The following is a 72,089-nucleotide window of genomic DNA, read 5'->3' as shown; positions in this document are numbered from 1 at the left end:
CCGGCCATTACCAATGGAAAGTTCTCCCTTTCGGTTTGAAAAATGCTGGAAGTACCTTCCAAAAATCGATGGATAAGGTGCTTGCAAACCATAAGAACTACTGCCGTTCATATATTGATGATGTGGCAATATTTTCTGAAACTTGGGATGGCCACCTCTATCACATCGACCAAGTGTTTCAGACACTGAGAAACGCAGGTCTAACCGCAAATCTAGAAAAGTGTGATTTCGGAAAGAGCCACGTGAAGTTTCTAGGACATGTAATAGGTTCTGGCACTCACTCTCCAGATCCTGAGAAAGTAGAAGTCATCAGAAATCTGTCTAAGCCTACCACTAAAAAAAGAAGTCAGGAGTCTTTTAGGGCTAGCAAGCTACTATAGGGATTATATCCCAAATTTTTCTGAGATTGTTTTACCTCTAACAAACCTTACAAAGAAGAGTGTTCCAAATAATATTCCATGGGACTCTGAAAAAGAAGCAGCTTTTAACAAACTTAAAGAAGAGTTGATTAAAATGCCATCTCTGCATACTCCGGACATCAGCAAGCCCTTTCAACTCTATACGGATGCATCTGCTTTCGCAATTGGAGCGTGTTTAGCTCAAAACGACGAACATGGCAAAGAAATGCCCATAGCATTTTTCAGCAAGAAATTAACGCCCTGTCAACAACGATGGTCAACCATCGAACGAGAAGCATTTTGTGTCATCGAAGCCTTGAAAAAATTTGACACATGGATTTTCGGTGCCAAAGTGCAGATTGTGTCTGATCACAATCCCCTCACCTACTTGACCCAAAGCGCCCCTCATGGTGCTAAACTGTCTCGTTGGGCCTTAGCGTTACAACGGTATAACATGACTGTGACATACCGCAAAGGAAGTTTACATGGGAATGCTGATTCTTTGTCAAGGTTAGCTGTTAACTCTTTCTCTCTCAATGAACTCTGAGCAACATTGTCTCTACGGTGACGAATGTGCTTCTTATGGGGAGACTTGTAAAGATCGTGACTTGTAAAGATCATGACTTGTGAAGATCGTGACTTAAAGAGAACGTGAAATATAAATAATAGGACAAGAACTTGCATTTTAGGGTGTGGCAACAAGAAGAGGATTCGAAAGATTTTTATATATTTTGTTTTAGAGAGTTTAAGATTTGGAGTTTTTTAATAGTTGTAAGAGTTTTAACTGCAGTAGTTAAGAGTTTAAAATTTTGAGAGTTTAGAGCTGCAGTATTTATTTTTTTTGGTTCTGTTTTAAAATTTAAATAAAAGTATTTTGTTTATTCTGAAAATTAGCTTTATTCTTCCTACAAGATTCAATATTCATTATATTGAAATAAGGAAAGGATCTTTACTCAATCCTTCTCCAAATCTTATTGCAGAAGCAAAAAAGATATTTGATGACCTTAATACTCTAGTCACCTTCCTGAAAAACTCAGGAATACAACTCCTTGCGCAAAACATCCGTCAAAATGCCACTAATACAGTATCAGATGAAACTAATTCTGACCAGCATATTCAATAAGTCAGATTCGCTTAAACTTTGCTATTGGAATGCTGCTGGCATTGTTAACAAAATTGATGAACTTTCGGACTTTTTTATAGAATATAACATAGATATTGGCATGATCTCTGAAACGCATGTTGTTCCTGCCGATAGACTGTATATTGCTAATTATCGCACCTACAGAGGTGATAGACTTTCACAAAGAAGAGGAGGAGCTGCAATTTTTGTTAAAAACTCTCTGCAATCCTGTCTTGTCTCGACAAACTCTGCTTCTGGATTCGAAAGTGTGACTGTTGCTGTTATACTCCCACAATTTGGTACCATCCATTTTACGGCTATTTATAATCCACCACGAAACCGACTTTTTGAAAATATGTTAAAAAACTTACTTCCTGAAGATCAGCAAGTTATTATTGCCGGAGACATGAATGCTAAGCACCTTGAATGGGGATGTCGTCGTTCTAACACCAATGGACGTATTATGCATAATTTTATCTGCAATCATCCTGTCGCATTACATGTACCTTCTGAAGCCACTTATCGTCCTGCCTCTCCAAATCTCTCGGACATCTTGGATATTATCCTTACAAATACTTCTATCCCTATTTCCTTGGAAGTCAAGGCAGAACTTACATCTGATCATGTACCTGTCATTGCTTCTCTTGGTGTTTCTAAAGAAGACCCTCCTATTACAAGAAATAATACTGACTGGATTACTTTTCACAATATCTTAATCAAACATCCTCCTATTTTCACTTCACTTTCTACCAAACAGGATATCGATCTTGCCATTCATATCTTCACTGACAGTATACTGAAAGCTTTCAGAGATGCTACAGTTACCATTCAATTAACTAACAATAATATTTGACTTCCTCGCAGTATCAGAGACATTATCAAAGAAAGAAACCGATTGCTGAAGCTTTGGCACCGTAACTGGGACCCTGCCCTTAAAAGAGAAATCAATATTTTTAATAGAAGAATCAAGAAACTTATCACTGATTTTAAAAAGGAAACAAGAGAAGATTTTATATCTAAACTTAATATTAATGATGGTTCTCTGTGGAAGTATCTTCAAAATCTTAAAAGAAGTAGTATTAATAATAGACCTATTCATACGGATACTAAAATTGCCTACTCACTTAAAGATAAAGTCGATATTTTCGCTGAATTCCTGGAAAAGCAGTTTACTCCTAATATGAAGCCTATGAATCAGACCTTTAAAGATGTTCTCGAAAACTATGTGTATTCCTGGCTTCATTCTTCTTCGGCTCATAATATCCCAAGGCTTACTTCTCCTATGGAAATTACTAATATTATTAAATATCTCAACATCAAAAAAGCTCCTGGAAGTGATCAAATTACAAATAAAATGCTTCGTAACTTACCTAGAAAACTTATCAGTAAATTCGCTAGTATTCTCAACGCTTGTCTTGCTCTCAACTATTTCCCTGATCCTTGGAAGCAAGCCAAGATCTTTCTTCTTCCCAAACCGGGTAAAGATGTGACCAAGCCTGATGGCTATCGTCCTATCAGTTTGTTATCCAGCCTTGGTAAAATTTATGAAAGACTTATTCTCACTAGATTGGAACCTTTTCTTCACCTGCTACATAATGATCAGTACGGATTCAGAAAAAACCTCAGTACTACTCGGCAACTAGTAAGAATTGTAGAATTTGTGGGATCTGCATTCCATAACAAGCAAAGTGTTGCGCTCCTTATGCTGGACGTGGCAAAAGCCTTTGACCGCGTCTGGCATGAGGGGCTCGTCTTCAAGCTTATCAACTTGGGACTTCCTAGAGAGCTCATTCTTCTGATCTTCTCCTTTTTGCAAAACCGCACTTTCTTCGTCGCTCAAGGAAATGAAAAATCCAATTCAAGACCTATAAGATCCAGCGTCCCACAAGGAAGTATTCTCGGTCCACTACTATATCTTTTCTACATATCAGATTTTCCTCACCCTGGTTTGGACAATTACTCTCTGTTAGCATGTTATGCCGACGATACGGCGATTGCAATTAAATCCATTCAAGCTAATCATGCAATAGACAAAATGCAAAATTACCTCTATGCCGTAGAAGACTGGTGCACAAATTGGCGAGTAAAAATCAATGCTAGCAAGTCACAACTTTTAATTCTTAGCAAAACTAAGAAAAACATTACTTTTAAAGACCTCTACCTTTTTCAGGAAGCTGTTCCTCTGGTCACAAAGGCCAAATACTTAGGAATTATTTTGAACCAAAGGCTCACATGGTCTAATCACATTAATAGTGTCAAGAGCAAAGCCATGGGCATAATATGCAGATTTCTCCCGGTCATTGGAAAATATTCAAATCTTAGCTTGCGTACCAAAAAACATATATATATCACTTGCATTCGACCGATACTTTGTTATGCTGCTCCTGCTTGGAACACGGTCACTCAAACTCAACTGCATCAATCACAGGTAGTGCAAAACAAATTTCTGCGCATTATTACTGACTCTCACTATCTTATCCGCAATAAACTTTTACACAGAGACTTAAAACTTGAGACGATTCCAGATTACATCAGAAGATCTAATGAAAAATTCTTCAACAAAGCTGTGCAATGTGACTTTGTTAATTACTCCCAAGTTTTTAATTATGAAATTCTCTTCGAAGATAGAAGCGTCAGACCACTTGCAGCCCACACCTTCATGGGAGGAGACGACAACTTTTTCACTTAGATCCTCAATTGTTAGCTATTTACACTTCCAATGCATCTGATTTTGATTGAAGTTCTTCTGTTGCTTCGTTGAATAATTGTATTTAAATTGTGTTGTATAGTTGTTTTGTATTGTGTTGTATTTAGCACTACTGATTGATGTTGTTTAATTATATTTGAATTTGTCATTGGAACTATTGCTGTAGTGTATCTTCTCGTATTGTTGTCATTGATTTCCATTGTCTTGGGTCCTCCTTGAAATCTATGATCGCTCGTCACCTTTTGCGAACTTGTCCGATTGGATTGTCTTGCTCCTTTTGGTACTTCTCTTCTTCCCCTTATCTCCGTTTTCTCATCTGAGATTTTCTCCACGTCCGGATTTATTTATGTCAAGTGCCCTTGGGCTTTAATTTTGGAACCGGCAACATTGCTCTTCGCAATAGCTCGGTCAATTATAGAGTCTAAGTCTAAGTCTTGTGCAACTCCCTTTCTATTGCAATCGGCAGTACTAAGCGTATATACAGCCGCCTTACCTTGCTTAAAAGTCTTTACCCGCCCTTTATTTTCGCAGTCATTGGTCGTAATAATACAGTGCGTCCGTAAAGTCATGGTGCACTTTTGATTGGTCACAGGAAAGCAAGAAAACAAGCTAGAAATGTGGAAATCTTCAGCAAACAAAAGAAAAACCTCTTAAAGTTTCACACCTATTCAGTGCATTTCGATGTGGGCTCCATCCATTCCGTCACAATCTACTCCGCAATGAAAAATGGTCCTATCACTTTATCATGCATCAGGCCACATTACACGTTCACTTTAGGGGTGTTACTTTCGCACTCTACGTAGGCATGAGGATTTTCAGCAGTCCATATTCGGATGTTCTAGCAATGAACACGTCCACTAATATGGAATGTCGCCTCATCGCTAAACACAATCTTTTGCAGAAATCGGTTATCATTATCGATCTCATGAAGCATATCTATAGCAAACGCGAATCGTTTGGGTCTATCCGTCGGTTTGGTAGCATGCAACAGCTGCAATTTGTAAGAGCTTCTTAGGTAACTCTTCCATATAGTCTCTACAGAGTCGTCACTGACCGATGGCCTGCCAAAACAGGGTTAGTTCAACAAACTGCCGACATCCTTCAACTGCTTATCCCAGCGATTAATGTTATTCCTATATGGTGGCGGTTCGTTGTACACGCGAGGATATTCACGTTGCACTTTGGTCACTGATTCGAATTTGTCAAGCAACAGAACACCCTGAACTTTCTTCTGTACGGCCCACATCTCGACTGGCGTGGGCGGGTGATCTGCTGCTTCGCATTTCGCGGTGTTGCGTCATCACCTGTGTGGACACATGTTTGCACATCATACTACGGAAACTTGGTTAGTTTTACTTTTGTTTGAAGATTTCCCATTTCTATCTTGTTTTGTTGCCTTCCTGTGACGGGTCAAAAGTGTACCATGACTTTACGGACGCACTGTATAGAGTTCCAATTAGAGAAGTGTTTTAAAAGAAGAAAATATTCGCGTTTTGGTAGTATCAAATTTTTTAAAAAAAAAATTAACTTTGGACAAATAACGAAATCTGACTTTTTAAAGCAGTCTTCCGTTTCTTCGCATATTTGATATAGTCGCTGTATTTGGTAGTTTTACAAATAAACCGACTATATCAAATATGTATAATTAAAAATGCAAGAAGTTTGCAACAAGAACCAGGATATTTAATTTCAAAATTAGCAATTTTGTTATCTCATTTTCAACTTTCTCTGAGCACTCGGTTAATTAAGTTAGAATAATTCGAGGAAATAAGTTTAAATGATGCGCAGCAAAAAATGTGTACAATTAAATAGGAGCACAAGGAAGTCATATGGTGTTCACAACACATTTTTTGTTTAAATTTAATGAGGAAAAACACCTTTTAGCATGCACCTTTTAAAAACCACAAAATTTGTCAGAAGTGTCAATCATCTAGTTATAAGCAAGCAGATGCCTGCTTTAAAAATTGTTTTTTATGATACATAAAGCTGCGAAGACTAATTTGTTATTAAGATACGATAAAACATTTAAGGGCATTTCTTAATATTTGTTTCATACAATTGAATAAGAAAAAAATAATCAAAATACAATTTTGCTATTAGTTTTTCTTCAACTTCACAAAAAAATATTTTCGTATTTAAGATTTAATGTTAACATTTTCCCATGCTCAAAATATTTTGCGCGGTACATTTTCAACTATTTAGACTCTAATATCCAGAACTAAATTTATTGAAACTGTACAATTCGAAATATAATTCTGTGTTTTAATTTACGAAAACGGAAAATTTCATGTTTTGATTACACAATTTTTAATAGTATTTTTTAAATACAAATAACATTGTATAATTTAATAATATTTTTTAAATAATATTTTTTAATAATAAACGAAAAAATGAAATTCCCTACCTCAAATTACAGCATCGACTTACAGAAATAAAACTTTCCAATTATACAGATTTTCTCAACTTCAGTCATCTGAATGGATTTTATGGTGTCAGTTAATCCTGATATTTAGAGTTTTAATTTACATTTCTTCTGAAAATGGGCATTTGCTTCATCTGCAATCTCAATAAATTACTTTCATGAAGCAGTGCACGGCAATTTAGTCTTGTTGTATTTTATAATAAGGTAATTAAATATTTTATTTATTCTGATGAAAATAACAATAAAAATATTTTACAGAAATTTTCTTCATTTTAGGGACTGTTTATAGATATACTGCGTTGCAGTTACGAAACTTCAAATTCGCAATATTTCTATATTTTCAAACAGTGAAATATGTTCAAAATATCTTAATGTATTTCACTGGGTTCAAGTATTTCAATAATAATTGTTAAAAGGATCTAAGTAATGCAAATTTTAAACAAAAGCTTTCCTAAAGCTTTTATAATATCTACAAAACAACTATAAAATGGCAAAGAACATAAAGGTTTTTAAAGTTTGAACTTTCATTATCACTGTTGCTTGATATGCTCAAAGAGAGAGATGGCTATTGTTGTAAAACTAACTTGAACGCCTCAATTTCAGGAAAAAGATTATTTTATCATCACTGCTTTATGAAAAGCTATTTTGTGTACAAAAACTATTTGTAAGCAAAATCTATAAGGTGCTAAAATAACAATTGTTGAATGCAATCCAAGAATTGCTGAAAAAAATAATTTATGTCGTTTTCCTGTTTATACCAATAGCGATCGTGATCTTATGATCAACCAATTTGCTCCTCGTATCTTTCAATTTCTTTTATTTCAGGCAAGTTGCGAATTTATTCGCATTTATATAATAATTATTTTTATATCTGTCTATAAAATAAAAAATAGCAAAACTCATGTACGCAAATTAAAATTCAATGAACATAAATATTAAAATTAAAAAAGCAGTTTCAGCTTTGAATCTGAAGGCACAGGAGAACTGTAACCTTACGGAAGAACCTTACACAGGAGAACTTTACGGAACTGGAGTAGAATTCGTGTTATGAAGAAAGTTAAATTTTGGATGAAATTCAAGTTGGTAATTTAAATAATAATTTATTCATATGTTGCAGGAGAAGCAACAAGACAATAACTAATGGAAATTTGAATACAGATGCTGATGCCACTTTCATAAGCCTATGGAGAGACTTTTATCAAATATCTTTGAAAATCATCAAATTTCTGCCAAAAGAAGGGATAGCGGTACTGGAGAGGGATTAGAAATAAACAAAGAAAATTTCAGTCAGGAAATATCAAGTGTATTACAGCCGTCAGATGATAAGACAGAAATCAGAACTATGTGTGATAAAGAAACGAAATTCCAGTGGAAAAAAACTGCTCATGCGACAAAATTTTGAATAAGTACGTGAAAGAATACGTTGTCTAAAGAAAGAAGCCAGGAGCTCAACACAAGTTCAACCAAAATATACATTCATAATAAAAACATAATATAAAATTGTCTCTGCTCAAAAAGTTGAAGGTAGAAAACTGTGATCCTCTATCGATATGTTTCTCTGTGTTTTTACAAGGTATGTGTAAAGGATATTTCATTATCTGAAAAGCTGAAAGAATATTGAAACTTGCATCCGCAAATGACTTGTTCGTCCACATTGGGGGGGGGGCGCTCATTAAATTTAAAGAAGAAAATAGTATAGTCACATATAAAAACCTGAAACAGCATTGCAATATGCATCAGAAAGCAATTTGTTCTTGGATAGTGTTTGTTATCTAGGCCAAATCATAAAACAGCAAAATAGTAAAATTCTAAAAGCTGAAAAAAAATTGTCTTTCAATTTTATTATGCTTTTTGGATATGTATAATCATAAAAAAAGAAAAGGAAAATAGTAAAAGTTTAATATCTGAAATAGCTTTGGAACTTATAAATGATACTGCCATTTTCTTTGTGTTCTAGGACATAAATAATAATAAAACGGGAGAAACAAAATGTTAAATCTGAAAAGCTGAAACAGGATAGAACCTGCAAATGGAAATGAATTGTTCTATCTGTTACTGTATTTGCTTTTTAGGGTATATATAATAATAAAACGAAAGAACAATATATTAAATTTGAAAAACTAAAACAAGATTCGAACTGCACATGAAAATTACGTTTTTTTTTTTTTTTTTGTTGTTGTTTGTTTCATTTGTTCATTAGGATATCTGCAACCATAAAATGGGAAGAAGAAAATTGTAAAATTCGAACAGTTGTAGCAACATTGGGATTTAAATCCGAAAATATTTTGTCTCTCAATGTTTTAGATGTAACCATAGCAGGAAACACGAATTATGATTATACACTAACAAAGGAACGAGAATAGTAAAATTTCAAAAGCTGGCGCAGTATTAGAACCTCTAACTGAAAATGTTTTCTCCCCATTTTCTTTGTTTTTAAGTTACGTGTGTATTCTTAACTTGAAACACATGTAATGATACACTAAAACAGGAACACAAGAGTAAAAAATTCGAAGAGCTTAAACAACATTAAAACTTGAAACTGAATATGATTTGATCTTGTTTAAATAACAGTTTGATTTACTTAATTATGGCACAGCACGCAAGGACTATCTGTCTAAGATGAGGGATGTCTTCGTGGAGGAATTTATAAGGGAAACTGGCTGGAATACACGTTACACATGGGGGAAACACGAAAGCGCCTATTTTACCCCTCGGCTGCTAGGTTTGTTCTTCCATTTTATTTGCTATGAACATGTGTAATCATAAACTGGAAAGACAGAAATAGTAAAATTTGGAACTGTAAAATAATACTAGAAACTGAAAATGAAAAACATTTGTTCTTCCATTTTATTTACTTTTTAGGACATTTATAAGAGAAAACAGTAAAATTTTTAAATCTGAAACAATAGTGGCAGTTCCAAGTGAAAATAATATTTTCTTCAGTTTTTTATATTTTTTTAGGACGTGCATAATCCTAAAATGAAAAAAGCTGAAACAACATTTGAACCTGCAATGTAACATGATTTTCATCTTCATTTTATTTATTTTCTAGAACATGTGTAATCACAAAACGGAAAGAATAAAATAGCAAAATTTGAACAGCTGAAACAGCATTGGGAATATGCAGTTGAAAATGAGCTCCTTTTCCTTTCCATATTCCTTTTGTTTGTTTATTAGGACATTTATAACCCTAAAATGGGAAAAAATATACTGAATAATATAGTAAAACAACAATAGAAATTCAAAAATTATTTTTCTTCTGCTTTTTATAACTATAGGACATGTAAATTTATTGAATTCGAAGAAGAAAACTGTAACATTTGAAAAGCTAAAAGTGTATTGGAACCGGTATTCGTGTGTGTGTGAGCATGGCAAAGTCTCGAGGGCTATCTGCCTAAGAGGAGGATGCCTTCGTGGAGGACTTTCTAAGGGAAACTGGCTCGTATACACGTCACACATGGGGAAAACCACGAAAACGCCCATGCAGCCAGCCCGTTCGCGGGATTCGAACCTCGGACCGAACTACCAGTGTTCAGCGACTTTACCGCTCGGCCGCTGGTGGGCGTAACCGGTTTTCGAAACTGATCTGTGTATTTGAAACTGATCTACGATTTCTTCTGTGTGTTCTACGACATGCGTAATCATAAAATAGAAAGAAGAAAATAGTAAAATTTTCAAATCTAGAACAGCATTGTCATCTGCAATTGAAAAGGTCTTTTGTTTCATTTTATTGTTTTTTAGAACATTTGTAATGATAAAACGGAAAAAGGAAAATAAAAATAATCGAATAGTTGAAACGCCATTAAAATCTGACATTAAATATAATTTGCTTCATCATTCTGTTTTCTTTTCAGGACACGTATAATCATAAAACAGGGAAACGAAAGTATTAATTTTGAAAAACTGAAACAGCATTGGAACCTGAATTCGAAAATTATTTTTTATTCCATTTTATTCGTTTTCTGGTACTTGTGTAATTATAAAACAAAAAGAATAAAACAGCAAAATTTGAATAGCTGAAACATCACTGGAGCCGGCAATCGAAAATGATTTTCTGTTCTCTTTCATTTGATTATTAGAATATCTCTAATCTTAAAATGAGAAGCAGAATATCGCAAAATTTGAATTATCTAAAACAGCAAGCAAACTTGTGTTTAAAAAAATTCCTTTTTCTTTTCATGTTATGTATGTAGAACATGTATAAACATTAAACAGGAATAAGAAAATAGTAAAATTTGAAGCAATATCCCATTTCTATAACCATATCTGAAACCATATCGAAGAACAAAACCTGTATTTGTTCTTCGATTTTGTTAGTTTTCTAAAAGATATATAATTATTAAATGGGAAGGTGAAAATAATAAAATTTGAAACAACATTGGATCCCGCAATTGAAAAGGATTTGTCATCTGATTTGTTTGTTTTCTAGGACATGGTTTCACATGTCTAAAAAATATAAGATGAATAGAAGAAAAATTTAAAATTTAAAAATCTGTATTCGAAAATCATTTAATCTCCGATTTTGTTAGAATTATAGGAAATAGGCCTACACTGGAAGATGTTTCTGAAATCCAGATTTGTTAATTTTCTAAGACTTATGTAATCATAAACAGGAAGAAGGAAACAAAAATAAATGAAATAAAAGGGGATTTGCTTCAGCATCTGTTTTGTCTGTGTGAGAAAATAATTTATTTAGTAATTTTATTAGATTTCTAGGACCGATATGGTTATAGAAATGGGAAAGAACAAAACAGTAAAATTCGAAAGCTAAAATAATAATTAGAAACTAAAATAATAATTAGAAACTAAAATAATAATTAAAAAAATAATTTGTTTTGCAATACTGTTATTTTCTAGGACATGAGTTATCATTAGACAGGAAGGAGACAGTAAGGGTGTCCATAAATGTCTGCCCGATTACAAAACATTATAATTCATGACTGTACAAAGATAACGAAAAATACATTGAATGGTCAAATTTTATAATATTTGAGAAAACACTTATAAACTTCCACTCACGTGTCTCTGGTAAAACTCAAAATATCCAACGAGTACTCAGTAAACGCTTCTCCTGACATTAACCGCTCTAGATTTCTTTCTTTTGTGGGTATATTAAAGATATTGTGTACCACACAACAGTTCCTGATGTTGTGATCTTGCGATGATCTTCAATAATTCTCTCACATGGACCCTACACATTACATCTCTTATCCAGAAGTTTCGAGCTCGTAAAGCTAAATTCTATCCCTTAACTGCTCGAAAAAGGCGTTCTATCTTTGGAGAATAAGTTACTTACTTGCAAATACAAATTGCGTCCCATACTATGTTACGCGTGTCCAGTCTAGGCGTATGCATGTAGAAATAATCGTAAAGACTGCAGAGGGTACAAAACTGCGTCCTGCATCAGACAATAGATAACCCGTCGTATCTTAGTAGTAATAGTATCCATGAATAACTGAACATCGTACAGCTTAAGACACACTACCACTTCCTAGCAAAAAAATTTCCCGAGAGGCAGGGAAAATTAATGAACCCGTTAAAAATTTGCACTTATGATTATAATCATATGGCTAATAGAAACCATCCAATGGCTGTTGTAAACAAATATGCCAAGTAAAACATTGCACTTTTTGCACAAGTCCGCTTTATTTATCTGTAGCTATTAATTTTTTGTATCTCTCATGTTGTTTTGTCTGCTCCCTAATTTAACCCTGTTTACCTTTATCATTAGCGCCAGTGATTCATAACTGCCTGTGTCATAATTTTCTATGTTTTCAGCCAATTCACTAGCTTTAACTGGCATCTTCTGGTCTGCGAATCGATCAAGCGTGTCATGCATATGCTCTTAACTATTTAGCAACTTTAACTATCTTTAACCTTCTTCATCTTTAAAAAATGTTATACAAATTTGCATCTATGCACATATATTTAGTTAATTATTAACGCAGTGAACTCCTCACAATTCACAACCTCTTGCAATAAACAAAAAAGTGAAAATTAAAAATGTCTCAAAGGTCATTTCTTAATTTTCAAGAGGGTACTAAAAATCCTAGCTCAGTCCCTGATTTTAATTCTGAACAGCTATAGCCTAAACAGGGCGATGTAAGAAAATTAAAATTAGAACTCTGAAGGTAGTTTCTTTTCTCCACCTTCCCATTTCCTGCAGAGTAATCCCTCTGTTGTGCTATAAGTCTTTACTATAAACTTTTGAACAGCGATTTTTAAAGCTGTAGCATAGATGGCGATGCATCTTGTTTAGATGAAACAGGGCAATAAAAACAAAAATGTGAAATTTAACTTCAGACTTATTTCTCAACATTTCAGTTCCCCGTTTTACACTACTTGTATTTGGATATTACAATAACCCGTATTTTATAATAACTACATAACAAGCAATAGTTACCTTAACAAATTTATGCAATGTATTTATATTAAAATTCTGTTATATATTAATTTTAACTTGCATCTTATTTTTAATAGTATTTCATAGCTAATTTTTGACCACAATTCGTTATGCAATGAAAACCGAAAAGTAACAATGGACTACATCATTTTTCCAAATTCATTTTAATGTTTAAAACAACATTCTCATGCGCAGTCTGAATTTAAGCTATCTTTTGTGGTTCAAAGAAGCCTATATTCTCTAAAGTTCGTCGATCTTCGCAAGGAGATCATTTCATTGTTAGAATAGAGCTCCTTGGATCTTCGTAATAACAGTGGTGACATCTACTGGTTAAATTAGAAACGCTTCGAGTATTTGCATGCTGCTGCCATCTGTTGGTGGCCATCTGAAAATTGTAGTTCAGTATTAAAGCTTTAAAATTATATTAATTCTTGAATTTTTTTTTAATAATTTTTGGAAAAAAATTACACACAAAATTCGAACATAATTTAAATATGTCATCTAAATTATTTAATTACACTGCACAGAAGTGCACAAATTTATATTTTTATAATCCCGTTTCAAGTAGTTTGGCAACGATAATGGCTGTTTATTTCAGTTCTAGATTTTGCAGGCAGTTTCGTTCCGTCGGTTTACCGTGGAAGATTGTGGATTGGAAGAATACTGTTGCGATGGCTCTTATACAGGGACAGGGAAGTTCCGAAAATCGAGTTGATCTCAGTGGTAAATACTGAATAACATTTAATATCATATTTTGCAATGTTCAGTTCGTGCGCTATTGTGGTTACATAATAAGCAGTAATTACACAACAGAATTATATATCTCATTATTTTACGCTTTGAGTTCTATTACTGCAATCTATAATAATTAACAAAATCGTGATTAACTATGAGAATGTAGCTTTTCTATGTAATCTATTCATTAATATAATGATTCTTTTGAAGAGGTTGTTTTTGATACCGTGTTTGTACATGTAAAAACTGAGATGCTGATTTCTTTTCTCAGACTTTAGGGTGCCTTATTATTCAGATGATATACCAGATGACCTAAAAAAGGATTTTTCTTCCAAAAATCCGTTTATATTATTTGATAGTTGGTTTAACCTCGCACATAAAACTGATGGTATAAGAGAGGCTAATGCAATGGCGGTAGCGACAGCTGATAAGTAATTTGAAATTTCTTTTTTCTTATCTATGAAATTTATACGAGTATTTCTTTTATGATAGATGCTGTTGTTTCTTTCCTTTTGAATAATTATGTCTCTTTTTAATCTCTGTTGGTAATAAAAAAAGTATTTTTCTTGATATTAAAATGCTTAATTAAAAGCAATGTGAAATGTTGAGCACAAACTTTTATCTGTCAACTGCTCAAATAAATTGAAAATTCTTCTCCCAAGAAAAAAGCAGTTTTTATTTTAAATATACACAATATTTTATGTAAATAACTGATTCTTATTTTTATCTGTTTCATTGGTATAGCAACGTAATTAAATTTTAAGAAACTTGCAAGATTGGGATTTATTATTTACAAATAAAATGTAAGAAATTATAAAAAAAAAAAAAAAAAATATTTAAATTTGGATAAAATAATTAAAAACTGAATGAAGCTATTTTAATTTCCAAAAATTCAGGATTTTGTTGTAAATTGTAAAATTTTAAAATTTATATATATAAAAAAAAAAATTCAACTGAATTTTTTCCTTAAAGCAACCACTGTACTTACTTGCCAAAAATCGTCAGAGTTAAACAACCAATCTGCATTGAGTACATTTCAGATGCATTTGGCAAAATGCTTATGCAGTGGCAGATTTTAAAACGAAATACCTTTTCAAGTTTTATTTTTAACGACTTAGATATAAATTATAATCTTGGTATGAATTAATCTATTGTTTATTAATTCCTATGAGAAAAATAGTTTCAATCTTTGAACAGCTTTCAGGAATGAGTTAATTCATAACCATTATTTTTCCCTCTTTGTAAGTTTTATTATACTTAGCTTATTTCAGTGGCTGTATTTCATATTTGGTCATTGTCACTGAGTATGCATTTTGAAACTTCAAAAGACCTTTTCTCCCTGAATTGTGAGCCATGACTATGTATTAAAATTTCTAAATATAATGCTGAAAATGACTGTTTATAAAAAATTTCTATGATCTGAAAGAATTTATGCAATTTTCTGTCATATTTACTTACAAAAATAAAAAACATTATGAATATTAATTTGATATGTATAATAACACAGAAATTAAAATCTATAGATTTCAGAATTGAAGAAAATATGTTTTTTTCCGTACCTGTACTATGAAATACTGGTTTGAATTTAGTTATTAATTTTTCATAAATATTTTCCATTATGTTTAAAAGTTGCTTAAACTGCTATTTTATAATTGAAAATGAATTTTTGTATTTCAAAATTATTTTTTATTTTGTTTGAAATATTCTCTAAATGTATATTCTTTATCTAAAGGTCTGGAATGCCTTCTGTTCGTTATTGTCTACTAAAAAGCTATGGTACTGATGGGTTTTGCTTTTTCACAAATTACAACAGTAGAAAAGGAAGAGAAATAGTGGGTTCCTATTTTATGTTATTTCTTTGCTTTTCGGTTTATGGAAGTTATTAATGCTGCTCGTATTTTGATATTTCATATTACGTTTGTTCTTCATTCAAAAATGTTTTTTCCTCCTTTGTAATACTTTTGATATTTCTTACGAAATTTAACCTGTTAAATCAAATATCATGTTTATCATTCTCTATTACCAATCAATTTTAAGGTAACTGTACAAAGTTAAAAATCAATTGACTATTTTGTATATTGACAAAGTGAAAATCGATAAACTATAATGGCAAAGTTAAAACTGATTGACTGTATTGAACTATATAGAGTTAAAATTGATTAACTGTATATTTTGTCCAGTGATATCTCTCTTAACAATCACTTAGGGTAACAGAAATTAACAATTTAAGGAAACCAGGGAACTGTACAAAGTTAAAATTAAATAACTATATTGAACTGTACAAAGTTAAAATCGATTGGCTATATGTTTTGTTGAATGATATTTTTCTGAATGATCACTTAGGATAACAGAACGAAATTAACAATTTATTATAAAAGTTAATATTATATTACAGTAAATATTTTCAAACAGCTTAAGCAGAACACAAATATAAATAATTCCTCCTTAGTGTCCAAGAAATAATACCAGTGTCCAAAATGACTTGCAGAGTAAACTCTTAATTCAGCTAAATCTTATAAATGATTAATAACTCAGTAATCAGTATCTCCTGAAAGGAGATAATAAGCCTATTTGTGGCACTTGCAATGTTCCCATTTCAGTCAATCACATTTTAACCTGCTGTCTTGCTTTTAGTCAAAAACGTGAATATCATTTTAACTCTACGAATCTTAACTTAACAGATCTCATTGGAAGAAACCCTCACATCAACCTCATAAGATATTTAAAAGACATCTTTTTTTACTATATGATTTGAAGTTTTTTACTTTTATCCTGCTCTACCTGTTGCTAGAGTATTTCTCAAAGTAATTTCTCCATGCCTTCATCAGTATTACAGGTTCATTTCAACAATTCATCTGATACAGTGTGTTTGTGCATTTTGGATTTTATTCACCATTTGTCTGGCGCATAATAGCCTTCAAGGTTTTGTGCCATTAAAAGTCAACCAACCAAAGCTTTACATATCATTAGGGTTGCTGCCATCATTCAGTTACTTTTATACCATTGATGGCAAAAATAAATGGCATATACCTGGTTAACAGAAAAATACTAAATATTTTTAATGTTCTTGAATTACTAGAGGTGTATAGGAAGAAAGACAATGGGATGAATACATAAATAGAGAGAGAAATATGCATGAATAATACTGGGCATTTTTTAACTTCATTAAGATTCATTTTAAATTTGATTTTTAGCTTGGAATTTGTCTTGTTTGCTCATTTCTATAAATCAAAAAAGAAAATTTAGCCATTTACAACTAAATTAAAAATACATAATCAGATAGGTTGATATTGTATTTTATATCCAGCATACAGCCCACTGAAAAATCCACAGTTTCAAGAATAGCGATATCTTACTGTGTTGATATTTACAGACTTTAAAAACTGAAAAGGTTTATATCAAATATGCATTAAAAATATTAAATATCAGAATATCAAATATGCATTAAAAACTGCAATTCAAAGTTAATTACTATAGCAAAGGATGCGATTGTTCAAAATTAATAGAAGTACTTGTTTATTTCATTGCAAAACAGAATTTAGTAGATCATGATTTACTTCCTGATAATATATGCATGATACTTAATAATATATAGTAATTTTTAGCCGAAAGGAGTGTTAGCTGAGAAGGGCTATAAATTTCATTTTGGCATTTTGCATTGGTAACTATAAAAGTCTGAACCACTTTTCAAATTCTTGACACCAAATAGTAGGAACCTGCATTATATTTAAAGAAATTAAATGGTGAAGAATTTGCATGAATGTATGTAGTTTCTGGCATTGTGAAAAACAGTGGTACCTAGAAACATCAAATTTTGAACAATATAGTCCTCCACTCAAATATGGACATCTGAAAGCCCAAACTTGGAATTTGTTTAATTCATAAGTTGTAAAACTTTAACAGATTTTTGATTAACAAACTCAGCGATTTGGAAGCTCATTTTATATCCAAATATTTCAAAATGCATAATATAGCGTTCCATTAAAATTAACATTGCATGCATCTTCAATCATGGATATATTATGCATGAAGTTTCCTTTTTTGTGATATTGCTGTTGAATTGAGTTTTATGGTTTAAATACAAAGAACATGATATTTAATAAATAAAGGTAAAATGTTAATAAACCCCCCCCCCCTTTGGGTGTAATATGAAATCTGAAAGCTTTCAGATTGTATTTATTTATTATTTTTTTTAATCTTATAGAGATTTGAAGTTCATGAAGATATTTCTGAATGCAGTTGCTATTCTTAGTATTCTCGTGTTTTAATGTCTCAAACTGTCAGTATAAATTGCTTTTCTTTAAAATTAGGCTGAGAATCCAAGAGTAGCTTTGTTATTTTACTGGGAACCATTATGTCGCCAGGTATTTAAAACTTTTCTTTTCTTTTAAGATCTGTATATTTGTACCTTCATGTAAATTACAGTGCATTTTTGTAAAAAATTAAAAATTTTTTATGAAAATTGATAGTTATATTTTCTAGATTATTTTACTGATTATTAATTTATTTATCATCCTAGATACGAATTGAGGGTTCAGTTACAAAATTAAGTGAAAAAGAATCTGAGGAATATTTTCATTCTCGACCCCATGGCAGTCAAATTTCAGCTGTTATTAGCCACCAGAGTGAATTAATCCCTAGTAAAGAGGTATTTTTACATTACATAGCATGGTTAATACTTTAAGCAGAATCAAAAAACACCAAGAGAGAATTTTTTTCTTAATTAAAAAAAAATTTTTTTTTTTTAGTTATTTCTATTTTGTGAACATTTTTATCATTTCAGTATACTATAAATTAATATTTTGTAGATGTAAATTTAAGCATAAAAAATTAGCATATATTAATTTTGATGTAGACACAAAAATTGTGGTTTCCATTTACCAGTCTCAATAAATCGATTTTAATATAACTTACCTGTGTAGATAGATTGGTAGTGTTCCATTATCAGGACCAGATTCAGAAATGTATGAATGTATGCATTTATGTGCACATATGTGTATATGTTTTTTCTTTATGTTGAAACACTTTAAGAAATTCATTTTAATTTTATTTATTGAAAATTTAGACATTTCTAAAAAAGCACTATTATTTTGATATCTGTAAAATGTTGGCATTATGTATATGCTTTTGTTATATCTGTGTTAAGCGATTCTAAATGAAATTAATATATTCAAATTGATTTTAAAGTATAATTTGGTAAATGAACAAGTAAAACCTTTTTTAAAGTGTTCAGTGTCCTTAAAAAGCTAAAACTAAATAAATAAACAAGAAATGGTATATTTTATTTTTTTCCTGCCTGTCAAAAGAAAATGTTATTGATTGTCTGCAGAAAAGAGTTAAACAATAGTTGAACTAAAATCCAACTTTTATTGGAAGAAAACATATCAGAAAACTCCGTAGATCACCCATTAAAGTTAAACTCTTATAAAACTTAGAAAATAAAAAATATTTGTAAAGAGATTATAAAGGAAAGCTCTAAACATAAGGCTCCTTCAATATTTATTTCAGAATGAATAATTTTTTTAACTAATTCAACCCCTTAAGGACCAGCGCCGGAAGAACGAAGAAGCGCAGTTACGGGACCGCACCTGCTGAAACGGATCGTCACCACCTGCCCGCGCATTTTCAGCAGTTAAGCCTAATTTTACAAAAAAAAAAAAAAAAAAAAAAAAAAAAAAACTTATAAAATCATCATTTTGATATTATGACTTCAATTTTTGAAGTTGCGTATTTAATGCACTTGTTTTTAATGTGCATTAATATAAAGAATATCACATTAATAGAAATAAATTAAACAGGCAAAATACTAAAATCATAACTATACACATATAAATAATATACACATGAAATAAATACTATAAACATGAAAAAAATTACAAATACTAAATTTAAAAAAAACTAAACAAGAATTACATGTAGCTAACTAAATTCCAATTTAAAAATTCTGCTGTGTGTGAAATAATTCAAAACAAAGATTGACACACAGTCCTACCTTGCATATTTCGCACTCAAAATACGTTGTTTGTTTTCGCTTTTCCTTGGTTTTAGCGCACACAACGCATCTTCTCCTACCTTTATCACCTTTTCTGTCAATGTAATTTTTTGGAAACTGTCTTTGAATTAGATGGAAAGGTGGAACGTCTGTTGATTTTGAACAAATTTTTAAGTTTTTACGTATGAAACTGAATAGAACCCCAACACATGTCCCAAAACTTCTTCAATAGACACTCAGAAATATTCCATCCTCAAATCCTGTGTGACATTAGGTTTATATTAGAAAACAGCCCGTTTTTATAAATCGAAAACAGTGTCCAAGATGACCGGAAAGTGATCAAGGAAAGACCTCAGACTGGCGGGATATCCGTTGCTGATCACGTCAGTATATTTATACATTATATGTAAAGCAAATACATTATATACCAAAATAAAATGCCTGTGTCATTATATATAATGACCTATTAAACTCGAGTAAGAAGAACAAAAAGACTGGCTCTTTCCTGAGAAATACAAGCAAGATGCATTACACGTCGAGAAAGCTGACTTTCCCCTTTTGTAATAATGTTGTAATGTTACTTTTTAATTAACCAAGAAAGCTTATGTTAAGTTTCAAAATAAATAGAGAAGAAAATCCTAACGAAATAAACAAAAATGCCTGTTACCCTTTAATTCACAGGCGCACTTATAAAAAACCGTGATTTCCGGTTTGTTTATTTCAATAAATCTCTCAAAACCAGAAGCACAAAACGGAAACTAATGCCAGTACATGAAGGTCAAATGCCGTATGAATCAACCCATGTGAAAACAATTACCGCTTAGCTCCATTTACTGGCTTTTAAAAATTCAAATAAATTGTTCCGTTTTAATGTCGTGTATGCGCGGTGCTGGGCTGGTAGGAACAGAATCATTGCGTCGCATATACGGGATGCTGGGCTGGTAGGAATGAAATCATAGCATCACGTATACGTGACGCTGGTCCTGAACGGGTTAACAAGGTCCTTGAAAGTTCTTAATTTCTGCCAAAATTGGTTCATTAAATTTACTCGTCTGTCATTTCTGTTTTTTTTATGACTGCGTGTGAAAATGAACATTTTGGAGGAATACGTTTTTGGTGATTTATTAAAAAATATGTATTTGATAGGTTATTTCTATTTCTAATATAAACAGTTCAACAGTTCAAGTTTCTGGGCACAAGACCCTGCCTCAATTGAAACATAAATATATATATATATTTTTTAATGAGTAGTTCATAATATACTACATCAAAAACTACTTTTCCCTTTTTTAGAAATGAATACGTTAGTTATGCAGCACTAAATTTGGTGATTTTAAAATCAATTTATATGCAAAGTGATTTGAGAGTTTTTCAATGATTTTTTATTTTTAAAAATATAACAACTTTGATAAATATAATGAAAATAGTGTTAATATATTAAAATTATACTTGATAAATAATGTTAAATAAAACATTTTCGATTTTCCTTTCATTTATTTTAGTAATGAATTAACTTTCATTGTTTTATTTATTTTAAAGTGATATTCAGAGTTGCCAACTCTCCCGATTTAGGCGGGAGACTCCCGATTTTCAACCGCTCTCCCACCAACCCGATTTACAATATATTTCTCCTGACTTTTTCTTATTCTTAATATTTCTCACGATTTTTATGGAACTTGGCTTAATACTTCGTTATATGAACAAAAAAAAAAAAAAAAAAAAAAGTGATTTTGGACGTCTGAAAGCAACTGAATTTTCTCTAGATTATATCTAAAATAAAACCTTGCAAATCAGATGAGAATTTCTGCTTTGTGAGTGACAGCATACGTATCCAGAACATGGACCCTATAACAGATAGTCTAACCCAGTGGGCGGGGCGCGCGTCACGAACATGTCGGCAAGAAAGAGTAGGGACAATCTGGTTTACTTTAACACTGAAACCTATGGCGTTTGTATCACATAACTCTTTTTAATTATTAAATGTGATACGTTGTATAGTGATGAGATTATGAAAGCCACAGTTTTTTCCAAATAGGATTTAATATATCTCATTAAAGCACTTTTTACTGCATTTCGCGCATTTTTTTCACGCGTAATTCTTGTACAAACATCTTTACTTTGGTAAAACGGTAAAAACTCTAGGCACAAAATTTATGAACTTAATTTTGCGCACAAATAACGTAAAATTAAATAAGATTGATAGTACAGGATGCTTTGAAATAAATAAGGTAAAATTAAGCAAGATCTGATAACTTTTTTTTAAAAATTTAATGACCATTTTCAGGCAATGATTTTCAAAACTATAATAACATTACAAAACAATCATTTATTTGATTTATATCATCATTAACTTATTAACATTAAAGTGGAATATTTATTTTAGTAATTTATAAAATTTGGAGTATAAAATTTTCTGAGTGTAATGAAGCGGAAAAAAATGGTAAAATAAAATCTAGAAGCATTAAGATATTATATTACGCCCAAAAGAAACCTTTTTTTAACGTTTTGTGTGTTACCTATATTTATTAAATATCATGTTCTTTGCCCGTAAACCACATACATTTGAAAACAGCATATCTTTAGAATTTCTGCACTGGAGGTAAAACTGTAATTTTCCGTACAGTGCTCTCTCTGAACTCGTTGAGTTTGTTAATCAAAAGCTCATTAAAGTTTTACAAAATAGGAAATAGATGAAAACAAATTCGAAATTCAGCTGTCCAGATGCCCATGTTCGGGTGGAGGATTACATTATTCAAAATTTGATGGCTCTAGATACTGTCGTTTTTGTCAGATTGCGAGAACCATACATGTATTCATGCAGATTCTTCATTATTTAATTTCTTTACATATAATACAGGGCGATAATATTTGGTAACAACAATTTGCAAGAGACACGGACATTTATAGTAAAACAGCGCAAAATGCCGCTTCGAAACTAACAGCCTTTCTAGGCTACTGCCCCTTTAAGCTAATAAATTAAATTAACAGTAAATAAAAAAAAAAAAAAAATCTTATGCAGAACTAAAAATAAATTTAAAATCACTATAAAATACAAGCAAAATTAATTATTACGGTTAAATACAATTTTAATATTAGAATTAAATGTATAAACATTTTTAAGGAGTCAAACGTGTTTATCACTATGATGTATTATGAAATATAATAGAAATAAAATTCCTTAATAGAAATTGTGCTATAATACTCATCTATAATTTTAAAAAAGCAGCACAATTTAGAATTTTAAACACAACTTTCGAAAATTCGTTTTTAAATATTTTAGTATTTTTTACTTATTTACACTAATAAAAAGCATAAAAATTGCAAGAGAAAATTGATTATTTGAAATTTTCTGTTAGTTCAGATTTAAAATATTATTTTCTAAAAGAAGTAGTTACAAATTTCCTTACAGCATAGGAAAAAAAAATCCAGTCCTGAAAGCATGCAATAGCTTTATAATTATTTGGAACATTAATTATGCTTGATAAATATGCTAAATTGTTTTAATCGATTTGAGTTTCCAAAATAAAAATATGTAGAAATTCTAATTTGTGAAATGAGGCGCTACAACCAGCTTTTTCTTGACAATTATACACGCTGCAATAGGCAACCAATGTTAAATTTCTGCAAGTCGTCCCTACTCCTCTGGATGTGATGTTTGCGATGTATACCGCCTGTCATTGCAATTTTTTGATTTCACATAGTGGAAGGGCAAATGTTCTCAAACATGTGCGTACACAAAAACACAAGGACAACATAAGTTGTTTTGAAAAAAATGAAAAATTAAATTTTTCTTTGGAAACAAAAGACCAAAAAGTCATTAATGCAGAATGTCTGTTCTCTGCCTTTTTACTGGAGCACAACCTGCCACTGAATGCATCGGATCACGCTGCAGCTTTATTTAGAAAAATGTTTCCCGATAGTGAAATCGCTAAGAAATACTCAAGTGCAAGGACCAAAACAGGTGCAATTGTTAAAGAAATGGGTTTGAAAAATAAATCTTCAGTTATTGATTGCATTAAAACAGCTCCGTTATGCCTCTCTATGGATGGAAGCAATAATACCGATTCAAAACTGTATCCAATTGTTGTTTCTTTTTTTAATCCAGAGTCTTCAGAAACTGAGTGCAGTTTACTTTCTGTTCTCACTTTAGAAGGACATTCAACAGGCTTTAATATAGCACAGCTAATTATTAAAACTTTAAAAGAAAATGCAGTCCCTCTGGATAATTGCTTAGCACTTGGTGCCGATAATGCACCAGTAATGGTAGGCTTGAAGACTGGTGTTGCAGGCATCTTAAGAAAGGCAAATTCAGATTTGCAGATTATGAGGGGCACCCGTCACCTCTTAAATTTAGCAGCTGAAAAAGGGCTTAGCTTCTTTACCAATAAATGTGGATGAACACGTTGTTGATATTTAATATTATCTTGAAAGGTGTTCTAAAAGAAAGGAAAAATTGAAACAGTTCCAACAGCTGCATAATACTGAAATGAGAAAAATTTTGAAACATGTATGTACACGCTGGCTGTCTTTAAAGAAATACTTATCTAGAATCCTCGATCAATGGAACCCACTTCTTGCATTTTTTAAAGAAGAAGTAAATGCTTCGAGAGTTAAGATAAAAGGCTCTATTGAAAGTTATAAAGTACCTAAAGTAAATGTAGTAACTCTACTTCCATTGTTAAAAATAGGTTTGAGAAAAATAAAGTAATTTCTGCATTATTCAGCAATTCAACTGGCAGTTCTCAAAATAATACTGCAAAATATAAGCGTAAAGCTGATACAAATTTCTCTCAAAGTAAAAAAAATTGCTCAACACACGAAACATTTTCCGATTACTGTAAGTTTATCTTGTGAAGAACGAATATTTATAATTTTTTCTTCGGACCTTAACAAAGCTTTTTGCTTTTTTTTACAATTCATTTTGCCATCATTCGATCAACGATGAAGTGCCAGTCAACGATGAAGTGATTTTGCATGCTAAAGTTTGTGATGTTTCTGCTCTAGCAAATGCATCTTTTTCTGATATAAGGTACTTTTTGAACAGATTTCCTGTGTTACTTCGTTTAGTCATGAAAGATGATGATATTGATGTTGCTACTAATATATTGCAGTCGCAATTTTGCAGTTTACAATTAGAAAATTTGGATGAAGTTATAAAATCAGCTAGGATTGACACCCAGTGGAGTTTAATTGGAAAACTGAAAGGTGCTGATGGAATTTTAAAATATAGTGAACTGTCTAGAATTATGTTGGCCATCTTGACAGTTCCCCATAGTAATGCAGAGTGTGAGAGGATTTTCAGTGTTGTTGCAAAAACGAGGACTAAATTTAGATCTAATATGAGTGATGACACATTAGAAAAACTTTTATTAGCGAAAGCAGGCCTACGTGGCAATTGCTATGAACAAAATTATGAAGTTTCTTAACGAAGGCAAAATCTGCCACTGTTCGTAACATTTGTATGAAAACTGATTAAAGTGTCTTTTTTTTTTAATGATGCAAGTAATAAAAATGTTTTTTATGTCTAAGGTATTTTTGTGTTGCTTGCATTTAAGACTTAGTAACTATTAGTTAATTCATTATTAAAAACTATATTTTTATCATTTAAAAAGTCTTTTTAGCAGTGTGAAAAATCTCCTGATTTCTTAAAAAAATCTGATTTTTGAGTGTCATAGGTTGGCAAGTATGGATATTACTTTCATTCTGATGACTTGGGAATATTTTACTTCTAAAAAATAAATGAGATATAAATGCCATAAAAGCATAGTTCCAAAACACTTCGTAATAAGTACAAACAAGCTATTGTAGTTGTTTTAAAATTAATTTCATTAATTTTCATTTTTAATATCTTTCATAAAATTAATTAATTTTTTTTCATAAAAGTTTTCCCGTGTAATTGTTTCAGAATATTCAAATTGATATCAATTTTCTCTGTGAAATTTGTTTTCGCAAATCTTCTGGCTTTCTGCTCTTACAGAGTTAAAAGGGATAATTTTTCTCTTGGATTTTGGACTGGTTGGTAAATTTGCATTCCTTCTTTTCAGCTGCGCTGAGCAGAAAAGGTAAAATATATAATCCTGGCAGTAGAATTCACAATCAGTGTAGGTGAAAACTGTGTGTCCTTTCGATGTAGATGAAAACTGTGTTTCCTCCAGAAGAAGACTGTATTTCTAAGTGTTGGTGAAAACTATGTGTCTTGCCCTCCTGATGTGCCTTATCGATGTGGCGAACAGCCATGAATCATTCTGTGGCATGGAAACTTGCAGTGGGATATAGCTATAGAAGACTAGATTGTAAAACGAATCTAGCACAATATCCTGAATACTAATTTACTATGCTACCAAGTACCTACTTAACTAAATGAACTGTCAAGTAGACTCGACTCGTATTGTATCAGTCGAGTACACTGATCTATTATCCATCATATGGTGTTACTAACATGTCATAATTTTACATGATATGTTCACCTGTTTTGTTAAACTCAAAGAAAGCCACCCATTAAATCTTATGTTTTCAATTTACAGCAAGTGTACATACATACTCCTTTGGTAGGAAACCACGTTTTACACTACTTTGTATCACTCTTAAGAACCTTCAAAAAATCAAATCAACAAGACTCTCAGCTTGGAGAATTTAAGGCAAGATGTATAAACATATAATTTCAAAAGATTCCATAAAAATATGATGAAATGAAAAATGTCTTAATGGTATTAAGTCATAACAGACATGTTTTGCTGGAAGTTTTGATGAATTTCTTATGTTTTGGAGAATTTTTGGAAGAACAGTAAAAACAAAAATTATTTGAATTTTTTACTTTTCATCCTAAGAAGCCTTTCTTTTAATCAGCTTCCCAATATTTTCTCTCCTTTTTTTACTAACATAAGCATAGAAGGTTGAAAAAATGGTTCTGATCTTGTTGCCTGGACAGATATCAGTAGAAAGGAATTTTTCTATAAATAAAGAAATTGAGAACTGACAATTTAAAAGATTCATCTTCTGAGTCTCAGAAGCAAATAAACTTAAAAATGATACTAAAGAAAAGGAAATTGATATAAATTAGCTAAACCATCTGCTAAATTTTCAAACTAAAAAGTTGTATAAATATTTTTTTTGTGTGTTATAGCTATAAAATGTACTCTTACAAATTTTGTACATATGTAAATAATTTTAGTGAAATTATATTTAAAACTGAAGTATCTCTTGTGTAATATAGTGTGTCAAAAATGTGAAGCTCCACAGGAAAAGAAAGATTAAAGGAGCAGGTCATTCAATATTTGAAATAAATGTCTATCTCGTGAAATTGGCAAGATAACAACAAGTTGGCAAGTAGTTTTGGTGACTAATTTTTGTCACCAAATTTGGCCCTAATTCACCAAACTTAATAACATTTTGGTATGACCCCCAGAGTAACTATAACAGGTCCCATCACTATTTAGCTGTAACCATATATAGCCCTGAATAACTGTAAATGCATATGCCTTCCAGTAATTTCAAGAAATGTAAGGTAATGGAAATTTGTTGGTGGCCGAGGGAAAATTATATAAGACCAGAGAGAAAGCATCAGTTCTCAGTTGTTTAGTTTGATGCAATTTGCACAGCACTGGGTTTAATGTTCATAGTACTTTGAAGTGTAACTATTGATTTTGTTATGTGATACTGAAGAACTGTACAAGTATTTTTGGGAAAATTTTCAGAACTGTAGTGTTTTTTTTTTTTTTTTTTTTTCAGGGCAGGATAAATTTTATCAAGCTATCATCCGTTCTTTGTGTGTACAATCCATTATGAACTCATATGCACATAAGAAAATGTTTTGTAGCTTTTAATGTGTTATTATCCTAATATTGTATTAGAATCCATATCATAAATTAAATAAGTAATTATCTGTTGTTTCAAACGGGCATTCTTTTGCAATTGGGCTAAATGTCAAACTTGGTGACCATTTTTATTTGGCGCAATTTTGTTTTTTTTTTGTGGTTTCCTGCTGCATCTTTTCTTGTGGCGAACACAGAGCTTTATTGTGGGCATTCTGCTAGTAGCCACCTTTTCGCCCCCTTCTGCCTGGTAAGTACGTCATTTTTATTTTATTATTTTATGCATCCCTTGCTGACTATTTACTTGATTTAGAATATTGCAATCCGAGGAGAGTGCAGTTAAATTTTTAACAGAAGTGGAGTTAATTCCATCAACCGAGATAGATGCACAAAACCCAAAATGTTTAGACAAAATGAGTGTTAATAAGTATAAAACTAAAAACCTTAAATGGTAGTGGGTGTGTAAGAATAAGAATATTGCTTTGAGATGTAGTAGCGCGATGAATTCTCTGAACAACACCTTCTTTCAGAGAAACAGAATACCTTCTAGGAAAGTTCTGGCCCTTTTTTTTTTATGAAATTACATATAACGTTCATTTTTAATCATATAACTGGAGAAAAGAGAGGGAAGAAAGCAGCATTTTGTCAAAAACTATTACAGAGCATTTCAATTTTTTCAGGGAAATTTATGAAGTTAATGCTTCTCAAATAGTCGTAAATTGGAAGATAAAGAGAAAACAGTTCTTCTTGATGAGACTTTTCTAACCCGTCGGAAATATGATGGCTGAATTATAAGAGGCATGAGAATTGTTATTTTTGCTATTTATTGCAGGGAAGATAAAGAAGACTTAATTAAAGTAGACGGTAAGAGCAAGAGCACTCTATGGCCATATGTGAAATATTTTTGTAATTAGAAAGCAAGCATTATATGTACTGATTCTGCAAAAAATATGCTGGGCTGGAGAAACTTTTTTGTAACTCTCTCTATTCATAAAGCTCAAATCATAGGAAGAGGAATTAGTTTGTGCTGAAGACAGATCAAATACTATCAACCAGCTGAAAAACCAAAGCAAATTACAAATTACTGGGGGGGGGAACCCTTGAAAAATAGAATTCCTCAGAACTCTTTACATTGCTTGATGGCTGTGTTTTCTACTGTACTGCTCACATGTACAGATGATACATATGAGCAGTACAGTTTGTTTCAGATGATAATAACACTTTTGATGAGATGACTGCCTAGGCATTGTGTTTGGTGCTCTTTTTGTTAATTAGAAGTTAAGTAATTTTGTAAATATGTTAATATTTCCTAAGATTATGTTTAAAATTTTGCCTTTTCTCCCCCCCTTTTTTAAATGAAGTACTTACCTTGAATATGTGAAAGGTATCTGTTTAGAAATAAAGAAATAGTTGATAAGTATTATTTTTCTAGTTTCGTGTTTGTATTGTATTCAGAGCTAATTTTCGTTTGACGACACGAACGTGTACGTTGCCATATGAAAAACAATGTTGTATAAGCTCACCCCACTTATGGAATATAAATCTTTTAAACTGTAATGTATTCTTAGATTGTGATTTTAATAGAATTGTTTTTTTAACAAATATTTTTTAATAAGTTGAATAGTTACTATATAAATCTCTAATGACTTATGGTATCTAACTACCTATTTAATTACGAGGGCAATCCCAAAAAAAAGGTCTCCTAGATTTTTAGATATACAAAGAACTGTTTATTTTCTATAATTGCTACATCACTTTAAAGATTGCAGAATGCTTTATTTTTCAACATAATCGCCATTTCGGTCGATGCATTTTTGTAGACACTGTGGCAGTTTTACAATGCCCATGTCATGCCAGCTTGCCGCCATGCCCTTCAGGAAGCGTTGAGGAGCTTCAGGAGCATCCAGATGATCCTCCGATCTTCACGCATTTTACGAACTCAACAATCGCGAAACTCAACGAATACAAACTCAACAATCGCGAAAGTTGAGTTCCTCAACTTTCGCGATTGTCTCGTCGGCAATTGACGGCCTCCCGCTCCTTTCTTCGTCATGAATTTCAGTACGACCGGCTGTAAACTCTCTACACCACTTGCAAACGTTTTTGTCATCCATGCACGACTGTCCATACACTTCTGTCAATAGGCGGTGAATTTCAAATGGTTTAACGCCTTTTGCGTTCAAAAATTGAATAACTGCGCGCACTTCGCGGTAACGTTGCTCCATTTTGAATGGCTGCCAAGCCAAGACTGAGCATCCGAGCGAAGCGCCTGCGTGGTTATGTGGTAGCGGAGAAGGCACCACTCACAACAGTGTTGCCAACAACCGTATTAAAACTTTCTCAATGTCCCTAAAAAATAGGAGACCTTTTTTTTGGGATTGCCCTCGTATTTATAACTAACTTATACCCTCAGAAGTGATCTCTCTGCCTTTTAATTCTTACTGTAAACGCAGGATATAACACAAAAATGTGAGAATTAACATAAAACCTTTACACCTTGGGAGACTTAAAATAATGCAAAACCACTGGAATACCACTGGTGCATTAATGACTGATTGGAACTTTACATTATACTGACTGGGTTACAACTTCAGTAGTTGTGCACAAAGCTACATTATACTGACTGGGTTTCAACTTCAGTAGTTGTGTACGAAGCTACAAAACTAATTGGATTGGGCACACAAAGCACGACTAACTTTTAGCACTTACTGTTCCAATGTCAGGTGTTCACATCTGTTCTGATCACCACCTCTCTCTCTCTCTCTTTAAGCAAGCAACAGCCAAATTTCTGTCATGAATTGTGCTGATTATGATTTTATTTGTCATGCTAATCTATACTACATGGCATAATATTTGCATAAACATTTGGACTGAGTGAGTATATTGTGAAACAAATTATAAAAGAAAGAATCGGCATAATGCTAACTCTTTGTAAAACAAACAAAATATCAATCTCTTTAAAAATATGTCGGAAAATTATAAGTATAAAATATAAATGTTTCAAACAGTTTTTTAATTTAATGCTAATTATTTGATAAATTTTCCAAAGTTGGTTTATTCTCAAATTTGTTTTATAATTATGTTAAATAATAGATTGTATTTAATAATGCATTCTACTTGCAGATCTGTTTTATTCTTTTCTTTGAATTGTGCTGTAAAAGTGAAGTTTGGGTATAAATAATTGCTATATTTTGTTTAATTCCCATTTGCTGACAGATACTTAATTTTTTTCATTGATGTACTTAATTTCCATGGGCAGAAATGTGTGCAAACCCTGTTATACTGTTAGGGTAAAATCTCTTGAGTAAATGCATTATATTTTTCATCTTTTTCTGTTTAAATATTTGTTAAGAAATGGTATAGTATATGGTTTTACATTAATTGAATCAAATCATTCATGCCCAGGTACTTTTGAGAAGGAAAGAAGAACTGGAACGTCAGTATGCTGATGAAACCATCACAATTCCTAAACCAGAATACTGGTAAGTTATTTAATTTCTTTATATCATTATCTATTAATACATAGCAGTTGAAATAATTTTCATCTGGAAATTAAAACTGGCACTCATATTTTAAAATTATGTAACAAATTGCAACAATACTTATAAAGACTTAGCTTTGATTCATGCACTTAGGAGTAGCACCATCTGATAGTATGGATGATAATAGTGCTATTGTGGCACCCATGAGCTTAAGATTGCACAAGTAATCTTTAGAGCAGTGGTGCCTAACCTTTGACCTCTTGTGAGCACATTTCCAAAACATCAACATTTTTGTTAAACATGTTTCCAATCTTAGGTGACACATCTGAAACATTAATTTCGGCAAATGGTTTTGAGATGAATATTAATATTGGTTGAACTTTATGGAAATCAGAGAAGCAGAGTTCAAAATTATTTTTCAGTGCATTTAGGTTTTCCGAGTATTTCTCTGTTGTGGTTATTAATATGGCTTAATAAATTCTGAAAATGGGTGAAATTTGTTTCTTTCATCTGATTTATCCACAAATTTAACTTTATCTGAAAAGCAGTTACAGTCCCAGTCAATTGAAAAAGGGTTTTTTCTTTTCCCTGAAGATCTTCATTCATTTTGTTCAATTTAGCTGTTATATCCATGGGAAAATACAGATCGGATAACCAATTGCTATTGTCCAATTCTTTATAACTTTTGTTTCCGGATTCCCAAAACAGCTTTATTGGTGAAAGTTCTACAAATCGTTGAAGAACCTTTCTCCTGCTGAGCCATTTAATATCGGAATGAAGCAATATGATTCCACATTCGCTAACAAGTTCATCAGTCAGCAATCAATTATTTTATAATGTCTTGCAAGATATGTCTTATGACTATAAATGCTTACTATGTTTTAACAATTAAGAAAAATAAGTGAATGGTTATTTTTAAAATACATTTTGTTCATGGTACCTAATCGGCCTGGCGAGCACATACAAAACGATCAGTGAGCACAAGGTTGGGCACCGCTGCTTCGGAGGCTGAAGTTAGATTTACTCGTATAAACTGTATATTGTAATTCCGGTTCAGAAGTGGGTGTGTGAGTTTGGGTATGTGGCACCTGGTTTAATTCATTCAGTTAGTGACACTCTAAAGGGGTCTGTGATACATACATAGCCGACATGGACAGTTACCCAACAGCATGTTTAGCTGACATATGTACACTGCGAAAAAAAAGAAAAAAAGGGAGACAGTTATATATCTCCAGTTCTACTGGGCCGATTGACGAAATTCAAATTGCATTTTTCATGCCTTGAAAGCACTACTTAGGATATATATTCGATTTATATATAGCATTGTTCTAACATGGGTATTTTGACACAAAATGGACTTTTTCTGAAATAACACACGAATTTTTTTCCGTATTTAAAGAAGTACCACTGTTTTTACTTTATTTAATGCTAAAGATACAGATTTTAAAATTAGGCTGGAAAGCAACCTTATTTTGGTGTAGATTTTAAAATCAATTTTGAGAATAATCAGGTATAGGTATTTGTGCTTCGGGGGGGGGGGAGAAAATTCAACAGCTGAAGGAGCAAAGCAATTTTATATCGAAAGAAATGAGTGGTGCAACACAAAAATAAATGTAATGTCATTTTTAATAAATGTAATGTGAATAGAATTTTGAAAGCATTGAAATTGAAGTCTTTAACTAAAAAAGAAAATTTTTTGTTGATTTGAAAGAGTTCGAAGAAATCCTGTGTACTAATTGAAGAAGCTGTATGGCTAATTTTTATACATCAAAAATCAAAATTATGATTAAATGTCCAATTATGATTAGTTATAAAAATTTCTTTATTTCTCCTTGCAAACATACAGTGCATGTTCTCTGAGGAAAAAAGTTTCAATGTTTTTTTTTTTCCTCAAGTTTGGCTGTCAAATTGCATCGACATGATAGGCTAAAATTTCACAGGAATTAAAATTTAAGACAGGATCTTCAAGAACTGAACAGCAAATTTTACTTATAAGTGAGAAAATGACTTTAAAGTTTAACTTATAGTTATTCCGAGCAAATTTATAACTGATAGAAAGATTTTAAAATATTACAGCAATACTCTTGCAATTATTTTTAATTGCAAAATGTGTTTTATTATGATAAGATGTACTTGAACTCCTTTTTTTTTCTTTGTTTGTGATGCATTTTTTAGTATAAATATCTATTAAAACCAGGGCTGTGGAATCAATAGGGAAAATGACCAACTCTGACTCCGACTCTTGGAATTTTAATGACTCCGACTCCCTCATATACACATGGTACATAAAATAAGCTGTAACCCGTGTGTAAACATGTACATATGGGTTACAGATTATTTTTTTAATATAAAAGAAGTAATAGATGCTACAGAAAAAAAATTGATGTCATAGCAAATTATTTATATTAGTTAGCATTTATTAGGAAATGGAAAAACTTGCATTAGTTATTTCTAAGAAACAGTATAGCTTCGGCAAGATTTTCTTTGTTGGAGGGCCATAGATCTGATTTGATAAACTTCAGAGCTGAGAAGAGTCTTTCCACACTAACTTGAGTAGGAGGAAGTTACTGTTAGAGCTACTTCTTTTAACTTTTCAAGATAGATTTTTATAAGTTCTAAAAAAGCTGTCTCACAAGAGCAATCATATTTCTCTATGTATTTTTTCATTTTTATATCTAAAGGCTCTTGTTTTTTATTTTCATTTGCTTTGCCTTAGCCTTTTCAATATTATCCAAAATTATTTCTCAAAATCTAATTTATCATTGGAAGAGAATAATAAAGATTCATTTGCAATGCATTTGCATCTGCAATTTGACTGTCCTGATTCGAATTCTCCAATTGTTCTGAGAATAATTTCATTCTTAATGAAAGTTCATAGATATGACTTTCTTTGTCTTTTTGATTTGTTCGTCATCCAAGAAAATTTGTTGTTTCGGATCTCCATATATTAAACCCAGCAAGATCTCATTGTCTAGCAAACTAGTTTCTCTTTTCTTCATCGAAGAAATGATTCCTTCTGCAATAAACCCTCCATTTCAGAAAGAACGAACATCCCATTCTCGCCTTCTGTCAATTTTCAGATTGCAGCTTTTTTGTGGCTATATACGGTATAGAAAGAAGAGTTTCCAATTCTGCAGGATCACCACGGTTTTTCTGTTTGTGAAACATTACGGTTATCTACATCTTCTAAAAAAGTTCTTAATTCTAAAAACCTCTTTATCATCAAATATGTACTTCCTTATCATATTGCTTGATCAATAATTGCTTCTTTTCCTGCTCGCTTCCTAAGAAGGGAGTCAATTTTAGGAGTTCTTGCTGCTATTGCTTTTACCTAAATTTACCAATGAGATTTGTAACTAAATAAAGTAACTAAATGAATCAGTTTAATCATTAATGGCAAATACCACATCCATCCTCCTCCCTTATATTTATTTATTTAATAGGTCAATAAAATAGAAATAACTATTTATTAATATATACAGTTCATAAGTAAAAATAATAACTCAGCTTGACATTAATTTTTTTTTAATTCATTTTAATTTTATTTCAAATTCAAACTGCCCAACAAAAACTGGAGTTGGAGTCAACCTGTTTTTAGAGACTCCAGCTCCGACTCCTTTTACCCCAAAATCTGCCCTATTCTGACTCCACAGCCCTGATTTAAACATGTCTAGCAAAATGTAATATTTCTTATTGTATGCTAAAGATTCATATTTATATAGCCAAGCTAAGAATTGAAACAAATGTAATATATATTAAAATTGGGCATTTGAACAGATAAAGCCCAAACTGTTTAAATAGTTAATTTTTTAAACAGGCTTGAATTTAAGATAAATATTTTAATCAGGTTTGTTAAATTTATAACAGTGAGAATAAAATAAAATTATTAAATTTATGCAACATCTATTTTTCACTATTAATATATTTTCTGTTTGTTAGAGAAGGCTGGCAGCTGCAAAATAGAGCTTTTAATTTTTTATTTTATTTTTTTAGCAGCAAAATTTAACAGCTATAGCAGCAAAGTAAGAGGAGAACTCCATTTCTGTAAAATATCCTAAATATTATTTGAAATTCTTTATTGTTAAACATCCTATTTCACAGTATTTCTTAATGATTTCCTATAGATGGTGCTCTGTATTTTTCATTGGTAGCACATGTCTTGTATTTCATTGAATTCTTCATGGGTAACACTGACCTTGTATTTCATTAAAAATTTTATAACTTATTATGTAAAAACCCATTTGCACGAGGCCATAGAAGCATTATATTTCATCGGCTTATACTCATGTTTTGATCTCACAAACATGGTCATTATTTGATGGATGGATTTCATTTTCAGGAATTTATAATTATTCATGTAGTTTTTCATATATTGGTCCATTATTCATGGTCTAGAACTGAAGTTTTGTTACCGTCCATAAATCTTTTTTTTTTTTTTTTCCACCATACAAATTTGTTTTCCAAAATACTGTCTTTATGAACAACTATTTAAAATCAGTTTCTGCTGAGAAAGGATTTTTTGCCATGGCCAGTGATGAAGCCTTTCAAAAATGTTCCTGTTGCCATCATAAAAGATCTTCAGATATTAAAAATAAACCTAACAGTCTAGTAATGATAACATTTCGTCTCTGTATCAGTTACAAAGTTGCTCAGATTCTTCAAAATTCAATTTTCAGGTTATTTTTGCAGCTATCCTTAACAGTCATTGTTCAATTATTAAAGATGCTGTCTTTGATTTTAATTCTTGTGGAATTTTAGACTGTCATGTCAGTGTAATTTGGCACATACCAGCCAGACTAAAAAATTATTGAAATTTTTTGTCAAAGAACATGAATCATATATTTGCAAGGATAAATGAAGAAATTCTTGATAGCTAATCACAGTCGGAAACATAATCATAATTTTAACTTTTGCTCTATAAAAATTATCCACAGAGCTTCTTCAGTTAGTAAACTGTATTTCTTTGAACTCTTTGACATTAAAAAATGTTTTTCGTATTTAGTAATTGATGTTAATTTTTTAATGCTTTCAAATTTCTTATATCTTAGTTTTTCATATTTCATGTCTGTTTTCTCAACAGATCATGCTACATTTGTTTTCACTTTGTTCTGCTCATTTGTTTTTCATATAAAATCATTTCACTTCTCCAACTGCTGAAATTTTCTTTTCTTCTAAAATAGAGATACCATGTCTGATTGTTCTCGAAACTGAGTGTTGCTAACTGTAGTTGGCTAAGTGTGGGCAACAAATTGTAAAATGGCATCATTTTGTTTGATAATTGGATTGCTACAACAGCCATGATTTTGGGACTGCATAAGTGATCTTCAGCTTTGAACCAAGGTCTGCTGCATATACAATATATTGTACTTCAGAGTGAAAAGTGTAGTCGCAATTCAGAAGCCAATATGTTTATTTGTTTTACATTGCAATCGGTAATTGGTTTCCGTAATGCCACATACTGCTAATAGTGTCATTACACGCACTACAGTACAAAATGCAAAAAGAATTCTGCAAACTTGACTCCTGATTATTTAGCGTTCTGTATAACTCAATTATCACTTTCTTTTAAAATCACTGAATGATTTCTGCTGGTCAAGCAGAAATAATGTAGTGGTTTATTAATAACTAGACTGTAATAATCTCTAACATAGTAGTTACTGCAAAGACTGTGTAATCTCTAAGATAGACTTTAATAATTTCTAACTATAATATATGGTGCAAATAGAGTAAACACATTTCAATTACAATACATATTTATACGTATGAATATCCACATATTTTCTTGATCTGTTTAGAGTTTTGTTACCATATTCAGTTTTTATCCCTTTCTCTTTATGACACTATTTCCTAGAACTTTTCTAACGAATTTAGTGACAGGTTTTATAATTTCACGGAAATTGTAATCTGCCTGATTCATGATCCTTTAATAATAATAACGTGACTGAAAAAATGTTATATAGCCTCTGTCAGTCACTATTAAGGGAAATAGGCATATGTAAGATAAAAAATGTGTAAACAAAAATTCTGACTTGCAAGAGTCTTTTAACTCTTCATTTTAATTTGATTATTTTTCCTTTTCACATAAAAAAATAAATAAATAACTGTTTATAATAAATCTTTCTAAACTGATTTATTTCAAAATTAATCCATGTTATATGATTCTTGTACATTATTAACAATGCTGGTACTTAATAATAAATTTTCATTTTTTAATAATTTTAGAAAGTTATGATTAACTAGTCACAAAATACAGCTAAACTAAAAGTAAATCCTCTGAGCTGGCATATCATCTTGAGTATCTCCCTTGTTTCTCTTGCTAGCAGACAGCAGATGGAAAATCTGCAGCATCTTAAAAATGTAAAATTCAAGAATGGGCATGCTTACTACCAAATTATCAGTAATGAATCAAAAATGTTTATCAGTGAGAACAAAGAAATAATAAATTAGCCACTATGACTGCTAACATCTTTAATACTTTTACGTATATACGTAGGTTGGGGCAAAAGTCATGGCAACTATTTTTTTTTCTTGAAGATACCAGTCCGGTTGGAAAATGGGACATATACAGACGAAAGGACAAGGTCTTAACTACATGTGTGGACAATGAATAGCACTGAAGTATCGTAACACATGAATTTATTAGGGTAGTATACAGGGCAATATGGCTTTCACCGTGCAAAAGAATGATAACACAATACACATAAAGTTTACATGAGAAACCTGGGCCTAAAGACCCTCAATGTAGTCCCCTGCTACAGTCACCGCACGCTGCCAACGATGTGGGAGGCACTGAATACCATCAGCCTCAGCATTTGCCGCACCATGTGTGAATCAGGTCATCTGTTGGCGCAGAGCATTACCAATGTCCTGTCGTGTTGCAAACTGCCTACCACGTATTGGTTCCTTAATCATGGGAATGAGATCAAAGTCACAGGGTGTAAGGTCAGGAGAGTACGGTGGGGGTACTTCCAATCCTCAATGTTGGAGTAGCTGCCATGCACACTCTGCTTTATGTGGTCTTGCATTGTCATGCAGAATTATTGCACTGTCCACAAGATCCGGACATTTATCCGTAACGCCACGTCGTACCTGTAGCACCAGGAAGTCCCTGTAGTACTGTGCGATCACTGTTCTGCCATGAGGAACAAAGAGCAAACAATGACACCCCTGACGTCATACGCGACGATCACCATCAATTTGACTGGGGAAGGATTCTGACGGACCTTCTGCTGCTTTGGTGATCCAGGATGTCGTCACTTCGCGGACTGACGTTTCAGTTCTGGTTCGTATGCCCTGGCCCAAAATTCATCGATGGCGATTATTCGTGACAAAAATTGATTGCTGTCCTGTTGCCAGCGGGCAAAGTGGTCAGAGTATATTGCATAGCGCACCCACCTTTGAACTTCCGTCAGTGCATGCCGTACATTGTAAGCCATTTTGCATAGCTGTAGTTCATTACGCAATATTCTGTGCACAGTGGATTTCTCGATGCCACTTGCCCTCTCTAACTCCAGTAACGTCCATCATCTGTCTTCATTCATGAGGTGCTCAATGACAGCACGTGCCAAGTCGGTCCGCACACTCATCGGTCGTCCCGAATGTTGCTCATCACGGGTTGACACACGTCCTTGCTGAAACTTTCCTACCCACCGTGCTACTGTACGATATGGTAGGGCATTATTCCCAAGGGCTTCTACTAATTCACTGTGATATTGCATCGCATTTCTTCCTCAGAGAAGGGCTATTTTGATGTAAGCACGCTGCTCAACACTGGTTACTTCCATCTCGCACAACACTCACCAACTGATTGATTTTAGAGCCCTCGCTACCACAGAGCCATCTGTTCTGCATACACACTATGCCTGTAGATCTTCCACACGACACATATACGTTTTGTGATCCGTTTACATATCTACAAGAAAAAGACAGTTGCCATGACTTTTGCCCCAACCCTCGTATTTATTCATCAGCTGTCATGATTAAAAACTATGCCGTGAGTATCCATATTGTTTTGTATGCATGTATATATGTTTTTAAAATATATGTATACTAGAAGTGTATGCATTTTCTAGTTCCTGTTAAACTTTAAAATATTAGTGAGCATTTAAAATGTTAATATTCAGCTATCATTAGGTTATTTTTAAAAATTTCTGTTTCTATTTATGACTAAAATATGCTTTATTACATTTTAGGGGTGGGTACAAAGTCATACCAAATTCATTTGAATTTTGGTGTGGAAGGACTAATCGACTTCATGATCGTCTAAGATTTCGTAGGCCATCTCCTCAAGAAACTCCTGATGAAAAGTTGACATTCAAAGGGGAAAGTGGTTGGATTTATGAATATTTATCTCCATAGCAATATATGCTCAATTAAAATAGTTTTGTAGACATAAATTATAAATTTATGTAATTTATCAGTTCTTTGTTTAATTCTGAAAGTATTTTATTTTCACAACCATATATATGTTTTAAGTTATGAAGAATGTTATTAAATTTAGTATTTAAAATTACTAGATTTTGTCATTTTGTAATAATATGAACTTAAGAATATATTTTACCGTTTTCTAAAAATCATGATTATGAGTTTATTTTGAAAATAGTTTCCTACATTTTGGTGAAGCATGAATTAATTTTGAACCCAAGTGTGTTTTGTAAACTTTGAGTAAAAGGAATTTAATGTAAATATAATTTTTCCAGGTGTTTAATTTCCAAAATTATTGCTTGAAAATAAAGTATTATCAATTTTTTTAATATGTGAAAATAAGGGCATATATTATTCTAAAAATAGATCTACTTTGAATAATATTTATGTAAATTCTTAGTGATGATAAAAAATATGATTGTAAAAACAAATTTTATAGCTTTGCATATATACTTTTCATCATCATTACTCTATTATTGTACAGATTTTCATAGATATTTAAGTGTAAACTTAAGATAACCATGGCAGTAAACCTTAAAAGTTTGCTAAAGGAATGACAAATGCAAATTTTATACTTTTGATTGTTTTTTTACAAGTTGCAAATTTTATATAAATATGTGTTTATTTTTAGTAATTTTGTAATTATATTTTAGTGATATTTTTGTTTACTGAAGAATAATAAATAAATATTTAATATTCTGTTTTAATCTGAAGATAATAAACCTGCAGTTTTTATTTTTGTATATTTTTTAAGTTAATGCGTAATTTGACTCTTTATTTTATAGTAATATAAAAGCAAAATTTTTTTTCAATATACTATAATTATTATAAGCCTTATTTTCAAATAGCAAAGATTATTTTAATTTTTTCTGCATGCAGGAATAACATCATCTTAATGTATAATAGAAGCTCAGCAGGTGCATATACATTATGATTGTCTTTTTGGAAAACTCAAAGGATAAGTAAAGATGACAGCCAAGTATTAATAGTTTATCCTGTAAATTTTAATGTGTTTAAGTTTCTTAATTTCTATGTTTATTGATATCTACCTATAACTTCACATTATCATCAGTTTGGAGATATTTTCTAATTTGTGTTCAAGTATATTTTAATGTTTACTTGAGATCAAAAGTACAATCAGAATATTACTGGAGGCAGAGACTAGCAGAACTGCTCTTTTATGGAATTAAATTAGAACTATTTATTCACTGAATTGAATCAGTTCCTTTTTATGACTTACTGATAATAACTTTTAGCAAAAAAGCGAGAATCTAGAATAGCGAGTGAGTCTAGAATGATTAGTTGAGATGAAGCAAAGAACATAAAGAATCTGGCGAGAAGTGAGATCAGGAACAGATGAGAAGAATGAAGTGAAATGCGTATAGCCATGGGATATGAAGAATCGACTCAGTCAAATGTTAACCCTCTGAACTGATTTCTTTCAACTGTAGTTCTGCTATTCCCTAAAATCTCCTTTCTACATATAACTGACTAACAATGAGATTGTAAAATAAACAATTTTTTTTTTAAGTTAGGAAATGATAAAAATTAAACTGAGTTTTAATATAATAGGATGAAACACTTTTTTTCTCAACTTAAATGGAAATTGAATTTTCTGGCACACTTCCTACAAGAGCTCTTCGTTGGTCAACTCTAAAAGAGCTTTCTCTTTTTTTTTTCGCAAATCAGGCATTTTATCACTCAGTAAAGTGAATCAGTTTGTGAGCTAATAGCACATATGTGACTGAAGATACTGTAGTATCACCGTAACATTGATAAAGGAGAATTAACAGCCATAATGATGTGTTTACAGAGAGTGAAATTTCATCGAGTTTGCAAATATAGGATTGTTAATTCATTTCTTATTCTTAACATAAAAGTATTCTCTTCTATTATCTCCTTTCAGTTTTATAAAAAAAAATCATTTTATCATAAAAAATAAAGAGGTAACTTTAAAATCCACCTATGCTTCAAAACAGTCATAAAGTTTATGAATATGTTAGATCTTTCATTGAAAATCAAGACTGTGCTTGTTACTAGGGCAGTTAATTCAGATAGATATTTATGTATTTTAAACACATCTGAAAAGTAGTTAAAGAGAATCAATTAATAACTTCCTTTTTTCAGATATTTCAAAATTAAATGTTGTAAATAATATAAATTTTCTAGCTCTGTAAACTTAATATTTATTGATGGGTTACAGTTAAACATTATCACATATTTAGAATATATGTCAATTTTTATTGCATTTTGCTGGTTTTAATTTTAGTTGCATTAAAGCTAAACTTGCATTTGTCATTTGAATTATAAATTTTTAATTTGGAAAAAAAACTCTATTGCTGTGCAATGATATTTATTAGGTATGAGAAAAGTTCTTTTTAGATTTAAACCAAAATTCTTATTAAATTATAAGTTTTGAAAACTGGTATTTTAAACTACAGTTTTTAACTTATTACATGAAATTTAGTATTCCTCTTTTTTCTGTGTAAAATATTTGTTTAAATGTAGATACAGTCAAAAGTCGTTAATTCGGACACCTATAATCCGGACCTCAAAGCTACAAACTTTCTGCGCATGCGTCGCGTTCACGCATGCGCACAGGCGTTTACGAGAGCGCATAAGACCCTTACAGCTGCGAATATGTTTGTGCGCATGCGCGTTTAATGTGTAACGGAGTTATACGCTAAGCTAAAGTTATCTAATTCAGTTAATGTTGCAGATTGCGTTGTTCCTTAATCTTCGAATTGGATCCGGTTTATTATTTTTTGCAGACTGTTAGAGCAATTTTATAAAAGTAAGCTTGAACTTTCGATTATGTCAAATAGAATTTCCGATATATATTTACTACAAAGCGAAAGTATGTTTTGAAATCCGAAATCTGTTTATCAATTTCACACTGCTCTGCGGCAGAGAGGGGGGGCAGAAACGTCATTATTAGATTATGATAGATTAGAAAGATTATGTCAAATAGAATTTCCGATATATATTTACTAATATGTAATTTGTATCTACAAAGCGAAAGTATGTTTTGAAATCCGAAATCTGTTTATCAATTTCACGCTGCGGATTGGAAGTTGATCTGTCAGCACTATCCTTATCTTCAGAGCAGATGTTTTTATTTTATTTGGTTTATAATTCCGTACTAAGTGTAGTATTTCATCTCGATATACTCCGTCTTTGATATGATTTAAATCAAGTTCCTCGTCATTATAATTCGCTTCCGATAGTGAAGAAAGTGACCCAGAGGTTATTGAAAACGAAAACATTTCGATTGACAAATTAGTCGGTATTCTCAACACAGCAATTATAGGACTTGAACAGCGGAACTTTGTAACTAAACAAGAAATTATGTCTGTTTAATAGAATTAAAGAGAAAGTATTATCACATGAAACAAAGCAACTTACATTGAAGGAAATGTTTAATAAAGTAAACAAATAAATATTAAGCTTTTTCTTTTTGTAAATTTTGATATCCTTTAGATCATAATTGTTCTTTATTTCATAAATTACGGTTTCATATTTTTAATTTTGTAATTTCTGCATGACATCTTACCAGATTTAAACTGATGATCTATAATCCGGAAAAATCGATTGTTACAGAATTGGTAGGGTGGATTTTTCTTTAGGATTTTAGGCATTGCAGCTTGGAAAGTTAGAAGGATTTGAAGGCAAGATTTGTAGACCCACGATTCTAGAAGATACGGGAAATATGTGACAAAATGAAAAATATCTGCATTGTATCAACATGCAATAGATGTAAAGTCCCGACGAGTCCGGATTAATGACTTTTGACTGTAGCTTGTGTTCTGGACGTCTTTAATTAAGTGCACATTGCATCTATTCATTGTATTTAGTTTCTAAAAATTCAAGAACATGCATTCCATTTGTTATTTTCATCTGTATATGAGTTACATCAAAGTAAAAATAGTTTTTATGTCAGATGTTTTATTTAAATTAATGCCAGGAAATTGATATATCCTGACTTTAGAATTTGGAAGAAAAGCACCTACTAACCAAAAAAAAAAAAAAAAAAAAAAAAAAAAAAAAGCTGTCATGATGGATATTTGGGATGGTTTATTTTATGATATGATGTATGATAGATTTCATTGCTGATGGATATGGCTACTGTATGCTGTATTGAAATTTTAGTCTTTCATTTATTTAATATAATTCTGGAGATTTGAGTGCTGAGGCGTATTTTTAATTCTTATATTTCAAATAGTGCATTCATGTCTATGTTTTGTATGCAGTGCTTGCGAAGTGCATCGTCTTTCACAAATAGTCATGAAAATTTCAAATTTAAATTAGGAGTTTAGGCAAAATCTTCAACTTTCACATTTTTTAACACGGTATTTAATCTTCTTTAGGCATACAAAAAGTTGTTCAGAAGCTCATAGCTATCATAAATCTGTATTGATTGAGCAAAATGAAATCCTTTATGAGATTTCTTAAATATACTGCTGTAAAAATGTAAATATTCAAAGTTTGAAGAAAAATCTGATGACATTTTATTAGAGTAAGTGATTTTAAAATGTTTTTGTTTGCTTAAAAATAAACATAAAAAAATATTTTTAATTATTATTTTTATTTTGTTATATTTTGGAACATTTAACCCATTAATTGCCAAAACTACAAGGAATGTTTCTTTTTTCATGAAAATAATAACAAATATTAAATTAAGCATTTATAACATAAATTTACATTGAAAATTTAAAAAATGCTCTTACTTGTGGAAAAAGCGAGTGTTGCGTTCGCACAACGTCAGCGAAATAAGATTACGGATGTTTAGTGAGTAGGATTGTACTCGTGTGATGTTTCTTTTGAGTGGAGTGCAGGATTACTTTTTTAGCGCTGTATAACGTTTTATAAATCTGCAAATCACTTTACATGTAATTAATTTAATATTAAAATATACATTGTATTTCTTTTACGAATACAGATTATTTCAACTGAAAGATTCAAGCATGAAAAGCTTGATTACAATCATGATGTAAAGCTACATTACATACTTTGCTACTCTTTATAAAAAAATTCTTTTGTTATCAACGGACTTTATGATAAAATGTCTACCATCTCCATGCAATGGTTTTTGAATGCTGAATTTACTAGGTCTTCCTGTTGCTGATATATTTCTGGCTAATTCTACACTCTCAATAGGAGTTCACAAAAGGAATAATGCATTCTCGTGTCTGAAATCTAAAAGAGACTTTATATTTCCAGTAGTAAAAAGTGGTGATATTTAGAAAGTTTAGATACGGTCTCACCTCATATAATTTATCAGTATTGTCAATTTGACTATTGTCAAATGCAAATTCTGCTTCATATTCCTGTACTGCAAACGTGATATTGATTCTCGTACAACAGGAACAGAAATGTCCTTATCAAAAGACCAATACATTTTTTCTTGTGGTAAAGAATGATATCCTGTAAGCAATAATATTCCAATAAATCTTCTCATATAGGCTTCAAATGTAATAAATTCTGGGCTCTCCTCTCTCTCTCTCTCTTTTTTTTTTTTTTTTTTTTTTTTTTTTTTTTCTGAGCTTCTATATTTGTCTGTTCAACAAGAAGAGAGTAAATGTATAAACCAAAAAAAAAAAAAAAAAAAAAATCGAAAATCTGTGCACTAGTTTTACCTTGTATTTTGTCTTTTATAATTTCTCTTCTATCTCTTTCTTCATGTTCTTCCTGAGACATTACTAATAGTTCCTTTTTATCCACTTCAAGATTTCAGTCTTCTGCTTTTTAAACTTTTTAGTATGACTATAACTGCTTTTAGAAGGCTGAAACTTACTTCTTATGTGAATTTTAACTTCCCCAGCAGTATCATTTGGTAAAATATCATTATCATTATTTAAAACATTGTCATTCCTTTCTTCTTTGTCACTAACTTCTGCAATTTCTGGGGGAACAACAACAATATCAGTTTCATTCTGGTCATTATTAACATTATAATCATCTGTTTTTTCGTCAAAAAATCTTTGAAGGGCTTCTTCTAATGTAAAATACCTCGTTCTAAGCATTTTTAAATAACCAGAACATCGAAAGGAATGAGTGAAAAATAGATTGACTACCCGTTTCTTGCTGACATTGCATAAGCGCAACACCTGTTTTCCCTTCCTTCCCAACACAAATATAAACATCTGACTGATGTAATGTTCTGATAAACGGTGACCTTGACTAAAAATATATCACTCATAAAGATGCCAATTCTTTCGTTAAATATTTTCAGCAAAAATACCCAGTCGAAAATTTTGCTTTACAGTATGAGATTAATTATTATAAACAAAATAATTGTTGAAGGCAAATATTTCTTTACAGAAATAATCTTCATAATATTCCCTACACAAAATCATCTGCTGGTATAAAATATCTTAGGTAGTTATATTTATATACCCATTTATTTTGACCGTTGCGTGAACGCAACACCAGCGGCTAATGGGTTAAGAAAGAATTAATTAGATATGTTTTCAACTGTAAATATTTTTATATTATTATTTTTTTCATTGGTTTTATTGTACCTCAACTAAGCTAAAGTATGAAATTCTGGAAATGTTTGCTCTGTTAGTAAAACATTCATAAAATACCTTCTTATAATCAGTATCTTTTTTTCGTATCCTCACACCTTTTAAATGTTCCAGGCTTCCCTTTGTCATCATTGTTTCTTTCGTGTAAAGTGATTGAAATCTGTCTTCCATGGTATTTTAAAAGTCTTCCAATGGAGTAGATATGTACAAATACATATATATTGAGAGCATAATATGATTATATTTTGTATTATGTAGATAATATGTTACTGGAGCAGTGGATACTCCTTAAAGTAATTTTACTTTAATGTCTAATAATGAAAATCATCCATCTGATGTATTTTTCTAAATATTTTTTCAAACTTTAGCATTTACAAAAGCTATTTTCTGTAAAATAACTTAAAATATTTTTCATGCTAATAACATACTGTGAGCTATGAAATAAAATGAAAAGTAACATTGAGTACACATTGTTGAAGCAATAGATTTTATGTTTAAAAACAACTTCAATTTCTTGTAAGAAAAGGGTCTTTCCTTTTGTATGTATTATCAGAAACATATAAGGAGAGAATTTAGTACATCTGACATTCAAGTTCAAGTTCCTAGTTAATATCTGAAAGCTATCATAAACTATAATCTTTGTGGTGTATAAGTAAATGTAATATGATTTTATATAATAATAATAGATACATATGTGTCTATTAATTAAATGAGAATTATATATACTATAAACTAAGCCTAAACACTAATCAATAGAAAATTCATACAGACATTTTTCTCTTTTGAAAAGAATAATGTTATCTAATGGAACCACACATTTATTATTCAATTAAAATTAAAGGAAAAAAATTTACAGAGCTCCTGCTGAATTTTCTTACCGTTAGTTTTGGTTCCTTATATAGATTGTTCCCATTAGTGGCTGAGTGGTTAAGACCACTGAATTCGGGTAGTTTGTGCTCAGTTGAATAGTCTGACTGCTTGGTTAGTTTTCTAGATTTTCCATATGTACAGTGTGAATACAAGTAGGTTGCCTTAGAAAGTACTCCAGGGAGGTATCCCTTTCCTTAGGCAGATACTCCCCATATGTTTTGCCATATTCAAATAGCTTAACCTAACATGGTAAACGTTTTAATGTTATGTAAGTAGAAACATGAAGTTTGTAACTGAGGTAATGTGTGGCTGCAGAGAATTCTTTAAATTGTTATTGGCATAAATGTTTGTAAAATAACTGTATTTTGCCACAAGTCTTGATATTATTTTCAGGAAATGAAATCAGTGCAAGAAAGCTGCAGTTCAGCTAATAGCAGATATTGGATTAATAATTTTGCTGTAATTGAAAAAGATGGAAATGCTTCTGAAAAATATATTTCTTTAAATGGCTGTTTTTCCTTTCCCTATCTTTTAAAACTCATAAGCAATGCATAGTTGAAAACTGAAAAACAAATAACAGCAGCCTTTTTTTCCCCTAACACCATAAAGAAAGATGTTATAGTTTGTTTCACTATGTGAATTTCTTGTCTTGGCAAAATATAAATTGTTGACATTTGACATGCAAGAAATATTTGTTTCAGGCCTTATGCTTCAGTGATCCAGTTTGTGGGAAAAAAAAAAAAAAAAAAAAAAAAAAGGCTACATTTTGAATAATTAAATCTTTTTTCTTTTAATTATTGCAAATATCCTGTAAACTGTAGTGTTTATTTATGATTAAATAATAATATATCGAATTCTCTTTTTGACATATGTATTTCAAATGTATGATTTTGCATTCTTATGTTGTAGAGCTGTTGTAACTGTTTAGCTTAAATTTGTTTAGTGCCTGGATAGCATATATATACACAATTTTGAAATTGCATGTACTTTGTTTTAAAGTCACTGCTGATTATCTGAATTTTTTAAATGAATTGTTTAGTGAAAGTGAGCTTTCTAATATGTAATTAGTAGACTAATATATGTATGTTGATAAAAATAATAATTGACAAGAATAACAGTGAATAAATGAATGTATGCTTATTGATGAAATAAATATGTATAGAGAAATATGACTTGTGTAGATTTATTTTTAAAATACTTGCATCACTTTTATTCATTTGTATACATTTCCATGAAAAAAAAAATTAGTATTTATATTTTTAAAAAAATCCTTTGTATCAATTAAAGGAAAAAGAGCATGGTTTTTATTTAGCTGAAGAATTTCTTTTCATTTAGTGTAGAAAAAATACAGATAAAATTATATTTTTAATTTGTGGCTTACATAAGGAAAAGGATTTCATTCTAGTTTTGATGGAAATGGGTTGTGTGTTGGTCAATGAAAAGGTAATTTCGTTGTTTAAGTTTATCCTTTCCCTCCTTAAAAAAGTGATTTGTTTAATCAAAATAAATATCATCTTTTAGTAACCGCCTGCTGCTAAAGTGACTAGCATTTTTGAAAACATAAATAACTGTCAGTATTTAATTAATATTGCTTTCTAACATGACCACTCTTTAACCTAGTTTGAGACCATGAAAGATGTATTAAGATGACTATCACAATGTCAAATTTTGCCATCAAATTAAAATATTTTGTGTGCTAAAAAAAATCAGAGTTACATTTCAAATTCTTAAGAAAAACTATTTTTGTGTGAAGTTATGAGTGAGTCATTAATTTTATTCTTTCTTAGCAAGTTTATCATATAGGTTTGATTTATTATATTCCCGAATTGTTTAGATCTTTTATTTTAATAATATATGTGTTACCGCTAAAGTGCAGAAATAAATTATTCTGTAGATTATCTATCTAATCTGCTGATTAACATGGGTGATCCGTTGAAGTGCAGAAAACTGTTTCATTTCTCAAATTACCTAGATAATCTGCACGTTACCTACTAGGCACTCGTTAAAGTGAAAATAAAATCTTTACGTGAACAACAGCAAAGTTTTTGTATGTGTAAAACAGCCACCGCTTAAACTTTTAAAACTGTTGTTCAGGCAGAGTTTCAGAAAATGTTTCTGCAAATTTAAATGTATCACAAATAAGTGTGCTTTTGCAATATCGATTTGCTAGGTAATTCAAAGATTCACCAATCTTTAGACTGCACTCATAAATGAGCACTCGTAATCCTTAGATTGCACTCATAAGTTTATCACGTTTTGCAAATTCATTTCCTTAATTTTTTTAACTATTTAATTCTTTGTATTATAGATTTTAATTGACTGATTCTATCAATTAATTTGATGATTATATGATTGTATTAACTTATTTTTTTATATATTGAAAAATAAATAAATAATATTATGTTAATTTCCTGCAAAGATCTTATTTTCAGTTAAACAAGCACCTATTAGGCAATGCGTAGATTAACGAGTGCCTAGTAGGTAGATTCCACACCTTAACAGAAGAAATCGGTTAATCTGCAGATTAACTAGGTAATGTGCACATTAACAACTTTTGCACTTAAGCAGTAACATATATAGCAAATCAAGGTTTTTGAAATTGATTGTTTGGTGCCTTGTAGCATTGTAAACTTTAATTGACTAATATTAGATTAGCAAATCTATAAAGTAAAAATTGAATCTTAATTTTAGAAATACGGTTAGGTTAGTTTATTCAAATGTGATAAAGCACAGTAGGGCTATCTGCCTAAGGGAAGGATGGCTACATGGAGGACTTATAAGAAAAACTGGCTCGTATTCACATTACACAGGGAGAAAACCCATCTTACAGCCAGCTGTTCGCCTTTATTTGAACCCAAGTTCAACTATCAGCGTTCAGTGTTTTTAGCCTCTGGTTAATGCCTTTAATACGAATAGAATTTAAAAGAGAAATACAACATATTAATACTAGGCAATTTTTTTCCTTCTCCTGAAGAAGAGGAACCTATATGTAAACTCCCTTGAAATTGGTAGACTTTTATTGAAAATCTACGCGAAACTAAGTGCTTAAGTTGCTTTTTGTGTGATTTTAAATGATTAAAAGCTATTGAAATTGCTGTACTGGCCATCCGTGTAAGAAAAAAAAAAAAAAAAAAGGTGTTAGGAAAATGCAAGAGGTGCGAAATTGACTTTTTAAAATTCAGACCGTTTTATAAAAAAATATTATTAATTAAATTATTAGTTAAAAGAGAAATAGAAAGTAAATCCCATTAGATGACTTTTTTAATAAATGGTAAGCTTTTTTGGTGCTACTAAACAATATTTCTAATTTTGATATATATATTTATTTAAATACAGAAAAACCTGTTTTTTCTGTATTTCGAAATATTTACTTGCAGTATTTCAGGAAATTGTGATATATAAGTTACATTTTTATTTTTCCCCTTGCTTTGGGCCCACCAGCGGCCGAGCGGTAAAGACGCTGGACACTGGTAGTTCGGTCCGAGGTTCGAATCCCGTGAACGGGCTGGCTGCATGGGCGTTTTTGAGTTTTCCCCATGTGTAACGTGAATACGAGCCAGTTTCCCTTAGAAAGTCCTCCACGAAGGCATTCCTTCCTTTAGGCAGATAGCCCTCGTGTGCTTTGCCATAATTGAATAATCCAAATCCCCCTGCTTTGCTACTGTTTTTTCTAATCTGTAATAAATTTCTTATTTATTGGCCTGCAGATATATTAACCCCTTAACTGCCACGGGCGTATATATACGCCTTGCTCAGCCGATACGTTAACTGCCCCAGATGCGCAGCCGATGCGTTAACTTTGCGAATAATTTTAGGTGTAGCAGCGCAAAGCAAATGATAGCAGTTTGGAAGGACGTATATATACGCCTGGGGCAGTTAACGCATCGGCTGAGCAAGGCGTATATATACGCCCGCGGCAGTTAAGGGGTTAATGCTGTTTTCAATTTAAATTTTTTTCTGTAACATTCTTCAAAGTCCTTGAATTCCATGAAACTACCGTACTAATCATTAAAATCTATTACCGAGAGTATCTTTTATAAGACAATCATCTCCACAGAAGATCAAATCGTTTGGAACTATGGGCAGGCATTTTAAAAAGAATTACTGTGTAAGGAATTTTCTCCTTCAAAATTGCGCACCCTCATTGAATAAGTGGAAGCGTGTTTGGCTAGCAGCTGGGAGATCCAAAGTTCGAATCCCAGCTAGGGCATAGCCGATTCTTGTATCTTTACCGGCTTCACCGTCCAGACTATATAGTTGTAGTGATACTGATCAGTTGCTGTCCAGTCTTAAATTATAAAGAAGAGAAAAAAAGGACCGCGCGTTTTGAAGTTGTGGAAAAATATGGGGGCCGTTTAAACATTTAACTTCTGCATTAAGTTTTATTGACCGAAAGTATGATTCTTTGAATGAATGCAATTTTGTGCTAAGAAAATAGATTATTGAAAGGTAAACCGTAAGTCAAATACATTTTTTTTAAAGACAGGAGTAGAAAGACATTGTTACATCGATGAATTTATATTGTAAATATTGAATTTTGCATTTCGAGTAATATGTGAAATGAATGAGAAGTATCCTAGAAATAGTCTTAACTATTTCTGGCTTCCAACCTTTTCGCGTCTAAGGACCATTTTCAAGTTACAAATACATTTGCAGGTCGCTGCTTTTCGTTAATTTTCTAATGCCATGTAAACATATACTGGTTTTTAATACGGAACTTAGAAATAAATATGTATATGTATTGTTGCGGGTTCGTGGATTTGGAGTGATTGATGACAACACTTGATGAAGAGTGAAAACACAATTTATTAGCCAGTATTACTCAGGACAGCTCCAAGAACATGTTTACACTCATTGAAAAACTATGACAAACATGCTGAAACAATCTGCAACATAGGCTATCAGGTTATAGCGGTGAAGAAAGCTTCACACAAAGCACTAGGGTAAAGCTCACCACTCGGTTCGGTCTTTCTCGGAACAACGTACTCTCGAGATTATCCACGCTACAATTCGCGATGCACTTGACGATACACTCGATAGCCTTAACGATGTACTCTCGATGCACCAACTCACGATACACTCGACGATCAACTCGATAGACTCAATGGTGCACACTCTCGATGCACCAACTCACGGTGCACTGACGAGACACCTCAACACTAACTAGACTGACGATCAACTCGATAGACATTCGACTACAAGACACCCTTCGCGTACAAGCAGGGTTTATATAGCTTTTGGCTTGCGTTCGAGAACGTTCTATTCAATGAGCCTGCTTTCAAAACCATATTTCATGTTCAGTGTCTGTACCTTTCCAGAGGTTCATTCTGATACTTCTAAAGGAGTGTCTTCAGTGCAACACCAGACATTTAAATTTCAACCTAATGCACGTATAACTGTGCTGATGACCTCTAATCTCTTTAAAAATGATTTAAATTGTGATATGACCACCTCTTTAGTAAGGAATAGCAGAGGTACATGATCTCCGCTATCCTCTACTGCAGCATTTTCTCAAGTACATAATACACTCATTTATAATGGTTTTTTTTTTTTTTTTTTTTTTTTTTTTTTTTTTTAGTTTGCGCCTTATATGAAAATGGTTAATAAATAACAAGAATATTTGTATAAAATATTGTAATTTTTTATTGATTTGAGCATCGTTAAATTGCAATTTAGAGTTTTTTCTCCCACCACAGATCTTTGCTCAGCATTCAGTTATTGCTTGCCGTAATGATTATATTATATACTTTAATAAAAATTTTAAAAAATATTAACATAATTGTGGATATATTACATTTAATTTAACACATAGATTACCTTACAAACATGTTGTTAGGAATCCTGTACATAGATACATAATTTTAGTGCAATTGTATGCGAAAGCATAATTTTTGTAATTTTTTCGCATAGTTTTTGTAATTTAGTAATTTGGCGAGATATGTTAATGTGAAAATCTAAATGAGCGAAGCATGCCAGAAAAGTAAGAACACAGGGGCAAGTCTAACATTGAATAAATGAGTATCTCGGTAATTTGGCGAGATATCGTTAAGCTGGCAACGGTTTTGATGACTAAATTTTCTCGCCAATTTTAGCGAGACGTCGCTAACCTTGGCGATATTTTGGTCTGGTCCCTGTATTACCGTAATAGGTATTGTATCTGAAAATTTATCACTATAACCGTCATTCTGCCCTCATACTGCCTTCCAGTAATTTCGAGAAGCAGAATCTACTAGAAATATCTCGGCGGTTGGATGAAAACTATATAATGCCGGAGAGAGCATATGCACACATGACAAACTGGTCACAACTTCTTTTACACCTTCGATATTGGCTACCTCGACTTACATTCGGAAACAAATTACACTCATGTCCATAAATTAAGGATAATGCAAAATCAGGCAAAGGAAGAGTTAGAAGCAAAACAAATGTGACTTATTTGTAAAGATTATTTATTAAACAAAAGGTAAAGAGCAAAAAAAGATGCTATATGTTTGATATTATTAAAAAATTAGCGATTTTTTCTCCCTGGAGCAAATTACAAAAAACAAAAAAAAACTATTTACAAAAAACAATATAACATGGTTAGTATGATTGATAATACATTGTATGTCTCCCAGACGATGCAATACAGTCCGTACAACGCATAGGCATGCTGAGTATCAAATTATCAATGTGATCTTGGGGGATACTACACCACTCAAAAAGCAATGCTCTCCGAAGTTCCGGTAGACATGTAGGAGGAGGTTGACGGGCTGCAACTTGTCGGCCAAGCATATCCCACACGTGCTCTACTAGATTCAAGTCCATATGGGTGATATCCTCCGATTGAAGGCATTCGCTTACGATGTTTGCACGGTGAGGACGGGCGTTGTCATCCATAAACACAAATTGTGCGTCCATGGCGCCCCGAAACAAACGTACATGTTGCTTCAGAATGACGTCCCGATAGATTTGGCTTGTCATAGTTCCAATTTGAACATGCAGGTCAGTTCTGGAACCCAAAATAATTCCACCCCAAACGAGCACTCCTGTACCACCGTAACGGTGTCGTTCAATGATGTTTTCTTGGTGGTAACGGGTACCTGGAGCTCTCCATATGAAAGTCCGGAGAGAATCAGACTGCATGCTAAACCTGGACTCGTCGGAAATCATCACACAAGCCCACTGTTGCAGTGTCCACAATGCATGCTCTCTACTCCAGGCTAACCGCAGGCGAAAGTGAGTTGCAGTAAGTGGAACGCATCTGACAGGTCTACGAGCATATAGACCAATCTGCCCTAAGCGTCTGTACACGGTCTGCCTTGAAATTGCCGTACCAGTGGCAGAAGAGAGCTGACGAGACAGGTCTGAGGCTGTGCTCCGAATGTTTCTTTTGGCAGTAACTGCCAAATACCGGTTCTCATTCGGCGTTGTAACTCTGGGGCGACCTGTGCTGTAACGTCTACTCACATTACCATGATATTGGAATCGTTGCCAAAGCCTGGAGATGACACTTTGGGCAATTCCAAGTTCGTCTGATACTTCCAGTTGGGTACGCCCACATTCCAGACGGCCCATAATTCTACCACGTAAAAAATCATCCAAATGCGTCCTTTGTGTCATAACTTGTCGATTATTGCACTTAAATGCTTATAAAGCGCCTACGAACAATTTTACTTCTTTGCCTGTATTCCTTATATATCATTCTCTTATACTCTCGTCATTATGACGTACCATCGGTGTCATCTGGTTACTTCCTGAAATTTGCATATGATTCTTGAAGATGTGTGTAGTAATTTTACAGGTGATATATTTATTTTAGAGTTCGATTTCCGCGTGACTCCGAATTATCCTTAATTTATGGACATGAGTGTAATTTATGGACATGAGTGTACTTTAAGCCCGTAGAGGCAACTATATTCGACAGTCGGAACACGACAATAGCGGCGATCAGCGGAAGTTTTTGAGTCTGTTCGCAGTTGAGGTTCTGAGCTGTTAGTTCCGAGCGACTTAGGAGTATTAATGAAAGTTTCGCCTTTTAGGTGCCCTGTGCATGGTATTTATTGTGTTTTACGTTCTTAGTAGTTTGAAGTGTACCTATTGACTGTAATCTGCGATACTGTGAATATCTCTACGATGATTTCTGTGGAAAGTTCCAGAACTCTGAAGCATTTCTTTTGATAAAATGAATTTTATCAATCTATCATAGGACCTGTGTGCATTCAATCTATTGTGAACCCGTATGCACGCAAATTTTGGTATCAGAAGTGGGTTTGAATGCCGGTGACAAGAACAATGCAGAAGCAACGAAGACGTTGGTGACTGCCTTTGCTGCGTTCCACGAAAAAATGAAAGCGACCGTCAAAGAAGACATGACAGCTGGTCAAGATTCCGTTAAAGGTGAGATGGAAGCTGTTCAAGAATTATGGAAGCAGGTCAAGAAGAAATGAAAAAAGGAATTTCCTGCATAATAGGAAACATGTTGGAGGTGTGATAAGGTCGCATAGAGGTTCTTTGTTTTAAATGAATGATTTCAGAATGCAATGATAGTTCTTTCAGATCAGTGGTGAAATCAAAGTCCAATGAGTGCCTTTGTTAATGATTCCGGTTGCAGCCTCGAAGGTCACTCCAAGGGAGATAGATATAAAAAAGTCTTTTCATCTGGGTCAGAATATGGGCACCTTTGTTATACAAGAGTGAAGGAATCTACCCCCGGAGTTCAGCGCAGATAACGACACAGTGAGATTTAAAAAGGTTTTTTCTGAGAAAAGAGAGGACCTTTCCTGCTGGAGCTGTGGGCAGATTGGGACGCTAGAAATATCTCTCCTCGTGTGTAATGTTAGTAGTGATAGAGCATTCATCCTGTTAACAAATTTCAGAAATTACGGGACTGAATGTATTAAAATCCCACATCGTCTGAATATACACTTGTTAATATATTTGTTTTATTAAAATTCATTTTATTGTTATAATTTGAGTTAGAAGTTCATTTCAACCCTATATTACAACCCGGGGTTTGTGTAGCGGTTTCGGCCACTACACGACAGCAGTAATATTGAAATTGGTGGCAACGCTTAGAGATTGTGCCTGAAAGTAAATTTAGGAATGGACTTCTCGCCTGTAGACTTCGGATAACATCCTACATTGTTTTCCCTATATCTCGTAGTGTGAGTGTTCCGGATCGTCGAATGGAAGTACCAGAAAAGGCAGTGCTGTAAAGGATTTAATGTGAGTAGTCAAGAGACTTTCTTCTCTGCACAAGAACCATCTAATTTTCGTGAAAGGAAGTTCGCGTGGTGAAGCCGAAGGTGACTATGTGTTAGAAGGGAATGCCGAGGAAGTGCTATTTTGTGCCGGAAAGTAGTGAAACTTTCCCTGGAGAGTTATGTGTATCCAAGTTAGTTCCAGAAGAGTCATTGGTAAAGTCTTCAAATTGGTGAGTACTATTTTTGATATTTTGGAGAAGTATGCCAGTTATTTGAGACTAGGTTGATTTTGAATATAGATCTGTTATCGCGGATTAGAAGTTTCCTTGTGATTAAAACTGTGCACTACAGCTTTTTCACAATCTAGACTTAAGAACTTGATTCGAGACTTTCATCTGACTGAAGAAATTTAAGAATGACTTCGTTCGATGCTTCAAGAGAAGAACAGCTTGCAACTGTGACATCATTTTCCTGGTTCAGGTAATGAGAACTTTCTCATTACCTAAACCAGGAACCTTTCAGAAGGAAACTGCTTTCTTCATTCATGGATGTGGACTTCTGAATCAATTTAACCGATGAAGGTACCGACTGGAGACTGTTCATTGATTCGTTCAATAACAGCTTCAATGCTGTCCTTCTTTATAATGAAAACACGTATGCGTCAGTACCCGTCAGATATATTGTCCATTTAAAAGAGTGTTAAGAGGATTTAGAATTCCCCCCCCCCCCCACACACACTGGCGTATACATGCCTATATATAAATAAAAAAGGCTGTCTTTACAGGTCCTGACATTAGAAAACTGCTCAAAGGTGGTAATTTTGAGGGGGAAAAAAGGAAGTCGCCGAATAAGGAGCCTTTAAAGACGTAGTAACCAAGGGGTAACCTAGAGACCGGTCGAGATCGATGCCGGAAAACCAGTCGGAATTCTCGTTCCACTCGACAACAGATGGGAGAGCGAGCCTGAATCTTTCAAATTCCGTCGGCGGGAAATGTAGTGGAAACTCCGTGCGGAAGTGACCTTTTTGCTTAGAAACTAGTCTGTCTCACCTCTACGATGCTCGAAGCTCAAGGGAAGTCAATTGAAGTTCAGATTTTGAGCGTGAAGGTGCATTTGCCCCTCGTTCCCTATTTTAACTTCGCTAATTCTTCTTGTCCTTTATGCTTGATCAGATAGCCTGGCTCAGTAAAAGTAGGCGGCCAGTGCAACTCTGATTAAAAATCTAGTTATAACCACGTGCAGTGCTGATAAGGACCACGTGTTTTTGAGACTCCTTCTCCTTTATTTTCTTCTTTCTAGGTATTTTTTTCTCCTGATGAGGACGGACCTTTAGCTGCCCTCGAAATCGATTGAGTTTTTTATTATACTTACGCTAAATACAAGGTTGTTTTTACGATTTTGATTGTTACATTAGCGTGTTTCTCTTCTAGTCTTTATGTCGATCGTTGAGAAGCAGATTGCTCATTGAGAATCAGTATAAAAATGTTGGTTGTTTGAGGAGCTTAAAGGTTCACTTTCTAATTTCGAATTTGGACTATTTTCCTGATAATAGCTTCCGCCGATGGGTGAGACACCATCAAAGAAATGGAAGCAAGATGGATTGCTCCGAGTCACTTTAAAATTATATTTTATCTTGGCAACTCTTTTGTAATGTAAATAGTGAACTTCTGTGTTGCTGTAAGTCAGTAAACATGGAACATAAAATTATTGTTTCAATATTTTTTGCTCTGGAATCATCAGACCTGTCGCCATACGATATAGTAAACGATATCAGAAATTTTTATGGTAAAAGTGATTGTGTTATTTCATTGCAAGCACATTCTGGTGACACTTTTGTATGCACTCTTTTGGGCAAAGATGTGGTGGAAAGAGTGAAATCAGAAAAGGAAATCAAAATTGGAACGAAATTTTATAAATACGAGATTGTTGAAACAAATTTCACATGTATTAAAATAAAACGGCCTCCTGCCTCTCTGTCTATAGACGAAATTAACCGATTTATGCGATCATATGGTAAAATATATTGGAGTGAACGTGATAATCGGGATTATATTGCTGTGCTTGAACTTCATCGTGATATACCTGGCAGAGTATTACTGCGACAGAAACTTTTAGATGTTGTAGAAATTAACTGAAATTTTTCCCTATTAGGATGTAACTGCATTTTAGGAAATAAGTTGACCTTTTATCAAAACCTATTATCAAAATTGATTATTGTAGATGTACAACTTCATTGGAATTATCATATAAGATCTGATGATATCTTTTCAATTTCATGTGCTATATATAAGTTAGCGTTGACAGCTTTCTCGCATTATATTGTCATATATAAATTACGGTTTCATGAGTTTAACATGTTGACTCATTATTTCGCAAATTCTATTTTAGGGATATATTTTTCATACTTTGTGTAACAAAAAAGTGTTTTTCTATTGGACAGTTTGTAGGAAATGTGAATTGTTTTTGTTAATCTCTAATTTTCAAGGTAATAATTAAAATATTTTTTATTTTGTTTTAAACGAAGTGTTTGAATATTCTAGTCAAAATTTAAATACTCTTGAACTCGTATTTGTGCATACTAAAGAATGTACTATTTTTTATATGATTTTTTGTCCTCTAAATATGTGATATTTTAATTTGGCAATAATTAGGTATTTAATCCTACAGTCATGCATAATGAAATTTGTTTAGTTATATTTTTATCAAATATAAATTTTTATAAAGGCTAGTAGCATATAATCAAAAAACAATCAGTTGGCTTACCAATTTAGCTGTAGTGTAGAATTGGGTGTCCCTTTGATTAGCGACAATTTTTTTTTTTTAAATTTTGGCGATGAAATCTCACTTCTGGTTACCATGATAGTTTTAACTTTGTTTTAGCTTCCTGATTTTATTTAAATGAAAATAGATTGATGTGTACATAGACAAATTTAAGGCAGTGCACAGTGCCTAGTTTGTGAAATTCTCAGATTTTTTTTAAAGTGAATAGATCAGTGTGTACATGGACACAAAGTTTGTCCAATTCTTTGACTTCTTATTTTGGTTTTATGTAGTGGCCATCTTGAAATTGTGCCTTCCTGGCACCAATCTTGGCATCAAAAAAAGAGTCCCCAAAAAAACAAGGGGGGACACCCAATTGTAAACTTTTACCATTGATTTAAATGTAAATGGGTAAGAAATATAGAAACAAAAAATATGAACATTTTTTATGAAATAAGATATTATTTAAAATTGATAAAATAAATGAATTAAAAAAAGAAAAAAATCTCTGATGGTATTTCTTGCATGAACCTTTCTTGTGACAAAGAGGGCTGGCTGCATGGGTGTTTTCGTGGTTTTCCCCATGTTTAACATGTATATGAGCTAGTTTCCCTTAGAAAGTACTCCACGAAGGCATATCTCCCCTTAGGCAGATAGCCCTCGAGGCTTTGCCGTATTAAATAAACTAACCTTGTGACAAAGTCATCTAAATGATCTTTACCTTCGACCATATGCATTTTCTTCGTACAAACAAGACACGTATAATGACTACTAAGTAAACCTTCATTTATATACCAGCCAGTTAAAGCTTTTTTTCCCTTTCATTCCAAATTGTACATAAACTTCAGATGAATCTCATCACGTACAGCATTTTATGCTGTCTTGTAGTTCATATTTCATATTACAAAACTAAGGTCAGTTCATGTTGCCAAAAGTAAATTTTACAGCTATAAGGAAATTTAGGGACAATCCTTCAAACCAAGTGCCATCTATTTTTTCTCATGCCATTTTGATGTATTGTAATTGGTAAAAGACAGCATCATTTATGGATTATTTTTACAAAATATTCACCTATGAAGAATCCTTTTATCCTCTAGGGATTTCACTGCCTCCCCCTCATCTTTAAGTAACTCCCAGATTGCGAAATACATTTTCTTTCTTTTCTATTAAAAAAAGGGCTTTTAGTCAAATAACAAAGAAAGTTGTCTATCAAATTATTTCACGCAGCTCTAAGAAATGGTTGCAAATCATAGCCCATAAATATTTGGTTCAGTTTGACTTATTTCCATCATAAAACCAAGATGGCTTAGCTGATCACATTATTGCTTTCTTTGGCACTTATCACTTGTTTTAGCAATGTTTCTTTCGTAACATGTGCATAACAGAAAAGTGCTTCATTATTTTATCCATTTTAGATTAGAACTCGGGTAGAGTAGACTTTAAGGTACCCCTTGTAATATGGCGAAGTTGTTTGATTTATCGCCAAGTTGTTGTTTCATTTATGGTAGCCTGAGTATTTGAATGTAATGGAAACTCTATTGTGACGTAATCGGGTGCATGATTCTGGGAAATTTTGAATCATGGGATGTTATGTAAGCGTTTTTGTAGTGTGTGTTGGTTTAATTCTTTAGACGGTAGAATGGCCGAATGTAGTAAGATTAATTTGAAGTTTCTGTGGAGTTGGAGCGAAAGGGGAAAAGAGCTTTAATTGACTGATGTGTAAATGAAGGTTTACATAGTAGCCATTAAGGCCAGTTTACATCTGTCAGAGCCGCTCGTAGCGAGCCGCTTGTCCGTGCGTTTCGAACCGAGTGAACGGACTTGTACTCTGATAGATTGTTTACACCAATGAGAGTGGACTGACAACTCGCCTCCGTTTGTTTACGAAATGGATACCGACTTGGCAGCTGCAGGAAAGAATATGAATTGAACATACATAGATGCTCTTTGGCTGCAGTGCTTGAAGTCTGGGAAGCAAATAATCTGCTGTAATTAATTATGCAGAGTTCTGATTGGAACTGTGTTATTTCTAGAGAAGAATGCAAAATTAACACATGGAATATTTATTCAAAGCAACCATTAACAAGTCAGAAGTAAAATGTATAATATCTACCTAATTATTCAGAAAATCTTAAATAAATAAGAAGTAGCAAAAAACTTGGGAGCATTACATATATTACCACAGGTAAAAGAATATGTATATTATGACATACTTCCAACAGGAAGATATTTATCTCAAATTCTTAATTTTGGATCCTCCTGAAATTGTGTTTCTGTACAACACAGAAAGTGATATCAACAAAATTAATAATGGTTAAACATAGTGATTATATTTTACTTTTAAAATGCTAAAACGGATAGTTTAAGAAGATTAGAATTCATCTAGCATAATTTGTATAAACCTTAATACACCTTCAGTACACTCACACATCCAAGCTGAACATGTTCCACATCCAAGCTGAATTGTAACGAATTATAGCCCAGAATGTTTTTATACAAAGCAAGAAATTTAAATATCCCCAATAAAACAGATCTACATATTTTTTTCAAAATTCCATTTTTATTTTTATAGTTTATAATATTATATATTTATTGCATCCTCATGTAGGATGCTTGTAGAAAAATGAATATAAGCTCACATAATTATAGAAGTATGCAACATCTTAATGAAGCAGTGAAGTGTTCCCTAAAACACTTCATAAAATGCATATGCATTAAAAAGTGCCGTGGTTTGGCTATTGCAACTCACTGTCACGACGTCCCTGCGAACGCTGCTCGTACTAACTGCCCGGAGGTCAACAGGTTCAAAGTAGAAACGGAAGCGCTGACTCATCTCCCCTACTCCGTCGAAGTGAGTGTTTACACTGTCAAAGTAATCATAACGAGCGACTCGCTCCGAGCTGCTCTGACAGGTATAAACTGACCTTTATAAGTGTCCTGTATGTAGGAAGGATATGCGTCTAGTCAAGCGTAAAAAACGTTTAGCTTTAGATGGATTTGAATGGGTTTGTTGTAAGAAAGGTTCAGGTGGTCACAATGTAAAGCGTTCGATCAGAAAGAGTACCTGGTTTGAAAAACCATTAGAGTATGATTGATATTTTGATTTTTAAGTGGCTCTGGGTTTACGAAGCGAACTCGAAAATCATGGTAAGTGAATACAGTCAAAAGTCATTAATTCGGACACCCATAATCCGAAATGATCTATAATCTCGACCTACAAACTATAATCTCGAAGCTACAAACTTTCTGCGCATACATCGCATTGACGCATGCGCGTAACACCTTTACGGCTGCGAATATGCATGTGCGCAGGCCCGAAATATGTTTACACATGCGCGTTTAATGTATAACGGACGGTATAAGCTAAGCTAAAATTATCTAATTCAGTTAATGTTACAGATTGTGTTGTTCCTTAATCTTCGAATTGGATCCGGCTTATTATTTTTTGCAGACTGTTAGAGCAATTTTATAAAAGTAAGCTTGAACTTTCAATTATGTCAAATAGAATTTACGATATATATTTACTAATATGTAAAGGATCTACAAAGCGAAAGTATGTTTCAAAGTCCATTAACCCAAAAGTGGAATTGCTGCAAAAAATGGATGAAGGCATATCCTTTGTTTATCTAACCATTCCGAAATCTGTTTATCAATTTCACGCTGCTCTGCGGCGGGGGATGCCGCGGCGCACAATGAATTGGAAGTTGATCTGTCAGCACTATCCTTATCTTCAGGGCAGATGTTTTTATTTTATTTGGCTTATAATTCCTTACTAAATGTAGTATTTCATCTCGATATACTCCGTCTTTCATATGATTTAAATCAAATTCCTTGTCATTATAATTTGCTTCCGATAGCGAAGAAAGTAAAGTAAACAAATAAATAGTATTAAGCTTTTTTTTTTTTTTTTTTTGTAAATTTTGATACCCTTTAGATCATAATTGTTCTTTATTTCATAAATTACGGTTTCATATTTTTAATGTTATAATTTCTGCATGCCATCTTACCAGATTTAAACTGATGATCTATAATCCGGAATCGCTGAAGTCCCGACGAGTCCGGATTAATGACTTTTGACTGTATTTGCTTTTGGTAGTGCTGAAATGTATAACATGTTTTTCCTTTTTTATGTTATTTTATTGTTTGGTTTAAAATGTATTTGAGATTATGTATTTTTGTTTGCCTATATTGTAGAATTTGGTGCTCCTTTGACTTTTTAAGTGAAAATATATTGATGTGTACATGGATAAAGTAAAGGGAGTGCGCAATGCAAGTTTGTGCAATTCTGGGATTTTTCTTTAAGTGAAAATAGGTCGACATGTACACGGATAAAGTTAAAAGAGTGTGTAATGCCATTTTTGTGCAATTCGGGGATTTTTTTTTTTTTTAAGTGAAAATAAGTCTATTTAACACATATCGAAAGTTTGTGCAATTGTTTGTCTTGTTATTTTGGCGATTTTTGCACCAAAAATTGCCGCTACACAAAGGTAAAATAACAAATCAAAGAATTAGACAAAATCGGTATCCATGTACCGCCAAAAATCGCCAAGGTATACCCTAAAATATACTTTTACCTAGAACACTTTTATGTCTCTCTCTAATTAATTATTTTTTTTTTAACTTTTTAGCCTCAGTTACATCTTCTATATGTATTTTGGCAAAGAATAATCAGTACTTCTCTGTGAATGTGTGTGTGGGGGGGTTGTTGCTTACGCTCAGTTGTCTGACGTAGTCGGCCCAAGCTCACGAAATTCCTCGTGCCAAGGGGCACAACATTATGCATGTTTTTGGCAGCAGCATTGAGCATCTAACAGGCGACAGTGCGATTTGGCTCAATTCTACCACCAATTTTGATGGAGAGCCGCTAGGGGGCACGTCCGAGAGTCTTCCACCAAACCACATGAGAGGACTTTCAGCTCGCCACATACTTAGAGTGCTGCCAAGCCGCACCAACACTATACATTTACAAACATCCATACCTTCTCCTGGATTCGAACCTAGGCCCTGCGGCACGGCAGTCAGCACTGCTAACCACTATACCGGCTGAGCGGCTAAAAATGTTGTTGCCTACGCTCACATGTCTGATGTAGCCCAAGTCCACGGAATTCCTGGTGACAAGGAGCCCAAAATTACGCCTGTCATTGGCTACAGCCTTGAGCAACTAACAGGTGAAAGTGCGATTTGGCCCAGTTCTGCCCCCTGTTTTGATGGAGAGCAGCCTGGGGGGACAGTGTCCGAGGGTCTCCCCTTCCATCAAACCACAGGAGAGGACTTTGGCTCGCCGCATGTGAATGAGGTGCCTCTTAGTACTAAACACAACACAAACTAATGATGCAAAATCTAATTAGATGGTGACTCTAATGATACACATAAAGCTTCATGAAAAAATGAACTTGTAACATTAACAGTAATGTATTGTATAATATAATATATGTATAATTAATGCAGGTTGAGTATATGACTACATTGGTGATTTTTAGCTTGATGCACTTTTTGGACAGTTGTGTTTCTGGTAATCCAGCAAATTCTGGAATACTCCATTTCAACAACCCTGTTGTAGTTCCTTTTAAATTGAAAGATGCCATTTTCTTCATTGAAGCAGCATACAGGAAGTTTATTGAAGGATGCCATTTTCTTCATTGAAGCAGCATACAGGAAGTTTATTCTCCACTGGATGTAAATTGATGGCACTGATTTCATTTCATTTTATACTGAATTTTATATAATATCTCTATATGATAGATTCTCTTTAAAGCATTATTGAAATGTCTCAAGGAATATTAGAGGGGGAATTTAAAGTTTCAATCTTCGAATAGGAAAATGACTTTAGGAAAACTTGGCTGTTTATTTTTCATGTATGACAGAATGAGCAGGTGTTTTAGGAATTTTTAAAGGAAGCAGGGTTAATAAAAGATGAATTTGTATGTGAAAAGTCTGATTCTAAAATAAAATTAAGTCAAGGTCAAAAATTTTTGGGGTACTTTTCCGTTTTGCCGGCGCAGGCGATAAAGTCGCCAATAATGGTACAACTGATGCCAAACGGAATATCTTCGCTGGTAACCTTTTTACACCTCATTTTCAAAACAAGTCGCAGCCATTTCTTATCAGATTGATTGTTTCTTTCAATACTGGCATACAACTACATTGAATTTTTACCAGATAGTTCAATTTTATGCCCTAAGGCCACTCGCGGTAATTAAGTTAATCACACCGCTCACCCAAAGGTGAAAATATAGAAAAGGAAAAGTCAAGGGTTAAATTCATCAATTCTAATGAGAATGCACTATCGAAATAAAGCACTGCGGTTTTACATTAGCTATTCATATGAATTGAAGTAATTCTTGCATTTAAACTTGTATTAAAAATTAAGATTTAACTTGAAATTAATGTAGATAATTACTGAGAGAATTAGATTTTTGTAGCATAGTTTACATGAGATGAGATCACTTGGAGTCACGTGATATGAATCGGCGAATTAGGCTTTTGAACTATGAAAGCATAGTAAATTCTTAAACTAATGTTATTTTACAAATTTATTGTCTTTATGTATTGACTTTTTACAAAATTTTAAACGATATTAAAATGTTTATCCCTTTAAAATTAAAAATTCTTGGAACTAACAATTGTTAACTTTTTTTATGCATATACTGTGTATTGCCACGTATAAAGCCTACTTGACGAGATTTGCGCCGGCGAAACGGAAAAGTACCATTTTTTGTTTGTTTTGTAGGAAATTTATGGCAGGGAAGGAATGTAGGACTTAAAGTCAGTTTGGCGTGGCTCATGGTTTTCTCATAATAAGTTGAGGATGGAAAAAATATTGTTCATAACATATAAAGTGACCAGAGGGACAAAAACTAGGGCTATTCAGGGAGAGATCTTTTTGACTTCAAATGCATTAGTGGATTGGAGGCAGTTTATAACCGGAAGTATTTTAATTATATAGAGTTGTTTGTCATCGGAAAAAGTAGGTGATACAGTCAAAAGTCTTTAATCTGGACATACGTAATCCGGAATGATCTATAATCCGGACCTCAAAGCTACAAACTTTCTGCGCATGCGTAAACGCATTACCTCAAAGCTAAAAACTTTCTGCACATGCATAAGTGCATAATGCGTTTACACATGCGCATTTAATGTATAACGGACGGTATAAGCTAAGCTAAAATTATCTAGTTCAGTTCATGTTGCAGATTGCGTTCTTCCTTAGTCTTCTAATTGGATCCGGCATATTATTTTTTGCAGACTGTTAGAGCAATTTTATAGAAGTAAGCTTGAACTTTCGATGTCAAAAAGAATTTCTGATTCTGGAGCTGCCAAAGGATTTAAAAAGCGAAAGCATGTTTCGATATCCATCAAACAAAAAGTGGAATTGCTTCAAAACATGGATAAAGGCATATCCTTTGTTTCTCTAACCATTACGAAATCTGTATGTCAATTTCATACTGCTCTGCGGGGGGGGGACGTCGCGGCGCGCATTGAACTGGAAGTTAATCTGTCAGCACTATCCTTATCTTCAAGGCAGATGTTTTTATTTTATTCGGCTAATAATTCCTTATTAAATGTAGTATTTCATCTCGATGTACTCCGTCTTTGATATGATTTAAATCAAATTTCTCATCATTACAAATATCACGAACACACATCAAATAGTTTTCTGGTTGCAATTTTGTAATTTCGACTATGCGTAATGCATGCTTTACGCATGCGCGCGTTGAAAGAAATGTTTAATAAAGTAAACAACTATATATTAAAAATTTTTATACCCTTTAGATCATAATTGCTCTTTATTTCATAAATTACGGTTTCATATTTTTAATTTTGTAATTTCTGCATGCCATCTTACCAGATTTAAACTGATAATCTATAATCAGGAGTCGCCGAAGTCCCGACGAGTCCAGATTAAAGACTTTTGACTGTATTTATAATGACGAGGAATTTGATTTAAATCATATCCATATCATACATTTAGTAAGGAATTATATGCCGAATAAAATAAAACCATCTACCCTGAACATACTGCATTGCGCCCCGCAACATGTCCCCTTCCCCCCCCCGCAGAGCAGCGTGAAATTGATAAACAAATTTCGGAATGGTTAGAGAAACAGAGGATATGCCTTTATCTATTTTTTGCAGCAATTCCACTTTTTGTTTGATGGACATCGAAACATGCTTTCGCTTTGTAGATCCTTTGGCAGCTCCAGAATCGGAAATTCTTTTTCACATAATTGAAAGTTCAAGCTTATTTTTATAAAATTGCTGTAACAGTTTTCAAAAAATAATAAGCCGGATCCAATTCGAAAATTAAGGAACAACGCAATCTGCAACATTAACTGAAATAGATAATTTTAGCTTATCTTATACCATCCGTTATACATTAAACGCGCATGCGTAAAGTTATTATGCGTTTACGCATCCGCAGAAAATTTGTAGCTTTGAGGTCCGGATTATAGATCATTTCGGATTATGGACTTCCAGATTAAAGACTTTTGATTGTATTATAGACCAGGGGTTCTCAACCACTGGTGGTATGCGAGAGACAAATAGGTGGTACGCAAAGAAACAAAGTATTTTTAACTATTACATTCAAAAATTAAAACTCCAACATCCTGATTGAGTTTTTTCTGTAACATTCGTAAATTTGTGCGATCTGAGCTTTGTTCAAGTGTGGTGGTGATAGTGTTACTTTGTGCAGTGGTGGTACTAAAGGTTTTCAGTTTTTGTTTAGATGGCACGCGTTAGGCAAAAGGTTGAGAACCGCTGGTCTGGACGAAAGCTGTATGTTTTAAAGCAAAGCAGCTTTGCTGTAGGCCAGCGGTTCTCAACCTTTTGACTAACGTGTACCATCTAAATAAAAACTGAAAAACTTTAGCACCACCACTGCATTTTACAATGATTATTTTTCAATTTCTCAAAAGAAATATTAAATATAACACGTAAGTTAATAATTTACAACTTCTGGCCATTAATGTATATTATGTGCACTGCTAAAAAAAAAGAAGAAAAAAAAAAAAAAAAAAAAATGGGACAGTGCTATATCTCCCGTTCTACTGGGCCGATTGACAAAATGCGTTTTTCATGTCTCAAAAGCGCGACTTAGGATATGTATTAGATTTATATATAGCACTATTCTAACATAGGTATTTTTACACAAAATCGGACCTTTTTCTGAAATAACATACCAATTTTTTTCCATATTTCGATTCTACGACTCAAATTATGCCAGAATACCAAGTTTCGTAAAATTCGTACGAGTAGTTTTAAAATATTAGCTCTCAAAATTTTAGCTCCTCAATATTAATTGAATTTGGCAAATATTTATTAATATCTCTTTTTTTATTAAACATTTTTGATTTTTTCTCTCACATTTCGAAATTTAGGTTCATTCCAAATAAAATTTACCCATTTTTTGTGTTTTATTTTTTTTAATTTCTATTTTTAAATAATTTTTATAATTTTTTCGAAAAAAATTTTGAATTATAACCTGTAGAATTTTTACCATCATCTTAAAGTAGGTGTATTTTTAAGCATATCTGCAAAAAATTAGACTTTTTTATTCAAAATTTTCTAAGATATACACGAATTTACATATTTTCGCGTTTTGAAATTTGGCATTTTTTTTTTTTTTTTGAGCGATAATAACGCCAAATGTGGTCTATGGATTTTTGTTACAGTGAATTGCCACAGTTATTTTTAACCTTAAATTTCAAGTAAAATTTTACGGAGAATTAATAATATGACATTTTTTCCCTCAATGATGCGTAATAAATATTTATTAATATTATATGAAAAGCTATTTTTTTAAATTATAGATATTATTCAAATTTTTAACTATTTTTTTTTAAATTCTCTCTATCTTTTTTTTTTTTTTTTTTTTTTTTTTTTAAAGAGTAAATTTTTAACTTCGGCGTTTTATCGTCTGCTACTTTACTTCGTTTAAACCGAATTCTGTTGCTTTTGAAGTGGCTGAAAGCGCGGCTGATACTATCATCCATATTTTTAAAGCACAGTATATTTTTATAGAAACATAAGATTTAGAATAATCATTTTATAAAAGTCAAATTATGATATAAACATACAACCCTCTAAAGACTGAATTAATGGAAGTTCAATGGTTATGTAGAAATGATCTGCAGCTACTTAATGGCTGGATAAGTCAGCAGATTCTGTGGACAAGTAAGAATAATTATATAAATGACACCCAACATTCTGGATTCAATTCACAACGAGCATACGATGTTTATTAACCCCTTGGATACGGATTTTTTTGAGGAAATATTTGCATGTGGAACGGATATAATTTTTGGTTGCAATTCATCAATAGCTACTTCACTATCAGGAGTATAAAGGTAACAAAATTTATTATTTAGGTAATCCGCTATATTTCTAATCTTTCTTATTCTGTCATCTTTATTTTCTTTTTCATTATCCGTAAAATGTAGAAAGCTTGAAATATCAAAAAACCTATCGCGTGCCACAGTGCTGGCAAAAATTGGGGTATTTATTGCATATCTTTTTGATCAATACATACGCATTTTTTGCTTCTTCATTTGCAACATCAAGATGCATAATGCAATATAAGCTGTCATTTCATCAGAATTTACAGGAAACCACTTTTTTTCTTTTTTTCTTTCTTTTTTTTTTTTCTTTTTTTTTTTGTTACACAACCTTTTTTTTTCTATCCCTTGTATGGCATATTTATTCGTCTCTCCTACTATAGTGTCCCAAAAATCTTCATTCAAGACTTCTTTCAAAACATCTAAAGGCACAGGATTACCACCTAGTCTACGCAGGCAAGGATTAATTTCAGATATTTCAAAAAGACTTTTTATATCGGCTACATTTTCATCTTCTTCCCAAGTCCATTCCTCTGATACTGATTCACGAGAAGATTCACTATCACTGCTCGATAGACGTCTTGTGCGTCTTCGAAACCTTCACATTATATTACAATTGTCATCATTTTCTAGTTCAGTATCGTCTTCATCACCTTCGCTTTGTATTTCATTGTAATTGTCAATTTCAGGATCACTAACCAATTCTTCTTTAGATTTCTCAAAGTCAGTTTCGCTATCACTATCATAAAATATATTCCTTGTTTTTGACATAATGGGGCAGACTTGTTTTTGACATAATGGGTATCGCAAATGATGTTCACCGAAATACTGTAATTGCCCCTTCTATTATAACTGATACAAGCTGCAATGAAATGAACAGAATTATGCCTAACCTCAAATAACGTTTTAGACACGTCAGCCGCTCCTAGGGAAAGCAAGTGAATGACGTCTCTCAGGCGTCAATTGTACCCAAGAGTTTAATTTTTGGTTTGACGTCTTAGACACGTCATCCGCTCCTAGGGGGGAAAAGTGACTGACGTGTCTCAGACGTCAAATGTAACCAAGGAGTTAAATGTACTTAAGAAGGTTTAAAACATAAAAAATCAACTCATTTTTTATCCTAAAATTTATTTTTGTGCGTAGCGTATTTTCATTATATCCTTATAATTCTAATTTAGAATGTAATTGTCAAGAACTGAACCCTAATCGTCAGTAATATAATAAGTAATTATTACGGTTATTAATAAATCCTTCTTATAAAGTAATTGAAAATATTTCAAAAAACTTTCTGTCTGAATGCAAATATTCTTAATTTTATATTAATCAAGATTGCACACGATATTATTTATTTGCACTTCAATTCTTACCGTCAGTTCTAGAAGAAGATACAAATCAATTATATTTAATTAAGGATTGGATTGGATTGGATTATTTAGTTTTGGCAAAGCACACGATGCTATCTGCCTACAGGGAGGGATGCCTTCGTGGAGGACTTTCTAAGGGAACTGACTCGTATACACGTTACACATGGGGAAAACCACGAAAACACCCATGCGGCCAGCCCGTTCACGAGATTCGAACCTCGGACCGAACTACCAGTGTTCAGCGTCTTTACCGCTCGGCCGTTGGTGGGCTATTTAATTAAGGAATGACCATCTAAGTTTAGAAACAGCGTACCGTAACAGCAATTCAATTATTGGCGCCGTATCTTTCATGTTACTCTCGATTGGCAAGCTACATGATTTTTAGAAAGTATTCAGGTTTTGCTAGTAACTTCTTGGAAATCGCGCTTAAACTAGGTTAGTTGTTTATTTGAACATAGAAAGAACATGGGAGCTATTTGATTAAGATGCTTTCATAGAGAACCTAGAAAACTACGAAAACCAACCATGCAGCCTGGGTTAGACTTCGCAACAAACAATTAGTATTTAACAATCTTCAAATGCTAGGCAACTAGTGAGGCTCCAATTTAATATTTTATTTGTAAATATTTAAAATATTGTATTCTTAGACACAAAAAGCAGAATTTAAGTTTTGCTAACGCGTTAGTAATTTATCAAGCCGTAGTGCAAATGAATATTCAATTTCTTTTGCAATAGTTGTATTCACTTAATATTCTTGGAATATGAGCTAAAGAAGGAACGTTCTCGGAAAAATTAAAGAAGTGTTTAAATCCAGTGATATTAGGTTTGTCTTACAAGCTCAGGATCAAAACGATTCTGCAGTAGCCCTAGTAGTTGACTTGTAAATGGCTGTGAATTAAGCAGATGACTTTTAATCTTACCTTATTCAGTCAGAAAACGTATTCCAAATGTTTTGCATTGCATGACAATGCATCTTTTCATTATTCAATAACAAATCGGAGAACCGCTTGTGTTCCGAAAGTAAGTATGTGTACTCAATCGTCCTGCATGTTCTTCAAATTTGTCTTCTTGTGATTTTTTTTTCTTTCCCAAAAACTAAAGTTGTCTCTCAAAGGAAAGTTTTTTACATTGAAGAGGCAAAAGGAGTATGACATCTACTTTTAGAGGCATGTCAAAAACAGATCTCTACAAGCCTTCTCTTCCATTACATGTTGTGCAGTCAGGCAAAAAGTTGCATCAGCGTAAATTCTATAATCTATTTTTATTACACTCTGATTACTTTATTAACATACAGCGAATATATACTAAATCTTTTACTTCAGTTTGAGTAATTCGGAATTTTTGACGGAATTGTTGTCGGAACTAGGACTTAGAAGATAAGTCAAATTAAATATTTCGATAACCCAATAAATTCAAGGTCGAAGTTTCAATATTTTATTTTCGGAGGGAGGGGAAATGTTTTCAGTTTTGGTTCATTATCCTAAGTATATTTGCTTCGATTCTTTATTTTTCCATAAAAGCGAAAAATTTACGCATGGTATACATATAA

General features: G+C 32.5%; 1 protein-coding gene across 1 annotated transcript; it reads left to right on the top strand.

Moving 5' to 3' along the window:
• The first annotated feature begins 13,617 nt into the window (after nt 1-13,617).
• LOC118193119 (uncharacterized) lies at nt 13,618-48,061 on the top strand. The gene is made up of 7 exons (XM_035364159.2): nt 13,618-13,776; nt 14,060-14,219; nt 15,521-15,620; nt 18,099-18,152; nt 18,308-18,436; nt 30,997-31,073; nt 39,266-48,061. The coding sequence occupies exons 1-7, from the start codon at nt 13,635-13,637 to the stop codon at nt 39,429-39,431; spliced, it is 828 nt and encodes a 275-aa protein (XP_035220050.2). The 5' UTR covers nt 13,618-13,634; the 3' UTR covers nt 39,432-48,061.
• The last annotated feature ends 24,028 nt before the right edge of the window (nt 48,062-72,089 follow it).

Source organism: Stegodyphus dumicola, chromosome 8 (assembly GCF_044657685.1).
Source record: "Stegodyphus dumicola isolate Sdum_Otavi_A_Nest chromosome 8, ASM4465768v1".
In the NCBI taxonomy this organism is placed as follows: domain Eukaryota; kingdom Metazoa; phylum Arthropoda; class Arachnida; order Araneae; family Eresidae; genus Stegodyphus; species Stegodyphus dumicola.
The sequence above is the reverse complement of the archived record's forward strand: the minus strand, read 5'-3'. Positions and strand labels throughout refer to the sequence as shown.

Coding starts and splice junctions, on each gene's coding strand:
- LOC118193119 (XM_035364159.2), top strand. CDS start 13,635: ATGGCTGTTTATTTCAGTTCTAGATTTTGCAGGCAGTTTCGTTCCGTC. Junction 15,621..18,098: donor GTAGAAAAGGAAGAGAAATA/GTGGGTTCCTAT, acceptor CTTTAAAATTAG/GCTGAGAATCCAAGAGTAGC. Junction 18,153..18,307: donor GGGAACCATTATGTCGCCAG/GTATTTAAAACT, acceptor TTATCATCCTAG/ATACGAATTGAGGGTTCAGT.